The sequence below is a fragment of the Oryctolagus cuniculus genome, chromosome 2, assembly GCF_964237555.1.
Source record: "Oryctolagus cuniculus chromosome 2, mOryCun1.1, whole genome shotgun sequence".
In the NCBI taxonomy this organism is placed as follows: Eukaryota; Metazoa; Chordata; class Mammalia; order Lagomorpha; family Leporidae; genus Oryctolagus; species Oryctolagus cuniculus.
Window position 1 is genome coordinate 27,829,219 of NC_091433.1, and position 72,089 is coordinate 27,901,307.

The 72,089-nt window shown below is 35.8% G+C and overlaps 1 non-coding gene across 1 annotated transcript; it reads right to left on the minus strand.

Annotated features, from left to right (window-relative positions):
- Positions 1-999: 999 nt before the first annotated feature.
- LOC127490441 (small nucleolar RNA SNORA72) lies at positions 1,000-1,129 on the minus strand. Its single transcript, XR_007918391.1, has one exon. It is a non-coding gene; the product is annotated as a small nucleolar RNA SNORA72 (small nucleolar RNA).
- Positions 1,130-72,089: the final 70,960 nt, after the last annotated feature.

Consider the following 72,089-nt stretch of genomic DNA (forward strand, 5'->3'; position numbering starts at 1 on the left):
TTATATCATTTCATTGTTTTATTCAGATATTTTGAAAGAGATAAATTCCACATTGTAGAAAAATGTATTACACCATCAAATTCCAAAGGTAAATATAAGAATGTGAATATAATTGTGTATTTATAATCATACTGGGACATGAAATCTCCCATCATAATAATATTATAATTATAATTAAAATTAAATATATAACTATACTAGTTTCTATTAAAATAGTTAATGTATCAGATGTACCTGGGGGGGAAAAGACACATTATTTTCATTCTGATGTGTGGCCAAGCTGATAAGAAGCAGTTAACAATACAGAATTGTAATGTGTTGGTTTTATGTAGCAGGGGTGTGAGAATGAATTCATTAAAGGAATCAAAGATACCTATTTTCAGTTATTTTTCTATGTTAACAAATAAATGCTGTTCCAAAATGTTCACTATGCTAAAATAGAATCTAATGGCAATTACTAACCTTTGTATCTCATTTAAAAACTTGAATTAAAAATAATGAATTCAGGCTTTTCATAAATACTTCCATTTTATAATTTCTCTTGTAAGAAATACCTGTTCATATAAAACTATAAATACAGATGACAAATTACCAGGACACTTTCTCCCTAAACTTAAGCACTATCGTTTATTATTCCAGATCATTTTCTTATCCTACCTATGACCCAGTGTATTTTTAAGAGTAATAAGAGTCAAGTTGAAGCAAAGTAAATATCAGTGGTGTTTGTCCTCCTTCCCTCTGTAGGCATGGACCACTTCTTAATCTGTACTTTACATAATATACGAAGAGCAAGGGTGCTTCATGCCTCCACCTTGTGTCCCTTGGAGATGTAAAGGCAGTGGTGCCTTTGCAAAATCATCTCTATCTAAACACATTTTCCCTGGAATCCTTAAAGTCAGTAAGAGATATAACCATGGACAGGCATGCTAAAAGTATGCTTCTTTTACTTCACTCACCTTTATTTATTTTACAATGAGACAACATTGTTTTCTTTAACTGCTTTCACACCAGCATTGATGAAAACAGACATAGGGAAAGAACTAGAATTGGGGACACATACATAGTCAATATAGCAAACGTTCAGCCTGTCCTGATTATTACAAAATCAGAACAGAGAGCATATTTGCAAGAGATAACATGTTTTTATTTTACATGTCGAAGGTGTATCGGCTCCACTACAGAGAGGGTTCAACAAATAAACAGTGAAAAGATCATAGGAAAATAACATGGGCTACACAAATAATTCCAGGAAAAATGTCCAACTTTACTCATATAGGGTAAATTTTAAAAGTCATTAGTAAACAATTCAATAATATTGATATGTGTGTTATCAAAAATATATTACTTCCCCTTTGCCTTCAATATCCTTCATGATTACCCCTAAGCTAAAAAACAACTAACTGGTATTCTTTATTTATAATTCTGCCAACTTCAGAATATACATAAGCATTTAATTTATAACTTGGGCACAGGAAGAAATTAGTAAGACTAACTAATACCAACATAGATCAAAGGAAAGTATTTTTTAGACTGTGACATTTAGGATCATTCAGGTCATAGCTGATATTTAGCAGTGAGATCAGAGATCAGTCTTCTTTGAGAACTTTGTGTAGAACAAGTCTGTTTGCTTTTTTCTGGAGGTTTCTATGTGTTTGCCTTCAGAACATGATTGCTGCCCTTAACAGAAAACCGCATGCCACCAGAGAAAGAAGCTGAACCTGTCCAGATTCTTTTGTTAGTATTTTCCTTCAAATTTCCCCCAAGGTCTATTCAGGAGTTTGTCTGAACTCATTCTTCCTGAACAGGAGGTGACAAAATAGACTTTGCAACAAACTTCAAAATCTTGTCTACAGCAAGATTTTGGACAGCCAAGGGGTTCAATACATCAATGAATAAATTATTCTATAATCATTCCTTTGAACACTTACCAAAAACAATTTAGTTTTACTGTGGAAATAGAGTAACAGTAGCTAATGAAAAAAAATTCTGAAATTTCTCTTTTGTTTTCAGTGAACATAGGAATAGATAGAATGTACATGGAATTATTTGAAATCTCATTTTCATTATTCAATTTAAAAATATGATTAACCTTAAAAAGATACAGATTATGTTGAGACTCTAAAACATTGATTTTTTTTAAAGATTTATTTATTTATATATTTGAAAGGCACTGTTATAGAGAGGCAGAGGCAGAGAGAGAGAGAAAGAGAGGTCTTCCCTCCGATGGTTCACTCCCCAAATGGCTGCAACGGCCAGAACTGCGCCAATCCTAAGCAAGGAGCCAGGATCTTCTTCCGGGTCTCCCATGTGGGTGCAGGGGTCCAAGCACTTGGGCCATCTTCCACGGCTTTCCCAGGTCATAGCAGAGAGCTGGATCGGAAGTGGAGCAGCCGGACCTCGAACCGTCGCCCATATGGAATGCCTGCACTTCAGGACAGGGCGTTAACCCACTGCGCCACAGCGTAGGCCCCTTAAAACATTGATTTTTATGGAGAATGTTGTAGCTTATAACTTGAAATTTGTGACCTTATTTAAAAGATACAAAATTTCACCTCCTAATGCTTAGTTTCTCTAGTACAGAAAAGTTATACGGAACACCTCAATGTAAACACACATGTATACCAGAAATTATCTATAATTAAAGTAACAGATTTTTGGAAGGTGTGTAGAATAAAGGAACACATACTTAGTTTTAAGCTTGTTAAAGAGAGAGATGGTTTTTTATGATGTTTTTAAGAAAATAAATACCGACTGTGCTGCTAAAATGGCAGAATAAACAGGTTGTTCATGAATGTAAAATTATTTCTTTTAAATGTTGCTTTCATTTATTCTATAATGCATTAAAGGTCTGTTTTTGTTATCAAAGCTTAGTGGAACAATTTATTCATCAAATTTAATTCTAATAGTGCAGAGTTTCTTACCTTCTGTTCATTTGAATATTTTGATTCCTGCAGTTTATGTTTAAACAACTACTTCTTTCCTGTGTGATGCTTTATAAACCCTCAGTACCTCAGAAATGCTATTATATTATGGATAAAATAAATAGGAGGGGTTAGGAGAAGGTCAATAATATTCCTTAAATTGTTCCTTACCTAAGAAAATAAAATGAAATTATTTTAACTGTTGGAAGTATCAGGGCTCTTTTGAGTCAAACTCCATTTTCCATTTGTTTACTGTCTCAGAAAACCTGTCAACCGATTTACATGCAGACACCTCATTATAATTTTGAGTGTATGTGAGTGTTTTCATAGTTGTGATCTTCCAGTATAAGGTCTAGGTTTTGGGATGCAAAAAGCACATATTTTATGGTATTATAAAAATAATTTCTGGAAATAAGGATTCATTTTATTTAAGCAAATATATATCTCACATTCCAGGACATTCTCTGAAAACTCCAATTACAAAAAGCCCTTTTGGGGCCAGAGCTTTGGCACAGCGGGTTAAAGCCCTGGCATGAAGCTCCAGCATCCCATATGGGCACCGGTTGGAGACCCTGCTGCTCCACTTCCGATCCAGCTCTCTGCCATGGCCTGGGAAAGCAATACAAGATGCCTCAAGTCTTTGGGCCCCTGCACCCCCGTCGAGCTCCTGGCTCCTGGCTTCGGATAGGCTCAGCTCCAGCCATCTGGGGAGTGAACCAGCGGATGGAAAACCTCTCTCTCTGCCTCTCCTTCTCTCTCTGTGTAACTCTGACTTTCAAATAAATAATTATTTTTTTTAAAAAAGCCCTTTTAATTTTGTGTGTCCACCTGAGAATTGTCAGAGCTTTCACAGAAATCTCTGAAAAGTTACTTGTCTGGCAAGTGTTCTTGTTATTGGGATGTGGAAGCTTTCTAGGCTATTTAGATCATGGACAAGGCTGATCACAAATAAATGAAACAACAACAAAAAATCAAAGTGAATTATTTTTAGACTTGATTTCTTATACCAAGTATAATTTACAAATTTAGAACTCGAATACTTACTGTATTTCTCTGTCTGAGTCTTATAACTTAATTTTTAACAGTAGCAGCATTGTAATTTAGGTAGAATGAATGATTATTGAAACAATCCTTAATAGTTTTCGCATAAATGATGATTGGTCTGGCATTTCATAACACTTTCCCTTATATGCCAGTTGTTTAAAGTGTCATTACTTTATGTGATCGCTGCATCTACAGTTAAAAGCATAAACTGTTTGAGGATAACAATTGTGTGTTGCTTATTTTTATTGTCCCTTAAATTAATAATATTACAGCTTTTAATATTAAACTGTAAGTACTCCATGAATATTGGATGAATGGAAATGAATAATGCATAGCATTTATGAGCTGAGTATTTAAATATGATGCGAGTTTAGTCAACAAAAGGAAGTGTGATCACGTTAATCAGCCCTGACTAGGTCTAAAATGGACCTGTATGGAATAAATATAGTGAAAAGAAGAAGAAGCAAAACAGGAAAACGGGAGGAAAATGAGGGGATTGGACTGACGCAGTGAGGCTGAGGCTGCCCAGGCAGTGGTGATGGTGATCAGCAGCGAGGCAGGCAGAGTGGTGGTGGACAGCAGAGGAGAGGACAGTCCTAGGCAACAATGAGCAGAGTCCTAAGGACAAGGGCAGTCTTGAGTGATGGACTCATCCTAGGGAAACTAATCTAAGTAGAAATATCTGCAGTACATCCTGAGTGCCAAGCGCCTAAGGATTTCAGAGTGGGAAAAAAAAAAAAAAAAAAGAAGAACAAAATGATTACAACAGAGAGACAGAGAGAAAGCCACTAAAGAATGAAGAATCCTAAAACAGCCCTGACACTTGAAACCAAAAATTTCTACCATTTCAAACATCACACTCCCCTCTCCTGAAAAAAATGGGCCAAACTGACCCTTCTTCCTTCCTTCCTTCTTTACTCCTTCCCAACTCCCTCTCTCCTTGCCTCCCAACATCACTTCCTTCCTTGTTTCTTTCATTCTTGTCTCACTTTCATCCTTTTAAAGTCAATGATTCAGAATGAAACATGCAATTCCTAGCTGACTTTAGACAAAACATCAAATCCCCTAACTCTCCCTCCACAGCTCCATGTCTCACTGGAAGAAATCCCATAGATTTTTAATTTGCACACTGGAGTTGAATTTGTAAAAGTGTTGATATGACAAGTGTTAATCAACATTTTGGAAACCTTCCTTTCCTGAGACATAGTAACTATGGGCCATTAAAACAGAAGAACGTAGTCTCAAGGGCAACCAGCAAAAATTAATTTACTGTTTCTTAATTGGAAAATTAAATTAAATACTATTACTGATCCCAAGGGCAAAGAAATTTGAAGCAGTCTAATGTAATCACTAAAATGTTGGAGTGTCCAGCATATAAGTATTTTAATGAAAGGATGTTTGTTTTTCTTCCCTGATCCTCTTAGGTTCTAAACAAATTTTTACAATAGTCTTATTAATCAGTATGATAGGCAAAATAAAGGCCTCCCCAAATCTTTACCCTAATCCCTAAAGGTGTGAATGTTTCCTTAAATGGAAGAGGAGAATTGAGGTTAATAATGGGCTCAAGGTCACTGATCAGTTGATACTAGAATGAGGAGACTACTCTGGATTATCAACCAGGGAAACACATATGACACAAATTCAGTGTATCAGAAAGGACCTTTGAACATGGGAAAGGGGAGCAAAAGAGATTAGGGTGATGCCATGTGCACTGGAGTGGATCCACCATTGCTTTTGAAGTAGGAAGGGGGCTGCAAGTCAGGGAATTCCGTGATCTCTGACAAACAACAAAGGTAAGAAGACAGGTTCTCCCTTAAAGCCTCTGAAAAGAACCTGTATTGTCCAATGCTTGCTTTGCAGTCAATGAGACACATTGTGGAATTTTAACCCTCAGAATTGCAAGACAATGAAATTGTGTTGTTTTAAATCACTACATAATATTATAATGGTTTGTCACAGCGTGCATAGGAACCTAATATATTCTGTGTGGTTGTTATGAACAACAGAAATGGTTGAGTCACATGAAAAAATAATCAGGATCAGTAGCTATCAGGGAAATGCAAATCAAAACCACAATGAGGTTTCACTCACCCCAGGTAGAAAGGCTTTCATACAGAAATTAACAACAAATGCTGGCGAGGATGTGGGGAAAAAGGTAACTTATTCCACTGTTGTTGAGAATGTAAACTGGTATAGCCACTGTGGAAGAGAGTATGGAGATACTTTAGAAATCTGAATATAGACCTACCATATGACCCAGCCAACCCACTCTTGGGAATTCACCCAAGGGAAATGAAATCAGCATATGAAAGAGTTATCTATACCCCCTATGTTTATTGCAGCTTGATTCACAATACCTAAGATATGGAATCAACCCAAATGTCTACCAACTGAAGACTGGATAAAGAAATTATGTGATATACACAAGGTGGAATACTACACAGCAGTAAAAAATGAAATACTGTCATTTGCAACAAAATGGAAGAAACTGGAAAATATCATACTTAGTGAAATAAGGCAGTCCCAAAGGGACAAGTACCATATGTTCTCCCTGATCTGTGGTAACTAAAAGAGCACCTAAAAGATAATTTAGAGGTAAAATTGACACTTTGAAATGCAATGACTTTGAACAGCACTTGTCTCAACTGTTGAAAAACAGTTTTATTTGTCATACTATTTGTTGAATTCTTTACTTAGTATAATCGTATGTATATAAAATTAATTGAAAATAGATCTTAGTAAAAAATTAGAATGGGAATAGGAGAGGGAGGAGGAAGAAAGGTAGGAGGGCAGGTACGGTGTGAATAATCACAATGCTACTGAAGTTGTGTTTTTGAAATTCATGAAGTTTATAGTCCTTAAATAAAAGTTTCCTTAGATAAAAATGACTAATAATAAATATATCTGTAGCATATCAGTTTGAAACTAATCACGGATCTGATTAGTACATTTGATAACAAATGCACTTCTATTTAATTACATTGTGGGTTTTTGTGAATATTTGGTTGCTATATATGTCTAAAGGATTTTAAATTTGAAGCTACTGAGTAGTTTTGTCCCAAATTATTCAAATCATATTACTAAGAAAGTATTATTCTTCACATAAGCTAGAAAAGATAAAAATTTATATTTTTCTAGAATATTTTCCTCATTTATAAGATAGCTTTTTTAAAGAATCAAATATGTATTACATGAATATACTTTTTAAAATATTTTAGAAAGCTTTTATTTAACAAATATAAATTTCATAGATACAGCTTTAGGAATATAGCAATTCTTCCCTCCATAACCACCCTGCCACACCCACCCATCCCACCTCCTATTCTCTCTCCCATACCATTCTTCATTAAGATTCATTTTTAATTACTTAAATATCTTTACATACAGAAGACCAACTCTATACTCAATAAAGATTTCAACAGTTTGCACCCACACAGACGCACAAAGTATAAAGTACTCTTTGAAGACTAGTTTTGAAGACTCATTAAGGACAGAGGTCCTACACGGGGAACAAATGCACGTTGACTCCTGTTGGTTATTTAACAATTAACATTCTCATTTATGATGTCAGTGATCACCCAAGGCTCTTGTCATGAGCTGCTAAGGCTGTTGAAGCATTTTCAGTCCACAAACTCTGTCAGTATTTAGACAGGACCATAATCAAAGTGTAAGTTCTCTCTTCCCTTCAGAGAAAGGTACCTCCTCCTTTGATGGCCCCTTCTTTCCACTTGGATCTTACTATCAGAGTTCTTTCATGTAGGCCATTTTTTTCCCACAGTATCTTGGCTTTCCATGCCTGAAATGCTGTCATGGGTTTTTAGCCAGATCCAAATGACTTAAGGGCTGATTCTGAGCCTAGAGTGCTGTTTAGGGCATTTGTCATTCTATGAATCTGCTGTTTGGCCTGTTTCCCATGTTGGATCATTCTCTCCCTTTAAATTTTACCTATTGTTATTAGCAGAAATTTGGTCTTATTTATTTATTTATGATCCCTTTAACATTTATTCCTATCTTTATGATCAGTGCACTTAATATGATCACTTTAACTAGTAAGATGGCATTAGTTACACCCAGCTTAATGGGATTTGGAGTCCCACGGCAAGATTTTAGCTTCACACTTAAGAGTAAGTCCGTGGGAACATGTGCCAAATTGTACATCTCCTCCTTCTCTTATTCCCACTCTTATTTTTCACTGGGACCAATTTTCAATTTGATTTAATCACATTTTTTTGAACAGCCAGTATTTACTAAACACAATATGGGAATTTGCAGTCACCAAACAAAAGTTCTCATCCTTAGTATACCAAAGAAGAACAACAAAGCCAACAGTAATGTCTGGATAAAAGAAAGACAATACTATTTATACAAAGTAACTTCAGAGGGACAAGAAAGAAAAGTTTCTGGGTCTGGCACTGTGGCATAGCAGGTAAAGCTACCACCTGCAGTGCTGGCATCCCACATGGGCTCCGGTTCGAGTCCTGGCTGCTCCACGTACAATCCAGCTCTCTTCTATGGCCTGGGAAAGCAGAAGATGGCCCAAATCACTGGGTCCCTGTACCTGAATGGGAGACCTGAAAGAGGCTCTAGGATCTTGGCCTAGGATCAACACAGATCCAACCATTGTGGACAAGTGGGGAGTGAAGAAGTTGATGGAGGACCTCTCTCTCTCTCTGCCTCTCCTAGGTGTAACTCTGACTTTCAAATAAAATAAATAAATATTTAAAAAATAGTTTTTTTCTCATATCCAGTGTTTGTATTTCATCATTTTTATCTTCAGCAGTTCAGACTTTTCAGCATTACAAAGGAAAATATTCCTATCACTTTCTGAGTGTCTATTTCTGTTCAGAATGTTTATGTAAATTTCTAGCTTTCCTTAATTGTAATCCTATGTTCCAAAAGCCACCATATTTTCCAGAGAAACTAGATTTACCTCTATCAAACCATAGCTAATTGTTTAGGTAAGTCACAATCCCAGTGCTTTGCTACATAAGCCATGTATAACTATATACAGGGCATGGGGATGCCCAATGTTTTTTTGAGATTGCTAATAGTGATATAAATATTCAAGTTCAATCAGAAATAGGTTTGATCAGATGGGCTATGCAAGCATAAATCTTATCAAATATCATAATCTATATGTAAGGATTCAAAATTATTCATTAAATAATTATAAATGTAAATAGTACTTTTTTTCTAATCCTGATGGTCAATGGTTATTTTTAATACTGATTCTTTTGCTTTTAATAAAATTTTGTTGCAATCTATATGAAAATAAGTAATTACAAAAACTATGATCAGAATAAAATTCAAATTCATGTTTTTACAATATTTGCCTATAAAGTGTGATAGGAAATACAGGCTAATCCTCCTCCTGTAGTGCCTGTACCCCAAATTCTAGTCCCAATTGGGGCTCCAGATTCTGTCCAGGTTGCTCCTCTTCCAGTCCAGCTCTCTGCTGTGGCCCAGAAAGGCAGTGGAGGATGGCCCAAGTCCCTGGGCCCTACACCCACATGAGAGACCAGGAGGAAGGACCTGGCTCCTGGCTTTGGATCAGCGTGCCAGCCGTAGCGGCCATTTGGGGAGTGCACCAACGGAAGGAAGACCTTTCTCTCTGTCACTCTCTCACTATCTAACTCTGCCTGTCAAAAAAAAAAATACTGAATTCCATCATTTTATAGTTAATTTTTCTTGTAATGGACTTAATTAGGGTTTGGTAGAATCTATGACCAATAACCAGCAACCTGTATTGTGTTGACCTCATCTCAGTAGAGAGTGGCTGCTTTCTGTGCTACTCTACTCTATCACAAAATAAATTAACATATGGAACAAGGTGTGAGGTAGAGAAATTCACTTCAATTAAACTTTATACTATAACAATCCTTCTCTTTAGATGCTGCATGCTCAAAGTTGAGGGAGATTATATAAATAATTCTCTAATATTAATTTACATAGATAAGGAGATGTATTTATCAATTATATTTTCATGTACACACAGTAATAATAGTAATTTATTTACAAATTATATAGTAAGATATTGAATTGGCTGCTTTAGCAGAGGCTAAATAACAATAGTTTTAGTAACTGAAATCATCTCTGTCATATATCAAAGACATGAATATACTTTTAGTCTTATTTAAAATATAACTAAATTTTCATATTATCTCAGAAGATCTATTTGAATGAAAAATCAAGATAATTTCCTACTTAATAATGCTGTAAAAAAGTTTCTGTCATCTGTGCATCAGAATTCTTTATTTTCCTTTGCAATATATCAAAGACTTATTTTTATATAACAGGATTATAAAAATCTTAGTACTTTACTTGGCTTGTATTTGTAAAGCCATATTACTTCATGTTACATTTTGGAGATTTTTTTCCTTTCATTTCCTCTCTTAATCAGTTGCATTAGTCTCTGACATTTTCTTCCTGCCTTCAGCTTTCCTGGGCTGTACTCATGCCATCCCTGAAATGCCCTCCATATCCATTTTTTTTTTTTGAATAGTGAAATCATTTACATTCATTAAAACACAGCTCAAAGGTACTTCCCTCTGTGAAGTATTCACTATCCTCCTGGACTGCTAAGGTTGCCAGTTATGATGCAAATATAAAAATACTTTAATAGCTCTTTTCTACCTGTCGTGATTGTAGCTTCATATGTGTGCCTCTGCCCCGGAAGGTGAATTATTTAAAAGGGAGGATACAGTCTTATTCATCTCACTATCTTCAGTCCCCTGCACAGTGCCTAGAACATTCTATCAATGTTTATTGAACAAATTAAGTACTTTTTTCAAAATTCTAGGCATATACTTTTCAATTTAATATCTTGCCTTTATTCTGGTGAGATTTTTGTGGTGAGGTGAGATATACAGGTCATTCAATGTCATGAACCCTTCCAAATCAGTTAGCAAATACAATACTTTAAAAAAACTCTTGGTGACAAATATATTTACTTATGAAATAATTTCATTTTAAGCATCTGTTTTCTATCCCTATGTACTGACTGCCCACTTCATAAGTTATGCTAGAAGAGTAAGATTGGTTCACTCTGAATATGATAAACTATTCTTTATGGAACAGTTTAAATGGTTTTACTTGTATGTTTATAATCTACTCTGGGTTTTTAAAAATGATTGAGAGGCTGAGAGGAGGAGGCAGACTTTTGGAGTGAATTCCCATTTGCTATTTTTTTTTTTTTTTTTTTTTTCAAATCACTACAATAGCAGGGGCTGGCCAGACTGAAGTCAGGAGTCTTAAACTTGATTCAAATATCTTTCCCTTGGGTAGCAGGGACCCAAATACTTGGACTCATCTACTCCTACCCAGAATATGCATTAGCAGGAAGCTAGAACTGGGAGCAGAATCTGAACCCAAACCAAAGTATTCTGCTTTGGGATGTGGGCACCCTAACTGGTGTTTTCACTGTCTGACCATTACCCACCCCGGGTAGTCTTTTCTGTTTTAAGTATAGAAGTCACTGACTCTGTTCATATTTATTTATAATTATAAAGATATGTTTCTTGCTTCTTGGTTGATGAATAAGGGAAATTTATACACAATACTCTGGCAAAATAAAGATAAGTGCTTCATTGGCTGCTTCTTATGAGCAAGACAGACTGACTTAAATCCTAGCCATGACACTCACAATGGTGGTACCTGTGAAGAAAAGAGTAAAATGTCCTAGGCTCAAATTCCTGATAAGAATTGCTAAATTTTTCAGACTAGCCAGGCTGTAAATAATTGAAAGAATGAAAAGAAAAGCTGTATCTGTAAATGGAATGCATAACAATGGCTTTTTTCCCATTCATGTGTTCACTCTTTTAAATATATCATGTACCCAGTATCATCAAAATTCTGACTAGGGTTTATAAGCAATGTACCAAATTATGGAAATGTTAATACTATTAACTGCAAGGAATAACATCAGCACAGTGGTGGAGCAGGAAATCCATGCTCTCATCTCCCCACCAAAAACAACAATTAGCCACAGTAGGTGAAAATAGCTTAGGAAAGCTCAGCTGTTCCTTGAATAGAATTCAACCACACAGTAGAGGGAAAATATGAAGAAGAACTATACAAAAATGATTATTAGAGCAGATTCATTCTGCCTTTATCATCCCATGGCAAACCCCACACTACTTACCAAGTAGAGGGAATTCCTAGGAATATAGCCCCCATCCCCCTGCCCAGGGCAAAGGACAGCATGATAAGCAACTAGTTTCCCCAAGCCATGTCTTAGTACCCAAAGGTCCTGCTTCAGTTTTACCCAATCACTGGGCAGATCACTGGGGTGACTGGCACAGTTGACAAGTTTGGAGACAGCAAAGAACCAAGAAGAGAACGGAGATTTAATACCACCCAGGTGGAAGAAGCCACCAGTGGCCTACTATACTTTGGACTCGTTTAGCTTTTAGGGACACAGTTTTTCACCTTCATAGTTTCCAAATCCTGAACAACTATCCCTCTTTTACCACATCTCTGCATCTGCCCCGGATCCCAGCATAGCTACCATATGTGTGCTCCCATACACAGCCCAGGCTGTATGCTAGCCTTAGCTCCTAATGCTTCAAACACACCCATGATGCATTCCACTGCTGTGTATGTACAAGCAGCTTACCTAAATCCAAATGCCACCTCTCACCATTTGGGCAAATACCTGAAACCCACATCCATCCTTGTTGCTACCACTAGGCTGTGGTGTTTCATGTGTGCTTTCAGCCAGTTCCAAATAATGCCTTTGTCTTGCACCACTACATTCAGCCTCACAGCTAGCTCCTGCAAACCCCCATTCTTGACCCCAATAGACATCATGCATACCCTCGCAGCCATCCCGTTCAAACACACTCCTACTGGCTCTGGCCTCAACTGCGAGTCACCCTGCTCCTTCACCGCATACTCTAGGTATTCCTAAGAATCTTCACATGCCACATACCCAGTGTGAACCTCCAAGAGTTCCTGTTGGCAAGGACCACACAGTTGTAGATGTTACAGATGGCCAATTGTCTGTGTTGATGAGATAATAGGCACTCGACAATTGGAGTCACAGTTCCCCTGCATTCAATGCCTGGTGTCACAGCACACTCCCCCATACTGCTCTTCCCTTCTGAAGCTCCTACAAATACAAGTCTTTTCTTACCAAATTCTGTCCTTAATGTCTGGAAGAGGTAACTAATTTAAATCCACAACCATCTACGCAAGATGTAAGGATCAAAAAATATTGAACAAATATGAATCCACCAAAACAGAACAATAACTTCCAGTAACTAATATCAAAGAATTAAGATTCACAAATGACCAAACAAATAAATTAAGACACCTGTTATTTTTTTAAGATTCATTTTACTTGAAAAGCAGAGTTACAGAGAGCCAGAGGCAAGGACAGAGAGAGAGAGAGAGAGAGAGAGAGAGAAAGAGAATCTTCCATCTGCTGGTTCACTCCCCAAATGGCTGCAACAGCCAGAGCTGGGCCAATCCAAAGCCAGGAGTCAGGAGCTTCTTTTGGGTCTTCCACATAGGTGCAGGGGCCCAAGGACTTGGGATATCTTCTAACGCTTCCTGAGGCCATAACAGAGAGTTGGATTGCAAGTGGAGCAGCCTGGACTTGAACTGGTACCCATATGGGAATACCACCACTGCAGGTGGTAACTTTACCCACGATGACACAGCGCCAGCCCCAAGACACTTGTTCTAATGAGGCTCAGTGAATTACAAGAGAAAGCTGATAATAAATATAATGAAATTAGAAAAAAAAAACTCAGGAACAAAATGGAATTTCAATAGAATTAAAAATCTAAAGAAACATGTTTTAGAGTTGATGAATAAAAATATTAACTAAAAAAAGTTAACAGAGAACTTTGATGACTCATTACATGAAGCAGAATAAATATAGTAAATTTAATGTGAGGGCATTTGAAAATATCCCTTAGAAGAGAAAAAGAGGTAAAGAATGAAAAGGAATAAAGAAAGCCTAAGAATGGGTGAGACATCATCAAAAGAGGCAGCATCTGTATCATAAGAATTACAGAAAGGAAAGAGAGAAAAGAGAAAGTTTACTTAAAGAAGTGATCATGGAAATTTCACCAAATATGAAGAGAAATACAGAAATTCAGAAACAAGAAGCTCAATCACAAGGATGCATTATAATCAAAGATAAAGAGAGGCATCAACAAAAAAAGTGTTTAATTAATACCAAAACAAAACAAAACAACAAATAATATATTAGTGGGGTTCATAGAAAAAAAAGTTGCAGGAAGAAGTGAGCTGACATATTCAAAATGCTGGGAAGTAAGCTGACAACCTAGACTATATTATACGGTAAAGATGACTTTCCAGAGTGAATATATATATATATATATATATATATATATATAAACTGCTGGGATAGCAGCAGAAGATGGCCCATGTGCTTAGGTCCCTGCACCCATGTGGGAGAATCAGAAGAAACTCTTGGTTCTTGGCTTCAGCCCTGGTCATTGTGGATATTTGCAGAGTGAACCACCAGACAGAAGATACTCTCTCTGTGTTGTGTGTGTGTGTGTGTGTGTGTTCCATCTCTTTTTGAGTCTGCCTTTCAAGTAAATTTAAAAAAGTTTAAAAATTAGTAAAAGAAGATGAAGCATAGCTTTACCAGTATTATCCCAATAACAAAATACAATCAACTCTATGGCTTCCAAGATGTCAAAGTGGTATATTCAAATTAAAAGCAGAATACTTATAAGTATCCATCATGGCAAAAGTTTTTTTGGGATGGATAGTATTTTGCTTGTAAACTTTCTGGTGGACCATAGAATGATAACAGCTGCTGTTTCAGGATTTGCAAAAGTTAATAAAACCTTAGCTGGAAAACACCTGAGAAAGCTGCCCCAGAAAGTCCTTCTTCACCACTATAATGCTTATGTGCATTGCTCTATCAAACCATGGCAATTCCTCAAGACCTTCCAATAGGAAATCATTAGACATCCACATTACATTCCTAATTTAGCCCCTTCTGATTTCTTTTTGTCTCCTGATCTTAAAAGTCTTTAAAATAAACCTATTTTTACTCAGTTAATAACAGAAAACTGCACTGAGATAGTCAAATTAACAGAACCCTCTATTTTTTAGAGATGTACTATGTATCTGGTATTAGCACAAAAATGTCTTAAACTTGATGAGTTTATCACTTATCTTCAGAAATAAAATTTGTATTTTATCTTGTAATTCCATTTTCTGTGAGTTATTTAAACATTTGTTTAGCATATTCAAAGTGTCACTGATTTATGAGTATCCATTATATCGTTTTATCACTACCTTATGCTATTGACCCATGGACAATAGTTCAGAGCAAATTTCTGTGAAAAATCTAGTTTGGAGTTTGAAACTTGGACTCTGTATCCAAGAAAAATGTTCTTTACAACCATAATATTCAGTCTTGCCAGCAACTGGCCACTGTGACCTGGAAGATATATGACACAAGGCACATGACTGAAACAAAAGGAGACTTCAAATAATGCCAGTTTCTCCAAATCCCTCTATTCTCACAAATCTGTGGATATAAGAGAAGGTTGTAAAGATAAAAATTACTGTACTCTGAGACTCAATTTAGTATATGAGGCCTCAACAGTGCCATGAAATCAAACTAAAATATAATATTCCTGCTTCTTAGGGTGAAGCAAGAAAGGTAAGGTTGAGAGATTGGTGCTAATCTATATTAGAACTTTTTTTTTCCTTTTTATTGTAGATGTAATGGTTAATCATTTGGTGGCACGCTAATGTCAAACACAGGTACCAATGTGCCTTCCCATCAAGATTATTCTGTATTTAACAGAATTTATAGAAATACACACAAATACATAGAAAACAAAAAGAACATTTTTAGTGATATGCTGAAAGTATATGATACAAATTTTTCAAGCTAAAAAAGACTTATTTGTATTTGATACCTGATTTATGCACAGATAAATGCATCTGGAATTCCTGGCACTACTGTTCCTTGTAGCTTAAGGCAAAGACATTATCTAAAACAAAGAAGTGATGTATTACAGTGAAAGATAGCATTTGTCTGAAAGTTATGAGATGTGAGGCCCATACCTTGCTTAAGCCAAGATAAAAATTAAATATGTTAATTTTTTTCTGTGTTTCTTTACTATGTTTGCAAGATCACAAAGAGTTTTCAAGTTTGTAATTTGGTATTATTATTTTTTTTTTACTATGTGAGTTTACTTACAACTGTAATACTAACATCTTTAAACCCAATTGTATTATATTTGACTTTTATAATAGTTGCCTAAGAATTTTTGACTCCTTTCTCCATAATGATCTTTCGAAGAAACAACTCTGCCATGTTAACTCATCCTTATAAACATCAACGGTTACACACACCATAGTGCTGTTTTGAATTTTCAGCAAAGCATGGAAGACCATCAATATCATTACCAATGCCTGCTTGGCCAGTCATATTTCCTTCCATTTTCTATCTTGTATAGGACACTCCAAAAATATAGGTCTACTTTCTGTGCCGTCTTCCTAAAAGCAAACAGTATACAGTTTCCTTTATTTGGATAACAACTACTGATTATGTAGTTTAACTGAACATGTCTTAATTCTAAAGCAATTATCCATTTTCTTACATATGTTCCTCATAAACTCAGAATTATGATACATTTTAATGTATTATAATTGTGCCAATTTTAAGAACCAATCACATATGTTGTTATATCCTTGAAAAATGTATAGGAATGAAATGGTCATTTTGTGATATGATTGTCATTTTTAGCTTGTGATTATATTCTTGTGGAACTATGATCTTCCTACTTTTTACTGTTGAATATTATGATTAGTGGCAAATTAAGATTGTGAATATGCAGTAGATTAAAATTATGTCTTTGCAAAAACTGATGATGACAGGGAGAGAGTGTACTGGGAGGAAGTAGAGAAATGAGAGAAATATGGTTGTATTCTTGGTACTGTAATTATGGAAAGCATAAAATCTGTTTATATTAAAAATTTTTAAAACTATAAAACAGGAAAATACAAATACAAAAGAATGCAATTCTGATGTATTATTTTCCATCAAGTTTCTCTGAATCTACTAGTCACTATATTATGCTTTCTACCAAATTAGTCAGTTCTAATAACAAAAATCAGAACATACTTTAATTTAAAAACGAAATTATGCTATTTGCGACTGGCACAATTTATCTTCAAATTCTATCTTTTGCTCACTACATTTTTTCATTCCAAAAATGTTTAAAGGGGGCTGGCATTCCAACCTACCATATTTGGTAAGAAGCAAGTTTGAACTTAAGTTGTCCTTAAAATATCAAAAGAAGCAATCCATGATGTCCACCTGACCGCATCACCACCCTGATAGAGCTGACGACAGGAGACACATTTGTTCTATTTGTAGGGACTCATTCACAAAATGGTTTTGAACCCAAAAGTGCATGATTATTTTTTCCTCATTGCTTTCACATACAGACACAAACACACACAGAGATATAATCTATATAATAATATTTGAGCATATAAAATGTCAGTATACTGTCCATATTTGCTCATTATAATTATACTCCTTATTTTATAATTAGCATATATTTATAATTCAGAAAAATGTAGGTATATCAAATATTAAATGACACTAATGGAAAATTAGAAATATGGTTAATAATTTATTATTCTCATTGTATATCAAGGTTTGTTTTTCTTTTAAAGATTTATTTATTTATTTGAAAGCCAGAGTTACACAGAGAGTAAAGAAGAGGAAGAGCGAGAGGGGTCTTCCATCTGCTGGTTCGCTCCCCAATTGGCAGCAACAGCCAGGAGCCATGAGCTTCTTCTGGGTATTCCTATGAGGGTGCAAGGGACCAAGGACTTGGGCCATCTTCTACTGCTTTCCCAGGCCATAGCTGAGAGCTGGATCAGAAGTGGAGCAGCCAAATCTCCAACCCCTATGGGATACTGGCACTGCAGGAGGCGGTTTACCTCTTATGCCACTATGCTAGCCCCAGGTTTGTTTCTTTATTTTTCGTTCCTTCTTTATATTAACAAGTCTCACATAAAATACAATGCACCAAATATAGATGAGAGACATGATCTATTTACATTCAAATTCTAAATTCTTTCTCTCTTCCTTTTTTCCTTTGTTTCTCTCTTATTTTAAAGTTGTATATCAAGTCTTCTCATTACTTTTTATGTTTTATTTCTCTCAAACATTTATTTATTTGAAAAGCAGAGAGAGAGAGAGATGAAGATAGAGGGACATTACACCTGCTTGTTCACTCTCCAAATGGTCACAGTGGCAGGTCCTGGACCAATGCAAAACCAGAAGCCATTAACTCTATCCAGGTTGCCCACATACGTAGAAGGGACATCATCTGTTGCTTTCCTAGGTGCATTAGCAGGAAGCTGGATTAGAAGCAAAGCAGTGGGCACCAGAACTAGTATGCCATTATGAGATGCCAGGGTCATGTGTGGGGGTTTAACCTGCTGCAACACAAAGCCAGATCCTCTCATTATATTTTAAAGTTATTTGCCAACTACTCCACAAAAAGAAAGACAATTTTATACCAAAAATAAAAATGGATTTTATACATTTTGGTGTATAAAATATGTATCAGAATATAATGTAGAATATAATGTAAAATATGATTCAAGTATAAAATATAGTTGGTATAAATTAAATAAATAAAATACTATCATTATATTCTTGCTCAAATATGATACTATTCCAAGTGCATACAAATACAAGAACAGAAGACATATCATAATGAAGTGAAGATGATTAATAAAAGTGTTAATGCTTTCCAGTTTTACTCCTGGTTCTCGCTTTTATAACAAAACAAAGATATCCCCAAATGAAATTACAGCAGAAGTCTGAGAGATTGAAACATCTAGCTCCCTTATTTAATTTGACTAGTTTAAAGGAATGAAATAATGTAATGTACTCTTTGCTGATATGTGTGTAGGCTCTTTTGGCATCTTTCAAGACCAGTAGAAAATTCTTCTTCTCTTGCTATTTGCCATTAAAAGCAGTTCATGGGTTTGGAGCTGCTGGCTCTTTAACTTACATTCAGCTTCCACAAGCCACCACTTGCCCAATTAGCTTTTACCTCTTGGTTGCAGAAACCATCTTGGGCAACCTTCAATCATGCTATAAGCTATTTCAGAATTCAACGTATGTCTCTGTTCATTAAAGGAGGATGGCATTTTGGGGATAAGTCACAACAGAAGATGAAGCCTCAGTGTTCTGAGGACATTCATGAAAATGCCACATCCCATTAGAATGTCCATCTGCAGTCTTAACATTAAATCCTTCGATTCCCAAATATCACCAATGGATTTTTCACCACTGGCATCCCAAATATCCAGATGGTTTAGGAATACATGTTAAAAATTAGCAAAGAAATGTTCTGGAAGATTAGAAGGCAAACCAAGCTTCTTGTGTTATATTTGCACTACAGGCTCACAGGCTCCTTTCTTTCTTTCTTTCTTTCTTTCTTTCTTTCTTTCTTTCTTTCTTTCTCTCTCTCTCTCTCTCTCTCTCTCTCTCTCTCTCTCTCTCTTCCTTCCTTCCTTTTTTTTTTTTTTTTTAAAGAACATTTATTCATTTAGTTGAAAGAGTTACAGAGAGAGAGAAGGAGAAGCAGAGAGAGAAAGAGGCCGGCTGTCGCCGCGGCTCACTAGGCTGATCCTCCGCCTTGCGGCGCTGGCACACCAGGTTCTAGTCCTGGTCGGGGCGCCGGATTCTGTCCCGGTTGCCCCTCTTCCAGGCCAGCTCTCTGCTGTGGCCAGGGAGTGCAGTGGAGGATGGCCCAAGTGCTTGGGCCCTGCACCCCATGGGAGACCAGGAGAAGCACCTGGCTCCTGCCTTCGGATCAGCGCGGTGCGCCGGCTGCAGCGTACTGGCCACGGCGGCCATTGGAGGGTGAACCAATGGCAAAAGGAAGACCTTTCTCTCTGTCTCTCTCTCTCACTGTCCACTCTGCCTGTCAAAAAAACAAACAAACAAAAAGAGGTCTTCCATCCAGTGGTTCACTCCCCAGTTGACTACAAGGGCCAGAGCTGCGCTGATCTGAAGCCAGAATCCAGGAGTTTCTTCCGGGTCTCACATGTGGATGCAAGGACCCGACAACTTGGGCCATCTTCTACTGCTTTCCTAGGCCATAGCAGAGAGCTTGATCAGAAGTGGTGTAATCAGGACTTGAACCGGTGCCCATATGGGATGCTGGCAGTGCAGGCAATAGCTTTACCCACTGTGCCATAGTGCTGACCCATACAGGCTCATTCTAAATAGTTTTTCATTTTCTCAAATTTGAAACATCACAGAAGTGGTAAGCTGTTCAGTTTTTTTTTTTTTTAATTCCATCTCTGTGATCATTTAAAATAATCATTACATGATTAAATATGTGAAATTTCTCTGTTTGCATTTTATTTCCAGGTTGTTAGGTGTATATCTATCCTGACCTCATCAAACAACCCTCTTTTAATATGAAAAACATAATTACATGCTTTCAAAAGTGAATGGAGACTAACTTGTTGAAATATTTCTTTTCCTGTAAATAATACATTGTTAAATAATCTTATATAAATACCAAAACACTACCAGCCCAGAATCTCAAATGCGTGTCATTGTAGAAACAATGGCTTCCTCAGTGGATCAGAAAAATAGATGCTTCTTTATATATAATTCTAAGAGGAGAAACTCAAAGTTCCAAACAAGAAAACCTCATGTAAAAATCTTGAAAGATGTACTTCAAAACAAATATTTAACATGAGGGTCGCAGATTGTCACAGCCAAATCTTAATATTGAGGTGGAAAGAAATAAAGGATGAGGAATCAATAGGAAAAGTTTATTGTTCAGTAATAATTTTATTATAATAATTACTGTCTCCTCATTTAAAGGTCATAGAAACAGTTAACAGAAAGGTTGCTTCAGAAGTGTATTAGCCTGCTGGTTTTTCCTGGAGGTTAGGTTTAAGAATAGTGTATTATAAGGAAGGACAAAATAGTGCTTGTGTGAAATTATGTTCTCTATGAAATTGCAAAACCTATATATACTGCCTTGTCTTTTCTAAGTCTTTAAGTTAAAAACACAGCTATATTTTCTTTTTATTTCTCCTTCTTTCATTTCTTTCTGTGTTAGCAATAGTGGCATCTGGAAATGATATATAGTATTTCAATGGCACTTTTAAAAATAAATACTATTATTATTGTTTATTTACAATCATAGTTTTTTTTTATAATACATCTAACTTGTTTTTAAACTAAATCATTTTGTTTTATCTATATATCTTGCAAAAAAGAATATGTAAAATATCAATGTTTTCCAATATTTTGTGTTACCAATTACTGAGGAAACATATTGCCTCAATTATATTATTGTTAAAATTTTGAGTTATGTATAATAAAATTTTTAAAATATTATTTACAAAGCTTAGTTTCTGGGATATATCTGCTATTTAACATGTTTTTAATGTAAATTAACAGTGATAGGATATAAATCAGATTGTTTATAATATTTATATAACTTCACTTATTTATAGAATTTCTCTGCTTATTTATTTACTTATTTATTTAGATTGATGACCTTTCATGTTGATTAAATACTTGAGAATGAATTTATAGAAATCATGTAATCCAAACAGTGCATTTAAAGATTTCAAATTTTATACACTATTCTTTTTTCTCATTATTTATTAAAATGGGAATGTTAGCAAAGATATTAAAGATTCAGTATAAACCAATGAGGTGATTCAGAAATAAGATTTTAATTCCTGTTTTATATAGATTATTTTGTGTTTAAAAATATGTATTAAATAACGAGGAGACTGAAAATTTCCCACTGACATAGTTATTAATATTCAGAGTGGAAAGAGAGAACAAATGAAATCCAATCTTTTAAAACTCTGATTATCTACTGTTACTTTAATTTTCCTATTATAAAAAATATAATTCTAACATGTATATCTACAAGTTTGTGTCATTGATAGTTAAAATAATATAACTTGCCTGTAAATATTATATGGATGACTTATATAGGAAAAACAGTAAACTCTAGAACAGGATTGGTTTGAAATTTAGCATTTCATCCATTTCAAAATTGCACTATATGCTTTAGAATAAAAGCATTATTCTGTTATTTTTTCTAAATTAAAAATTATTCAGTGCAGAAACAGTTAACACACTCCCTCTTGGAACATATCAGTTTTTCAGCAGAATTCAAACCACCATGGAGCAAATGAGAGATATTTGAAGTGCCAATCAAGGAGCTGTTCCCAGATCTTCCCACATATTGGAAAGTTGTTCATTCACTAGAGGTGACAGATACAGATTGTGACAAGCCTCATATTGGGACTCCAGCCCGAGGGGGTATCACAGAGTGAAATGAGGAATAAGAAATTAATGGAGGGAGATGTCACTTGCCAATCTGCCTTCTCATAACTCCTTTCACTTTGGACTACAGTTCACAGTATTATTCAGCAACAGATAATGGACATATGTGAGATTTGTTTTTATATTTTAGATTCAAGTTGTTAAGGCATGGTGCTTGTATTAAATAATTAAAGAATTAATTAAGAATTCTTTTAAGTATTTCAGCAAACTAGGGCTTTTATTTATCCTCTAGTGAACATTAAATTTAATTGCACAGAATAAAATTAGAGAAAATTTGAAAGAGAATTTGTAGCTTTAATTTGAACGCTTAGCACTTAGTTGACTGACATCTGAATGTAGCTTTTTTTGAAAGAGGTAGATTCATTTATGACCTATAAATTTCATTTTTCTTGAGTGTAATCCTCTGGAGCTCTTGTTGTCTTTCAGAGCAAATATCTTTATCATCCTACACAATTTGCAGTTGACAGATTTATATGTTGTATGTAAGGTATTTACAAACTGAACTTTCTGAATTCCTGGTGTATCACACTGACAATCTACTGGGAAAGGATCGTTTAAATAGACGTGAAATTTAGGTGAAAATGGTAATAATTAAATATTCCTGAGACTTTTTTTACAACTGTAATCTCTTTAAGTAAATAAACTATACTTTGTACCAAATTTAGGTGTTTTATTTTGTAAGTTATTCTGTTAAAGATTTATTTAGTTATTGTTCTTTGCCTGTTAGTGGGTGAAAAAAATTTAATACAAGGATTGCAAAAGTACACAAACATTTATCAAAGGTTAGCAGAACATGAACAACCTAAACAACTAGAGAAAAGTAATAAAAATATGCTTTAAAATATTGGCACAACTAATTTTGTATCCTACAAATAGAGAGCATATCCTCTTTCACCTTTCAGGGAAAGATTATAAAATATTTCTTTTACAACTATTTTTATCTGAGAGTGATCAAAATAACCGAACATAGAAAATTTTCAGCGAATTTATAACATCACAAGGTTAATATATACTTATATTCTTACTTTGATACAATATACCTAGAAATGAATAATATGAATTAAATCACAATACTCAAGTACTCTAATTTTTTTAAAAATGCATGTATTGGTTCCAATAAGAAATTAAGCAAATAAAAATACTTGATAGAAATATAAAATCTAAATATAGAGATGTACCCCTCTGGAAAAATCTATAACCTGAAATATTTCATTCATATGCTATAAGTTTAGTTTTTATCCTTGAGTTTAGAAAATTTTATTTTTGAAATCAATAATTTCAGAAGAGTACAAAATAAAAATTAAAGTAAAAAATGAAAAGCAAACTCGCAAATTAGTTGTAAGCATAAAAATACTTTAGATGAGAGGTGACATCAGCAAGATAGTGGAATTAGAGGTTTCCCACTCATAACCCCCTTGCATGAACAAGTTGGGAGCAATTCATGGATTAAATGGCATTTTGTGGGAGCTTTGAGATCTAGTTATTAGATTGCCATGGCCCCATGAAGCCCTAGGTTAAAGAAGACCCTCCATTTTGAGCAGACCCATGCCTAGGTGGCAGGCTTGCACTCTGGTCCATGCTGTTGAACTCTTTACTTAGTGTAGGGCTAATTTTATGTGTATAAAGTTTGAAAAAACATCTTAGTAAAAAATAAGAATGAGGATAGGAGAGGGAGGAGGAAGAAGAAGTGCCAGTGGGAAAGAGAGTTGGGTGGGAAGAATCACTATCACGAGGTTCCTAAACATTTATGAAATGCATGAAGTTTGTATACCTTAATTAAAATTTTTAAAAAAGAATTAAAGACCATGCTTCATATTAAAAAAAAAAAAAAAAAGACCCAATTACAGCTCCTTTGGCTTTGTTGCTAACAGTGACACCATCTGCCAAGGAACCCTGGAAAAGCCAAGTACACCAACACATTGGGTAATAGATTGAAAAATCTTCCACCGGGTAAAGACTCTGAAGTGGTCCAGGATTCATGTTCAGGCCCTCTCAGCTGTGTCTGGGAGCAGTCCTGCACCTATGGAACTGATATTGCCCATATTTTCAGAGATTTTCAAAGATTGATTAATCCAAATTACCCAAAGCTATCTACAGGTTCACAGCAATTCTTATTAAAATTCAAATGGTATTTTAGGCCGGCACCGGGGCTCAATAGGCTAATCCTCCGCCTTGCGGCACCAGCACACCGGGTTCTAGTCCCGGTCGGGGTGCTGGATTCTGTCCCAGTTGCCCCTCTTCCAGGCCAGCTCTCTGCTGTGGCCAGGGAGTGCAGTGGAGGATGGCTCAAGTCCTTGGGCCCTGCACCCCATGGGAGACCAGGAGAAGCACCTGGCTCCTGCCTTCGGATCAGCGCGGTGCGCTGGCCACAGCGCGCCAGCTGTGGCGGCCATTGGAGGGTGAACCAATGGCAAAAGGAAGACCTTTCTCTCTGTCTCTCTCTCTCAGTATCCACTCTGCCTGTCAAAAAAAAAAAAAAAAAAAAAAAAAAAAGGTATTTTAAGCAAAAATAGGGAAGAAAAATCCAACAAATTCACATGGAACTATTAAAGAATCAAGAATCTGACTAGTCAAGCAATCTCAAACAAGAAGAACCAAACTTCCAGACATCAAACATGATGACTTCATAATATATTACAAATCTCTACTAATAAAAACAGTATGATAATGACATAAAAACATACACAAATAGAATAGACTAGACTAGAGTAGAATAGAATAGAAAGCCAAAAATATACCTAGGCATCCACAGTGGTACTTCATAAAGTTTTTAGCAAAAATGAAATGAAGATAAATATATTTTAGTGTAAAAATTGAAACTACTCTAATTTTTTCATAATATGAATTTGTTATAATCTCTCTGCATGAACACTCATACATTCAATCAAATTCTGATAAAAATACTAAGGACACACAAAGGGAAAGAATAGGCTAGTCAATAAATAGAGCTGCTATAACAAGTTTGCTCCTGATAAAAGAATAAAAATTTATACCACAAACAAGAATCAACTCAAAATAGATTCATGACTTCAATGAAAGACTGGAAATTGCAAAAGTCTTAGAAGAAAACATAGGGGAAAATTCTTCATGATATTGGTCATGTTAATAATTTCTTTGTTATGACACCAAAAGCATGTGCAACAAAATAATAAGTAGAAAAGGAAATATAAAAATAAAAGGCTTCTGTAGAGGAGCAATCAACAGGGTGAAAAAGATATCCTATGGAGTATGATAAAATATTTGCAGATGTATATCCAATAGAATGTTAACAGCAAAAATACTTAAGGAAATCACACAACTGACTAACAAAAAAGCAACCAAATTTAAAAAATGGACAAAAGACCTTGCTAGACATTTTTCCAAAGGAAAAAAAAAATAACAAAACACCAACAAATGAAGCTAAAGGTGTTCATAAAGCATCAGAGAAATGCATGTCAAAATCACAATGAGATAGCCCCTCACCCTTGTTGTGATGGCCATTATTAACAAGTCAAGAGATAACAGGTTGGCAGGGGTGTGGGGGAAATAGAATCCTAATACACTGTTGTTGGGAATGTAAACTGACTTTTAAAAAAAAGAATGAGACTCCGAGGCAGAGGCAGAGTAAGAGAGAGAAATCTTTCATCCCCTGATTCACTCACCTAAATGGCTGCAGCGGCCAAGGGTGAGGCAGACCAAAACCAGGAGTCAGGAGCTTCATCCGGGGCCCCCACGTGGGTGCAGGGCCCCAAGCACTTTGGCCATCTTCCACTGCTTTCCCAGACACATTAGCAGGGAATTGGATCAGAAGGAAAGTAGCCAGCAGGGACTTAAATCAGTACCCATATGTAATGCCAGCACTGTAGGCAATGGCTTTACCTGCTATGCCAAAGTAAATTGGTATTTTTATCATGGGAAACAGAATGGAAGTTCTTGTAAAAATTAAAAGCCAACTGCAAGATATACTAATTTCACTTCTGGATATATATTCTTTGGAAATGAATTCAGTGTCTCAAAGCAATATCTGTAATCTACTCAGAATAGCCAAGATGTGGTAACAAACTAAATATTCATTGACAGATGAACAGATTAAAATGTCATATATTGTATATTAAAAATCAGTAGTTTCCTTAATGCAATTACCATTTAGAAAATATAGAAGTAACTTTTCCACTGTCGATTACTACCCAAAAGAGCCAAGACATAGGAAACAATTATAAGTAAACAATCTCATATGAAGAAAAAAAAAAACTAATGGAGAATTGCATTTTGAAACAAATATGTAAACTGTAGCAAGAATATATTTGTAAATATCAAATCAAAACAAATACCATTAAATTAAGATTTTTTAGACTATATAAACTAACTCCAAATATTATGTCAATATGTGAAAATGACTAGAAGTTTCAGACAAAAAAAGAGCTTAATACAGGAATTTTTCCTTTCCCATATTAATTAGTATTTTTGAATGTTTACTTCTTAATATACTGTGACTGTGATGTAAAAATGAAAATTTAGATTAATGTAACAAAACAAGATGGGACATAATAATCAAACTTAAATATTCAAAACTTAAATCTGTGCAAAAATATACTCACTAAATAATAGCCAGAAGTCTAATTGGATTTTTTAGTTGAATTGTAACTTTACTATATACAAAATATTTTTAAATTCAAAATATCAATAATTAGTTTTTCCTTCATGATATATTCCTTCTATTGTAAATTTATACACAAAATAAAATTATACAAAAATAACATTTCATTTTTAGTCACCACCTTATTCCAAGGTGTTGATTTAAACTTCACTAATATATGCCTCTTATATTATTAACTCACATCAGAGTAATGAAATCTGAATAAAAATAAAGTAACAAGAAATTCATTATAATGTTTATGAAATATGAGATGATAGAGCAATTTTCCTTGTAGAATGGAAATGTTTTGACTTTATACTCACTGATATTCAGTTAATGAGACATGTACCAAATGCTGATTACTCTGCTACTTTTCAAACAGCATCTGTCATTTGAATACTAATAAAATAATTTTTGACATGGGGAAATATTAAATATGTACATGTTCTCAAATTATTAAACAAGGGTATTCCTTCTGTTTCTTTTCCCTTCCCTTTTTTTCTACCCTCTCCTCTGCCCCCCCTTACTTTCTTTCCTTCCTTCTATTTTTCTACCTATGGAATATGAACATCCTCATTATGGTAGCATTTATACTGAAATGCACCCTATGCTAGTAGAAGACAACTCAATGTTCTTCTAAATTACTGTCTTCCTTTAACTTTTTCACATGCATTGCTTTACATCATTACTGATACAAGCTTGAAAAGGTCATGGCTATCAGAGGGGAATAAAGACAAAGAGGACATATGGAAACTAACAATACCAGTATTGCACACAGATTACGAGTTTACCCAAATTGATAACCTCTGGTTTGTATTCTCTACTCCCTATCATTAACCCCTTCCTCCTAATGGGAGAAAACGTGAATATATGTGTTATTTAATATCATAGTAAAAACTTTAAATCCCAGACATGTTTTCTTGAAATCTGTTATTGCAAATTACCCTGTTGGAGATAGGCGTTATTTTCTCTAATTTCCTGGACTATTTTCCAAGGCATATGATGAATAATCGGTCATGGAAGTCACTAAATGGATTAACGGGAGCTAAAATAATAATTGTTTCGGATCACAATGAGAAAACATTTAAAGGAGTGGAGGGTGGTAACTTTGTATATCTTTACATCCCCAACAGAGCATTACTAATGGTCCCTGTGAAAGAGGAAGGCAGTAGCTAATCAAAGTTATCATAAGTGAACAATCTACAGAAAGACGTAAGACTTTTGGTCTGCACAACTACATATTAGTGGTTTTTCCTCAGATAAGAAAAAAATTGTTAATGTCATCTCAGAGGAGTATAAATATGAAGCAGAATTGTTAAAATTATCTTTGAACTAATTTTTAAATATTCAATGAGTAAAGGCAATGATTTTCTTAAAACATATGTCCCCAAGAGAAAAATTAGTACATTAAAAACATAACAGCAAATTGATTGACCCAATGTATAAAATTGCAAGTAGAAGAGGGAAAAAAGGGCAACAAAATAATGAAATATGCATTTACCTCAGTAATAGAAGGTGATTTAAAATAAACTTCTTTAGAGTCTTCCTCAAATCATTCACTGAGAGCTTGAATTCTCTTACTGGAGTCTTGCTAACACTGCTTTGGAGATACACATGGTTTTTCACGTGTCTGTTCTTCCTTGCTGCAGAAGATGAAACATGCAATTTAATTTTATAGTTGTGCTTCAGGTAGTCTTTAACAATAAAACATTAGACCTTTAATAAAAGGTGCATGCTCTGTAACTAGTTTTCTCTACATTAAGTGAAAAATGGGGTAAAATTTAATATTAATTTAATATTAATTTGCTGTTAATCATTAGCAAAATATGCAGAAACAAAGAAAACAAACATAAGTGTTTCCAATTAAGTTATTGCCCAATAACATTAAGTAAACTCTTAATGTTACTGTTAATTCTATAATATTCCATTAACCATCACTATCCCTATTATTTAGAAGCTAGCTTTATGTCTTTTTGTCTCCTCTCAAATCTCTACCATTTTATCCCCCATTGCTTTCTCTTTTACTTGATATTATTGCTTCCTAATAGGAGGAATTTTTTATTATTATTTATTTGAAAGACAGAGTTACAGAGAGAGGTAGAGACAGAGAGAGAGGTCTTCCATCTGCTGGTTCACTCCTCAGATGGCTGCAAGGACTGGAGCTGTGTCCGAAGCCAGGAGCCAGGAGTTTCTTCCAGGTCTCCCACGTGGGTGCTGGGGCCCAAGGACTTGGGCCACCTTCTACTGCTATCCCAGGCCATAGCAGAGAGCGGGATCGGAAGAGGAGTAGCCAGGACTGGAACTGGCGCCCATATGGGATGCTGGCACTTCAGGCCAGGGTTTTAACCTCCTGTGCCACAGCGCCGGCCCCTGATAGAATTAATAAGACAAATTGTCAATACTACTGCTATCACATCTGAACCCTTACCTATCTGCTCAGATATTTGACATCCCTTGTTACTTAGATGGCTGTCCAGATTCCTAACCAAGGTCAGACTCCGTGAGTCTGATTCACTGCTTATCTTCCATTCTTGCTCCTACAGATGTTCATCTTGTACTCCCCTGTCTTTGGTATGTTTCAGTAGCCTTCCTCTCTTTACTAATAATCACGTCTGTATTAAGCACTTTGTCATTTATCACATTTTAAGAATGAAAATAAACAAAAGTTTCCCTAATCCTACCTCCTGTCCCAGCTGCCTCTTCATTTCTCTACTATAACATTACTTGAATTTTTGTTACGCACTGGGTGTCTCCAGTTTTGTTCTTTCTATCACAAACACAAGCTTTCACATTCTCCCTAATGGCTTCTCTGTTCCTGCTCTTTTCAAGATAATCATTACTTCAAAAATAACTAATTCAAAAGAGAAACTACTTCATGAAACAGATTGCTTTGTTTGTTTGTGTGTGTGTGTGTGTGTGTGTGTGTGTTTTGTTTTGTTTTGTTCTGGGCATTCAAGATTTAAAGGTGTTGATTTTCCTCAAGACTTGTTTCTGTTCATTTTCAGTCTTTTTGTGTTGCATTTTGCAAGCCAAATGCCAGATTCATTAGTTCTGCCAAAATTGTCCTATTGTCACTCACTCCCAGATTGTCCAACTCATGGCCTTAAATTCTTTATGTACTCTTGATTCATATGGTTTCATCTCTTGGCAACAGCTTTTTTCCCCCATAATTACAAATGAACTTATACAGTTATTACTTCTGTATCTTTTCTTAATGATCTAATAGTTATCTCAAACTTAGTAAGTTATAATGAATTCTGGCCATTTCTTCAGAAAAGTGCAGAGCCATATAATAGCAAATGAGCTGATACAAGATAAAAAATGCTAACTCTAATGTCAATTTTAGCAAAGTATTAGTTGAAGGAGAAAGGAAGGGAGGATTATTTTAAGATTGATCTACTAACTGCCCAGTCTCACTCATTTTTGTGAAACTGTGCCTGCCAATCATTCTGGAACTTTATTAACAGGTAAGATAATGTGGAGCACTCATGGGTACTGAGTATTCATGTGGAGAATAATAACAGATCCTATTCATACCCTATATTTTCTATAAGCCTTTGCATATGCAACCACAGCTGTAAATTAAGTAAGTTTTCTGAACTCTGTTCCTGTACAATTTAGGAATCTGTCTCTTTCGTATTTTTTGTCTGAGAGCATTTCTAACAATGTGCTAACTTGTGCAGCTACATTCAGCCAGCATCCTTAAATATGGATGGCTTTTCTACACCAATGATGGAAGGAGGTTAATGGCTATAACTTCCTCACACTTAATAAAATCAATCTGAGATTTGTTTTATAGTTTCTCAGAATTGCTAGTGGATGGCATCCGGTTGGTCTATGATTGTTAGTGGACATTCTATTGTATTTCTCCATTTTTCTCATTGATTTTGTCCATTTATTCCCTTTTATTTTTGGGGATTACATGTACTACTTGCATCCAGCTTCTTGATTAAGTTTCTTCTAAGGAGAAAATGTCTGTTGGGGAAAAAAAAAACTAGGTAATATTTTCCCAGTTACACAAATGATGGCAAAGATTCTGCTAGTTGAGAAATAAGAGTAAGTTATTTCAGATTAGGGAAACAGTATATAGCAAATTAGTGAACTAAAACAAAATTCACAGGGAACAGTGAACCAGTGAGATTTCATTGTAGTGATTGATAGGAACAATGAGAGATGATTTTTGAGAATTAGGCAGAGACTATAGTTCTATTTCGGTTTTGAATTAAGTTCAATAGGAAATCATTGTAGAATTATCAGTACAGAGAGAGATAAGCAAATATAATGCTCCCTTCTTTACTGTAAATATCAGGTGAGACTAGAATAGTAGTATATCCAAGGATAGAACCAGGTCAAAATTGAACCTAGTATATAGAAGTACATATAAAGCTATTTTAGACTGGAATCAATGGCACTAGACTTTGAAGCAAACATAGGCGTTAGGAAGAAGACTATGTCCAAGAAGAGACAGGAAAACCAGACATTTCTCTGTAGATAGGATAAACAGGAGCATACATTGGTACATTTCTGGTTAGGGAAATTCAATGTTGCAGTTAATATTTACAATATTCAGAAATTTTGACCTACCATGTGTACTATGTCTATTCTTTTTTTAAAGATTTATTTATTTATTTGAAAATTAGATACAGAGAGAGAGAGAGAGAGAGAGAGAGATCGATTTTTCATCCTCTAATTCACCTCCCAAAAGGCCACAATGGCTGAGGCTCAAACTTAAACCAGGAGCCTGGAACTGCATCTGGGTATCCAATGTGAGAGGCAGGAGCAAAAGCAGTTATGTCATCTTCTGCTGCTTTCCAGAGCACATTGGCAGGGAGCTAGACTGAAAGCAGGGCAAACAGGACTCAAACCAGAACTCAGATGTTGCATGCTGGTGATGCAAGTGCCGCTTAACCTCTGCACCAGAGCAGCAGCCTCAGTATTTCTATTATTAGCAATTTAACAAACATGTGTGTGAAGATACAACATTTTCAAGTGGATTAATTTAATATACATATGTATTTCATATGAATATAAATATGTATATATAGTAGAATTATACTATGTATGCATATACTTATAGAAATGAAAATGATCCATTTACATATATAAAGATGTTGTTTGAAAATATGTGAAGTTATATATCTACAAGAATATTAACTGATTTCACAGCGCACAAGACTACTATCAGCCCTTATGTTTAGATTCCCTAACATTCGAGAATATTTATGAAATAGTATATTATTCAGTTGTTACAAAAGAAAACTGACCTACACCAATATAGCTCAACTTCCAAGGTTTATAACTGGAAATCATCAAGGAGCAGAAAATTTTCATACCTTTTTGCATTTTATGTGTAATGCCATATTATCTTTTACACATAAAAATGCAAACTTTAAGTTATTATTTAAGCTAATGTCAAAAATCAATTGTATGAATTTGAATTATTTATTATTTAAATGGAAGTGAAAGAGAAAGCTGGAATATTACTGAAACTACAATAATTTATATGCATTATAGTGATAATTTAGAATCTTGATGATTCCAGTTTGTTTAGCATTTAGGTATTCTGTGTGTATACAGTTTCATCCTCAGACCATTCATAAAGAAATGTGAATGAGTATATGTCAATCAGATATTTCTAATCACTTGCAGGTTTTTCCCCTTCATTTTTCTATTTCCTGTTTGCTATTTCTATAGTTTCTATTTCTTTTCCTATATTCTATTTATTCCCATTCCCATGTTTGCCTTAAACATCTCAATCAATGTTTACTTACTTTTAAGTATTCTCCTAAAATTAACCATCAAACTTCAATTTATCAGTAGATGGGAAATATATTAAAGAAAAAAATGCCATTTTTCAACACAATTCTTTATTAAAGATTTATTTATTTATTTGAAAATCAGAGTTACAAAGAGAGAGAGGTCAGAAAGAGACTTTCCATCTGCTCACAACAGCGAGAGCTTGTTCAGGCCAAACTCAGGAGTTAAAAATCCAAGCCTCTTACATTGAAGGCAGGATCTCAGATACTTAAAGTGATCATCACCTGCTACCTTCCAGGACACACATTAGCAAGAAAGTGGAGCATTAGAGTAAAGTCAGGACTCAAAGCCAGACAGAGATGCGATGTGGGTCTCCAAAGTATCCTAATCACTGTGCCAAAGATCTGTCTCTATTGGGTTAGTATTGCATATTTCTAGGAGAGCCTTTACCCCTATCTTAGATATTTCCTTTTTATAGTAAATTAAAGAATTAAAATTAAAAATTAAATTTGTTTTTGTTTGGTTTGTTTATATGACAGGCTTTATTTTCAAACTATTAATTCATCTATCATATTTATAATTCAAAACAAAAAGTTATAATCGTACAGATGTGAATAATTATTCAAACATGTTTGGAAGCCTGGTTGCATATTAAAACAACAGAAAATGTGTATTATATAAATTGTTCTAATACCTCAAAAGTACAATTTGCAAAATGAAATGGAGAATAAGACAGTATTATTTTGAAAAAGAGGCTCTTTGCATGGCCATCTTGAAGTCTTGTTATGGGATTAATTAGAAATAATGAGCTTTGTGTGGAAACTTTTTTATTGTGTCTCAAAGGGATTGTAAATAATAGAAATCTGAAGAGCTAATAAGAAATGACAAATGTATTACATTATATAGAGAAACACTAAAGAACAATTGTTGCTTTTTTTTCCCCAATTATACACCAGCACTGGAAAGGAAAAGAAGGTATTGTCACAAATTCTCTTTCAATTACAACAATATAAAACACAGCATTTTAGCTAGTTAATTGCTGTCATGTCTTGGGGTAAAGAAAAATTGTTTAACAAAAGCTAACAGAGTCTTTTCACATACTAATAACAAAAAATTCTTGCTCATGTGTCAGACTATCTCTTCTTGCTCACTTTCACAAGTGTGATTCTTAAAGACAGAGAAGCAATTTTACAGCTGTATCAATGCCAGAGGTCATATCCCTTTATAGATTATGATTTTTAAAATAATCAAAAGTGAAAGAAAATAATGTGAACTACTTTATGGAAATAAGTTGTCATAGATAGATACATGTTCTTTTTGCCGAGAGGAAATAAAAAAATAATTCCTCTTGCTCACATTCAGCAGAGGTCAAGTGATTAAACTGGTAGTTGAGTGCAAATGCTCTCATCCCAGACCGAACTCTGCTCTGTAGTCATACACTGTACCTTCCCTGTCATAAGATGATTTAGAAACGTTGAGAATAAAAGCCAATTTTAAATAATATTTTTCTTTATTTACTCATCATACTCAATGACAGATATCACAGAATGAAGAACAGACGTGTGAGCTTGCAGCTCCTCAGTCATGAACTTAACAATGACACATCTTTAGGATTTTGAAAGGAAAGTAAACCCTTAAGTTGTCAAAGTAACTTAGGACTGTAAACAACAATCAAATCTCACTCGTATACATTACATTTTTTGTACTTTGTACAGCCCTGTTTATACTCTTGAGGAACAGTAGTTTTTACTACTTACTACTTGTTGAATATTTTATTTGGTAGAGGGTTAAGATTGTGATTATAAAATAAACTGAAAGTACATTTGTGTAAAAATTAAAAGAAAAAATAAGACAGGAAGGAGAAGGAATCATAGTGTATTAAAAGGGATGGAGAATAGGGTGAGGAAGTATCATTATGCTCCCCAATCTATATATATGATATACATGAAATTTGTTCACCTCATATACATAAAAACATTTAAAATTATTAAGAACAAATTAGGAAAACTGGTTTAATTAAGCTAAGAAAAAGTTTCTTTAAAATATGAATTTCTTGGCATAAAGTTCTCCCCAAAAAGAATGAGTGGCATTTACCAAATTGATACTTTCATTTCAGGATATTGTAAAAATACACACAAAAAAAGAAACAACTTCATATTTCTGTAGACAGTAGTTTTTTTATCACTATTTAATTCTATTTGAAAATGTATCTAAATGGGATATCTAGCCACATCAATCTAGAATATGTATTAAATCATCCATTCCTTTATTCATTCCACATCTAACATACACCTACAGATCATGTGTAATAGACGAAGCCCAGCGCAGATTTACTGAGATTATAGTAGTGCAAAATGAATGGGGTCTCCATGTCTGGTGAGAATTAACAGTCATTAAACAATGAAACAATATATACACAAGGTACTGTAAGACTCTAAAAATAACACAAAGTTGATACTTCAGATAGAAATTGAAGTCAGATGTGAAGAGGCCTCTTTGAATTATATGGTTTAGAAAAGACTTCTCTGAGCAATGAATAATGAGAAACGGCTTGAACTGAGAGCTCAGGGTGCCTGCTTATGACGTGGGATATGTGCTTACCCTGATGTGTGCAAATATAATGTTTTCACAATACCACCCTGTCATCCATTATGCAAGTATCTGTTAGAATTTGGCTGCTTGCAGAAACAAGTTGAACATGTGTGTGTTTGTATGTGTGTGTTGTAAAATGGTTTGGTGAGGATAATTTGCTAGTTGTTTGTACTCTTGTGATTCCAATTAAGAAAAAAGTCCTCTTTGAAGAAGTCCAACTTCCCTGGTAGAGACCATTATTTGCATAATGTAAATGCATATTCTTTTAAAACTTAATACTGAGATGCTAACCCTAATTACTTCCATGGAAATACGTTTGAGACCTTCTTGTAAAAATGTAAGCCATGCATTGTTACTCCAGAACGAATCCATCTGATTTTCTAAGGGTGGAACATGAAGAACTGGCAAGTTAACAAGCTCCCTTAGTGGTATTTATATGCACTAAATCTGAGAATCTCTGCTAGAAGTCCCATATGCCTGCCATTCTATCTGATGCCTCAAGTACATGGTGATCTTTAGATAATGACATACATGTGATTTGAGTATTTCTTCCTCCAAGCATGATTAACTGACAGTAAAATCTAAGGGATTTACTTTCTTATTTTGTTGTGATTCTTAGCTTTTTTTTTTATAAAAAAACTTTATTAAATGACATTATAAAGAATGATGTACTCCAAAAAATATGAAACATTTAAATTGGAACAATATGTAAAGATAAATAACATTTAAAGTATGTTCAATCCCTTAGTGACTCTTGCTCCTTATATATTCTGAAGAGCTTCAGGACTTTATTGTAGGCACCAGTTCTCCTTTTACTACATTTAATATTTGAAGAGAGAGAGAATATATCCCAAATATGATATGGAGATATAATGTACATGATTCCCTCCGAGAATTTTACTTTAATATGATAAGTTTAGATCAACGGTACCCAATATGTGGTACACACAAATGCCTGTCTATGAACAGTTTTTTCTGGTTCACCAGAAAATGAACTTGTGCCAGAAATAGAAAACAACCAATGCTTTTGTCTAGAAAGTCATGTTTCCAACCACCTCCACTCACCTCCTGGACTGCCAGAATATCAGTGAAACTAACCAGCGTGGTGTATTAAGTACCAGAGTTTATTTATAATTGGTTGCACACTTCTACTTAGGGACCAATAAAATACAATTGTAGACCAATCTCTTTCAGTAGCATTGACTTGAACTATTCCATATGTAACACATTCATTGCATTCTTTGACTTTGATGTGTTTATGTTCATTTATTCAAAACTGAGACTTTCAGTTTTGAAAAACTTTCGATTTCACTTTTGATAGAAAGTTTGTGAAAATTTCTAAAAAAAATCTATTTTCTTTTGAGTGTGTGAAACTCAAAATTACATTTGTATAAAATGAGAGAGGTTAAAAAACAGGCAAAATGCTAACAAGTTTTGACACATAATAGCTGCTTATATTGTGTAGACATAAATCAATCTGTATGTGTACCTACACAGAGACAATGATTAGGTCAATAAAGACATTTTATTGGCTGTTCCAGGATTTATGCAAGATGTTGAATACATGGTGAAAAGCACATGACACTCATCTTCAAGAGTTATGAGAGGTCAGCGTCGTGGCTCACTAGGCTAATCCTCCGCCTTGCGGCGCTGGCACACCAGGTTCTAGTCCCGGTCAGGGCGCCAGATTCTGTCCTGGTTGCCCCTCTTCCAGGCCAGCTCTCTGCTGTGGCCCGGGAGTGCAGTGGAGGATGGCCCAGGTGCTTGGGCCCTGCACCCCATGGGAGACCAGGAGAAGCACCTGGCTCCTGCCATCAGATCAGCATGGTGCGCCGGCCGTGGCGGCCACTGGAGGGTGAACCAATGGCAAAGGAAGACCTTTCTTTCTGTCTCTCTCACTGTCCACTCTGCCTGTCAAAAAATAAATAAAAAAAAAAAAGAGTTATGACAGAGGAGCTGGCGATGTGGCTTAGTGGGTTAATCCTCCGCTTGCAGTCCTGGCATCTCATATGGGAGCCAGTTTGAGTCCCGGCTGCTCCACTTCCAATCCAGCTCTCTGCAATGGCCTGGGAAAGCAGTAGAAGATGTAAAAGATGGCCTGAGTACTTGGGTCCCTGCACTCACATGGGAGACCCAGAAGAAGCTCCTGGCTCATAGCTTTGGATACATTCAGCTCTAGCTGTTACAGCCATTTTGGGAGTGAACCAACTGCAGGAAGACTCTCTCTCTCTCTCTCTCTCTCTCTCTCTCTCTCTCTGTCTTTCTGCCTCTGCTCTAACTCTTTCAAATAAAATAAAATAAATCTTAAAAAAATAAAAGTCTGAGAGAAGTACAGTTTACAACTAAAATCCTATAAAATAGTGTAACTGGTAGTGTTGTTAAAAAGTTTAGAGACTAACAAATGTAAAAATAGCTCTTCAATGTTACCATATGTTATTGTCCTTGAAATACAGCAGTACAATCTGGATGAGGAATTAGCGATTAGCATTATTATAAAAAGATCTATAATTGATTACTTGATAACCCACTTGGTAGAACCAAACAAACAAACAAAAAAAACAATCTTGAGGCATCCACTATAGATTTTTATTCCCCTGAAATATCAGTGTATAGCTTTTTTCTTTGGGAATTTATCCCACTCTAGTTTAATGGATAGTTTTATGCTAGGAATTCTGAAAGTCCTGGGAGTTGATTGTATGGATATTTCATGTTATAACTGTCCTGTCTCAAGTGTTCCCAGTAGTGACAACAAAGACAACCCGCTATCCAGAACAAAAAAAAAAAAAAAAAAAACCATGAGAAAGAGAGGGAGAAGGAGAGGGAGAGGGAGGGGAAGGGGGAGAGGGGAAGGGGGAGGGAGTCTCCAAGATATTACTATGAAAATACCTATCTAGCCCTCAGAACTCCCTTCTTTTCTACCTCATTGTGAATATAATCTAATGTGTTTCTTGTTGATGTTGCTGATTAGTAATTAAAGAAATCTGATCTAACTCTCAGAAACCCAAAGGGATGAAAATGAATGACTGCATATTAGTTTAGGCAGAGGTTTGAGGATGTAATTTATTTATGAACTAATGAATTAATTCATGAGAATCTGGATGTGGTTAGGGGATTAAGGTTCTCCACTCTGTAATCTTTGCTTGGAAAACATATAGTTTAGAGCTTTCAGCCAGCTGGTGATTAAGACAATTAAATGAAAGCCAGGCTGGTTTCTTTTTTATACTCACATTCACCTCAAAGCCAAATGTGAGGGGTACATTCTACCTGTCAAAACTGATATGCCTTTGAGAACAAACATATTTTACAAAAAATATTCTAAGTTTATTACAAACTACATCCCTGTTCATTTTTCAGACCAAGCATTTTCCTTCATTCAGAAAGCAAGACTGTGAATATGAATATATGATTATAAATTAAGCTCCTGAAAAATTAATAAAATGTGATGTGAAACATCAGCTTTTTGTAAACTAACAAGTGTATATATGCACAAACATTCCAGCATCTAGCCATTCTTATAAAACTGCTGTTAATGAAATTCATCTTTCCAAGATGTTGCATGAACAGTATTTCTTTTATTAAAGAAAGCAGTTATAATGAGAAATGGTCAAAATCTCAAGGACACAAACTTTGAGGAGTTGTACTTGAAGATCTGTAATATATATAGAGAGCAGAAGGAGTAAAACAGTTAAGAGAAGGCTCATATCCCAATTAGTAGATAAATGTGTCTTTTATACATGGTTTGTATTATAGCAAATGACTTGAATTTCTGCTTCCATTCTCAGTTTAACATCCATAATCACCATCCACCTGGGAAATGTGTCACTGATAGGCAACTGGTAAGTGACAATGATTAGAAGAGAGAAATGTCATCTTGTTTCCCCATAGAACTTCAATGGGTCACAACATCCTGAAATCTAGTATGAAAAATATAACCATATAACTGATATTGCTAAATGTGAAAGCATCCAAAATCAAGTAATATAGACAGATCAAAATCACCAATCATGGCTATTAACATTCAAAGTTGTGGACTTATATTTTCTTAAAACCCCTGTTCAAATTCCAAAGAGTTAACAAAGCTAATCTCTATCTTAAATTACATAGAGCTTTAGCTGCACCGTATAGTGACACCTTTACCAAACTTTTGTAGTATGGAATTCTTATTTGCATATATACCAAATACTCAACAAGTCATATAGTTTCTTCAGGAATGGTATCAGTTCTTTATCTTTCTCAGTCCTTTACATATGGAAATTATTAAGTGAAGAATTTCTGATTTAACAAATAAATGAAGGAAGCAGTGCATTACCTAACAACTGCAGCTGAGCTATAAGATTATTGTTATTAGGCTGGTAATAGGGTCCAGTTATAGGAACACATGGAAAGGTTTGGCAGGTGGCTGCTTGGAGGCATTTCAACTCTGGAGGTTTGAGCTGGTGAAAGGCAGAATGAGGGCTCTTGCTGCCTTGGGGGAGGCTATTGAGGACATAAACACTGGAAAGAAGAGTAGGGAAAAAGGAAGCAATGAAATTGCTTCACCTGTTTTATAGTTTTTCTTGGAATTGGCCCTGAAAATGGATTTTAAAAATAGAAAACCATTTGATGGATACACATTAATTATGATTATAGCAAAAATAATAAATTATACTTGTGTTTTGATGGGCACTCAGTGTTCTTTCCTAAGCAATGCACTAGAGTAAGTTTTATTTTTGCTTTATTATAATGAATAAAGCTATATGATCATATGATCACTTCAATATCTCATGAGTTTCTCGTGTTGCCAGAATGCTACATATGCAACGTCTTATAATAACAACAACACAGTTCTTTACAGTGGCAAGGAGCACAGACTCTAGATTCAACCTGGGATCCATCATTATTATTTGAAGGACAAGAGCAGCAGAAAGCAATGAGCTTGGAAATTGAGATAACGGATGTTGAAGAGTGATGTTTAGACTTGGGGCTACAAAATGTAGTTAGTTTCTCCAAAAGAGAATGAATGGAATGGCTAAGAAGACAATAAAAAGACTAATGGGATGGATGTCAAGCCCAGCAAAGACATAGCCATTTATTCTCTTAATTACTTTCATATTAAATTTGAGGAAATATGTGTCTATAAGATGAAAACAAAATGGAAATTGTCACTTTGCTTCTGTTCAATGATTATGCCTACATGATGCGTTTAATTAATGCAGACTCTGAATTTCAATACAGAATAGTCACTGTAGAAAATTCAATGCTTTGTCCATAAAAATAAATAAGTATGTAACTCAACATTGTACTATGCATGAAATCTAATTTCCCTTCCCCATTGTTTTTGTTTATTCTTGCACTTTTCCCCCATGAATTTTATATTTAATCATGGGCAATGCATTATAAAAATCAGTATATCAGTGCACCTGGAAAGAAAATCACTAGAATGCAACAGAAAGTAGCTCAAGTCTGCCTCCCTTGTATATTCAAACCTGGTTGGAGGCAGAGGAGATATGAGTGCTATTTTTCCCACAACTGAAGAAATTTGCATAAATTATCACTCTGAGACTCATGGGTCACTTTAAGTTAAAAAGAAGTTTCATTTGAATGATGCAAATGTAACAGACCATATTGAATTTTATTTATTTTTTTCTCTCTACTTGGACTGTAGCTTCCTCAGGAGTAGGCTCTGCCATTGTCAAATATAGAGGGAAGCGAAAACAGATTCCTTCAGGCAACTTGCTTCCCAGAAGATTGTTGCATTTTCTTATACTGAAAATTAAATTGTAATAAATATTATTAGGTCAAAATTATTTTCCAGAGCTTGGAAGACAGAAGAGGTGGAAGGAGAAAAGGAGTACTGTGATAGTAGACCTAACTTCACATAGATAGGGAAATAGGAACAGATGAAGCCCTTTAATTTTGCATCATGTAGAATGCAGAACATCCCACAACAGCCCTCCTCTTCAGAGTTTGCTCTGGCCCTTAGGAACCTCTAACCAATCCATGATAAGGTACAGTTCCTCCCAAACGCAGATCTCTTCCACTGTCTCAGACCACCCTCTTTTCCTTCTGATATGTGAGCAATGGTTGGACAGCGGTATTTTCCAGCAAAATATCCCAAACTTTCTATATGGTTACATAAAGATCTTACTCAACCTTCTTTTACAATCTGAGGGATGGCCTTATCTAATAACAGCCAAAATATACTCAATTTCTAGCTTAGTTGTTACTGCTCAGGAGTTCTAATTTCTAGTGTGGAAATGAGAATAATCAGGACTCATAAAATATCTTTATTGGGGTTACATTGTTGTATAGCATGTTAAGCCACTGCTGGGTTTGTGTCTGGCTGCTTCACATCCAATACAACTCCCAGCTAATGTACCAGGGGAAGCAGCAGAAGGTGGCCCAAATCTTGACCCCTGCACCCATGTGGAAGAGCCAGATGAATTCTCTGGCTCCTGGCTTCAGCCTGATCCAGCCCTGGCCTTTGTGGCAATAGGGGGAGTTGACCAACAAATGAAATATATTCTCTTTCTTTCTCTCTTTCTCTCTGTCTCTCTCTCTCTCTCTCTCTCTCCCCCCCTTCCTTTCTTTCTGTAACTTTTTCTTTCTGTAACTTTTCAAATAAATAAGTAGTCTTTTTAAAAATAAACAAAATCACTCCCTGAGTTGTTTAAATATGAAAGAAAATTAAAAAGCATGACCTGCAGTCCATATGCATGAATGTCTGAAGGCTTATGTAGCTCTCCCCAATCTGTCTCCTTACAGAAAAGCTCAGAAAGTTTAAATTAGCCACAGAGCTTCTTTAAGGCAAAGGTTAATACACAAAGTGAATTTTCTGACCCTAAAATTGTTGAATTTTCTGTTTTATCACAATGACTTCAGATTACAGAAACATAAAACAAAGGCCAGAAGGTATCAGGTGAAACCAGATAAAGAACATGATTTCAGGTCACCTCTTTCCTTTACAGTTTTGACATCTTCTCTGTGAAAATATGCAATTAGGTAATGGCTGGGGTGACAAACTGCGTTCATGCTTGATGTCATTCTGCTTGCTGTTTCCTCTGGCTGATACTCTCCTTTCCCAGTTGTCTGTGGGATCCCATCCCTAATGTCCCTTAGCAGCAAGACTCCCCAGGTCTCTACTACACTAAATAAAACAGTAACATTATCAAACAAGAGGCACCCAATTCCCCTTACCCAGCATAACATTTATCATCATTTCATGTAGCCCATATCAATTGTATTGCCTCTTTATGGATACTAGAGTATTATTTGCATCAGGAAATTTGGATAATTTCCCTGATTACTATGTCCAGCAGGTAGAACCATTCAAGGCACATGGTATGGGGAGCAACTCGGACTAGACTAAGTTACTGGAATTAAGACTTATTCTATGCATCTGCTCTCCCACAATATGGCACTGGGAGAGGAGTAAACAGCTTCTACGCAGCTGCCTCCAGTTCAACCAATAAACTGCAGGAGCTGCTCCTGATTGGAGGAGAGCAGCGTGCTCGGCATGTGGGTAGCAGAGTTGGGATTGGTGGAAGAGGACTATAAAGGAGGAGAGAGACAACACGCACCAGGAACATCCGGATAACATCTGAGCAGCCCCTGAGAGAGCCGACCGGCGGTGTGCCGCTCCCCCGCAGAAGTGGGGAAAGTGGCAGGGGGCACCGCCCCTCCACGGAGGTGGAGGGTCGGCAGCCAACCCGGGAAGAACCAGCAGCAAACCCGGGAAGGGCCAAGCAGACAAAAGAACAGCGCAGGGTCCTGTGTCGTTCCTCCACGAAGAGGGGGAGCGACACATGGTGCAAGTTCAATGAATGCTTCTTGGATAAATGAATCAATAAATAATGGTGATTGTAACCTAGTCCATGCACATCACATAAATAAATTATAACAACATGAAGCAGAATGTCACAAATGGAAAAGAAAAAAATTATATGTAGAATAGATATCAAGAGAGTATTAGTGGTATTGGTAGGCTACTACTGGCCAGCGCTGTGGCTCAGTAGGTTAATCCTCTGCCTGCGGCACCAGAATCCCATGTGGGCACAGGTTCTAGTCTAGGCTGCTCCTCGTCCCATCCAGCTCTCTGGGATGGCCTGGGAAAGCAGTGGAAGATGGCCCAAGTCCTTGGGCCCCTGCACCCACATGTGAGACCTGGAAGAAACTCCTGGCTCCTGGCTTTAGATAGGCACTGCTCCAGCTATTGCAGCCATTTGGGGAGTGAACCAGTGGACGGAAAACCTTTCTGTCTTTCTCTCCACTGTCTGTAACTCTGCCTCTCAAATAAATAAATAAAATCTTAAAAAAAAAGGAGAGCGTATTAGTGGTATTGATAGGCCACTATTTAAATGCAATTATTATAGCATTTATTAAGCTATGATAATAGAACACTGTGGAAAACCACACGAAAATTAATGAAATAAAACTGAAGTTTATATTAAAAGCAAGAAATGAGAAAATTTATTTTCAAAACAGCAACATACATAAGTTCATAGCACACACTAAGGAAAAGAATATTTGGGATTGAGATAGTTATGTCTTCTTTGTACATACAAGTTTCCATCAATAAGACATGAATAATGTTAATATGTTCTTCATGTAGTGCTTGAGCAAATTAAATGAGATAACCCCAATGAGTTGCCTGGCCCAAAAGAAATCACAAATAAGTGTTTATTTTTTTCAGTGTCACATAGAGTTATTCATCCTGATCTAGCTCTAGAAATGGCCTTGCTTAGAAATGCATACCTTTTTTCCCACAACGTCTGAGAAATAAAATGATAGTTCCAATTATAACACCTAAAAAATTTATGTTATAATGAACAAAGTGACATTTATATTCATACTGTGAAACTTCATGCATGCTAATGAAGTAAATGTGACATATTTGACTGGAACAGATATTTAATTTTATATAAATATATAACTCTCTAATAATATTGAGGTATTAAAATAGATATATCAAATCGTGCTCTACCAAACAGCATTAAGCAAATTTTGTTGTACTTGTTAATTAAAGCCTTGAAAATGTTAACACCAGACAGTTTAAGTGTCAGCAAACTATGAACATGCCTAATTAAAATTTAAAAGGAGTATTTGCCTGATGGTTTTCATAAGAAACATGTTTACAGTTAATGTAAAAGCAGGGCTGATATCCAGTTAGAATGTACTGATGGCAACTGAATGGTTCCAATTGCCTGTATGTGCTCTAAGATGTCCAAAATTGAGAATGATTTCATAACAAAAATGTGTGAGTCAAGTGCTAACACAACCTGTGACCAATTTTACTCCTTAAATCTACCTCCAATAGTCAGTTCCTTACCCCAAACAACTGGGATCATTTAGATATTGCTGATTCTTCTATAGGATATTCCTTCTTCAAAAGTATGATAGCATAATTTTGAATTATCCCATAAATTTATTTTGTTTTCACATTTAAAGTTTATTTCAATATATTTAAGAACTTTAACACCTTTGATTTATGTTAAAGGTTGAAAATGTATTTTATACTAGATTTCCTTAGCTTTAAAATGCTATTGCAACACAGTAATGACCACAAAAATATATTGAAAAATAGCACTACCTTTAACTGCAAAGGATATAATGCAAATTTTATGTCTTTAACAACTGGAACCAAATGGTTTTTATAACTTACTTATTTGTTGTCAGTATGCAAAGAAGATGTGCTTTAATTTTTGTTTTATATGTAGATTCAATATTAACAGAATTTATACTTGCCAATCATTTACTGTTACCATAACAGGATTTCTTATATTTTCTCTCATACATGAGAAAAATTAAGACTAATTAATTAATTAAGCCTAATTAACAAGTGAATTAAGCCTAATTCATTATCTATTCTCTTTTTAATGTTGTTTTTCCATGAGTATATTTAATTAATTAATTTAAAAAGTATATGAAAGGCAGAGAATCACAACCAGAGCCAAATATAGAAACAAACAAAGTCTCATATCTATTGGTTCACCCACCTAATAGCTACAACAGCTGGGGCTGGACCAAACAGAAGCCAGGAGCTGTAAGATCAATGTGGGTCACTCAAATGGGTGAAAGGGACATAATACACAAGGCATAATGTGCTGCCTCCCAAGGTGTACATTAGTAAGTAGTAATAATTGAAAGCAGAGCTGGAACTTGAAACCAGGCACTCCAATATGTTAAGCATTTGTTCCAAGGGGCATTTTATCCACTACATCAAGTGTCTGTACCATCAAATTACATTTAAATCAATGAAAATACTAATAGCTTTTGACACATGTGTTAGATACCATGCTAAGCATATTTAATTTATATATATTCTTATGATAATCTGTTTGCCTCTTGTTTACAACAGAGCTCAATAGAGCACAGAAACTATTAATGACCTGGCATCACTCTATTAAACATTTACAACTACAGTGTTTGAACATTTGTTACTTTGGGTATGCCATTTTTGTTTGTAAATACAGGCTTTCTTATTTAATTTTAAATGAACATGTTACTTTTTCCCAAAAAGCTAGTATAAAATTTATCATTCCAGGTCCATTATAATCTAAAAGCTGTACAAATATATGTAGAGATAAGGCAAGATCAGTTTTCATCTTAGTGATTCATAAATTTAAACTGATGGGTAGAACAAATTGAGGAGGTGAACTCCTGAATTTCATATTAGCACACTGAATTTAATTTGTAAATTTATTATTTTACAGATATTTTGAAATTCTAAAATATGTTTAAGGAATAAATGTGAGTCCAATAAAACAATTTATAGAACTCCTTTGGACAACTATTGCTTACATTTAAGATAACTCTACCAGGAGCAAACATTCAGCCTAGTAGTTAAGAAGACTGCATCCCATATTGGAGCACTTGGGTTCAATTTCTGGCTTTATCTCCTAACTCCAGCCTCCTTACACTACAAATTCTGGGAGACAGTGGGTAAAACTGAAGTGATAGGGTTATTTTTACCTACATGGAAAACCTGGATTGCATTTCGAGTTCCTGGTTTCGTTCCTCCCCAAAAAGATCAATGGAGGTATTTTGGTAGTAAACTAGAGGAATGGAACTCTCTCTTTCTCTCTCTGCCTGTCAAAAATATGTATTTTTTTTAAACTATCATGTTTTAATTCACTGTTTCAGGAGTAAAGTCTTGCACATATTTAAAAGTTATTTATGTTGGGTTGTCAGGTAATCATTGTGCTTGTACAAAGTCTTAAATCAAGGTTTAATCTCTTTGAGGGGATGGGCTTCCCTCAATCTTAGTTGAATACTCTTTCAGTTTTATATCCTATACTAAGTCTACCCCATGAGTTTACTACTGTGGCCTCCTCTGGTGGCCTATGTTACCATTTTGAACCATAGACAGTCTTCAGATCTTTATTCAAAGAAAAGTGGACTATTGACAGTATGCCTTGTAATGGAAAACTTGGGATAGCACATCCATGTAGGCAACTTGCTTTGTTAAAATGTTTAAGTAATAAAAATACTGACAATAGTACTCGGTATAAGTGCTCAAATAAAACATCCAAGAAATTGTTATATGATTTAATTCTCTTGGCAAAATATTTTAAAAAGAACATCCTCAAAGCAATTATATATTGGTTTCAAGTATGTATCTTGCTACTTCTTTAAATAGAGATTTCTTTAAATCCCCAGGATAAATGAAGCATCTGATTGATGTGAACACCATTAGAAAACTTTATTTTTGTGTAACATATGGAATTTGTGCATAGGAAGAAATGCAATTCAACTTGCCTTAAACATAATAAACATTTTTCAAGTGTTAATATTAATAAATGAATGAACTTTGTGCACCTTAAATAAAAGGTTTCTGGGGAAAAATAAGATAGGTGCAATAGTAGATCACAATATCTTAATTTGGTTTTTCCTTCCAGCATTTTCTATATAACAAGAAACATGGTCAGTTGCAGTAGAGAGACATACATCTTCTACCAGTCAGAATTATAATAGAAAACATAATTTTGTTAATGCAAATCAAAGAGTAATTCCTGAATTAATCAATGGAATGGATTATTCAATGAGATGAGATTTTTTTAACCATCTTCAATTAGATCTTAGCAGAATTACTGAAATCATAGTCTAGCTATGGAAGAAATTGTCAAAACTCAATTAGATCGTATCAGTAGATGCTACAAAGTCTCATTTTATAATGTTGTTAAAGAGAAACAACAGCATAGTTACCTCTTTCACCTCATAGTGCTGAAATCTGATATTTATAAACAATGCCTTTTTTATTAGGTTGTGAATTTCAGTTCACCACTCAATTATCTTTGAGTCATCAACATCCACTAGTGGACTTGGCACATATATGTGCTTATAAAAACAGTAACATTCAATAGAGCATTAAGATTGAGTAAGCTGTATGCTTCAATAGTAATGTCTTAAATTATTTTTATTTTGGGGCACAATACTTATGCTATGCTATTTACTTCTTAGTTCTGAATAATATGAATTATTTTACATGTTATTTTTCAGTACTTTCCTTATTAACAACCCTAGTGTAAAAAGCATCCTAATCTTTCTGGATATGAATCAGCAATCAGCTAACATTTCAGTATAATTCAGTAAAAGACTAATCTTTCTTTGGGCTTCTATATTTATGTTTTTAGAAGAACAGAAATATTAAAATAGCAACAATTATTCTTTAGATAAGCATTATTTCTCAGCTTGTAACCCATCAATAGAAATTATAAACAGGAATGCTTCTAGGAGGGACATTCACTTCAAAGATATTATCAGGCACATTAAGCAATGATGTTTCTTTTTTTTTTAACTTTTATTTAATGAATATAAATTTCCAAAGTACGATTTATGGATTACAATGGCTTCCCCCACATACCGCCCCTCCCACCCACTACCCTCCCCTTTCCCACTCCCTCTCCCCTTCCATTCACATCAAGATTCATTTTCGATTATCTTAATATACAGAAGATCAGCTTAGTATACATTAAGTAAGGATTTCAACAGTTTGCTCTCACACAGAAACATAAAGTGAAAAATAATAGATGATTTTTTTAAATGATGATGAAATCAGATCAGACCTATTGTCATGTTTAATCCCAGTGAGAGTCAAGTTGGGAGTTGATAGTTTTTTTGTTTTTTTGTTTTTGTTTTTTTTTTTTTTACAGAAGATCAGTTTAGTATACATTAAGTAAAGATTTCAACAGTTTGCACAACCATAAAAACACAAAGTGAAATATATTCTTTGAGTACTCGTTATAGCATTAAATCTCAATACACAGCACATTAAGGACAGAGATCCTACATGAGGAGTAAGTGCACAGTGACTCCTGTTGTTGACTTTACCAATTGACACTCCTGTCTATGGCATCAGTAGTCTCCCTATGCTCTGGTCATGAGTTTCCAAGGCTATGTAAGCCCTCTGAGTTCTCCGACTCTTATCTTGTTTAGACAAGCTCATAGTCAAAGTGGAGGTTCTCTCCTCCCTTCAGAGAAAGGTACCTCCTTCTTTGAAGACCTGTTCTTTCCACTGGGATCTCACTCGCAGAGATCTTTTGCCAGAGTGTCTTGGCTTTCCATGCCTGAAATACTCTCATGGGCTTTTCAGCCAGATCCGAATGCCTTTAGGGCTGATTCTGAGGCCAGAGTGCTATTTAGGACATCCGCCATTCTATGAGTCTGCTGAGTATCTCACTTCCCATGTTGGGTCACTCTCCCCTTTGTTTATTCCATCAGTTAGTGTTAGCAGGTACTAGACTTGTTTATGTGCTCCCTTTGACTCTTAGTCCTTTCATTATGATCAATTGTGAACTGAAATTGATCACTTGGAATAGTGAGATGGCATTGGTACATGCCACCTTGATGGGATTAAATTGGAGTCCCCTGGTATGTTTTTAACTCTACCATTTGGGGCAAGTCAGCTTGAGCATGTCCCAAATTATACATCTCTTCCCTCTCTTATTCCCACTCTTATGTTTAACAGGGATCACATTTCAGTTAATTTTCAACACTTAAGAATAACTGTGTATTAATTACAGAATTAAACCAGTCATATTAAGTAGAACAGACAAAAAAACTACTAAGGGGGATAATGTATTAAGTTGTTCATTAACAGTCAGGGCTATGCTGATCAAGTCACCGTTTCCCATAGTGTCCGTTTCACTTCAGGAGGTTTCCTTTTTGGTGTTCAGTCAGTTGTCACCGATCAGGGAGAACATATGGTATTTGTCCCTTTGGGACTGGCTTATTTCACTCAGCATGATGTGTTCCAGATTCCTCCATTTTGTTGCAAATGACTGGATTTCGTTGTTTCTTACTGCGGTATAGTATTCTAAAGAGTACATATCCCATAATTTCTTTATCCAGTCTACCGTTGGATGTTTCTTAACAGTTGGGAAGCATCACCAACACATGTGTTGTTAGCACTGAGTTAATAATTAGATTTCCACCAGAGCAGGTTACAGTATGAAACATTATAAAATGATTAAAAACTTTCACCAAGGAGTGGTAATGATTAATTTATTTTTTTACTTATTTATCTATCTTTTTTTATTTTTGTCTGGAAAAAGGATTAGCATTAGATGTCTAAATAGCTTCAAAATTGTAGCATTGTTTTCTTCTAAGGCCTGAATAGCTTCAAAATTTACAAATATTATTGCTTTTTAAATTCTTATTTTTTGCCATATCAAGTTATATCTGAATTATATCTCATATGTTGAAGATCTTTGATGAGGCCTACTGCCTTTGCTTTCATTTCCTATCATTGACTCTTCATATACAATGCATGACTAACATCAATTATCAATAAATGTTATGGGCAATTTCCTTAGATATTATGTTTGACTGTAGCAAAACTGTCTAATTGTATTGACAGCCCTTTTCTCACTTTGCAGATTTCTAGATATGAATTACTTTACCTGAAGTTTCACAATGAGTACAAGAGCATTGTGCTGGAATTTGCCTATTTCCCTAAATACTACTACATTAAAATAATTATAACTACAGTGGTCCATTTTATGGTGTGTACTACAGCCCCAGGTGATGAGGACATAGAAATGAATATTAGTCAAGGCACGCAGGCCAATTTGTGTGAAAAATAAGTAGAATTAAATGTGTGGAAAAATTAATACAAGGCAATTTTATACACGTAATTTTCCCACTGTAAACTATGTGAATTGCCTTTCACTATATAAAATTCTTCTATTGAATATTTTAAAATACTATGTCTAATAAGCTGATTTATACTATTATGAGGAAAATACATATTACTTCATCATTTGGAAAGTTAGTTTAGAAATTCTCATTGACAACATTGAAAATTATATAAACGCATTTAGACAGATGATCTTAATTTTTTTTTAACTTTTATTTAATGAATATAAATTTCCAAAGTACAGCTTATGGATTACAATGGATTCCCCCCCATAACATCCCTCCCACCCGCAACCCTCCCCTTTCCCACTCCCTCTCCCCTTCCATTCACATCAAGATTCATTTTCGATTCTCTTTATATACAGAAGATCAGTTTAGCATACATTAAGTAAAGATTTCAACAGTTTACTCCCACACAGAAACATAAAGTGAAAAATAATAGATGATTTTTTAAATGATGATGAAATCAGATCAGACCTATTGTCATGTTTAATCCCAGTGAGAGTCAAGTTGGGAATTGATAATTTCATCTTTTTTTTTTTTTACAGAAGATCAGTTTAGTATACATTAAGTAAAGATTTCAACAGTGTGCACCCCCATAGAAACACAAAGTGAAATATACTGTTTGAGTACTCGTTATAGCACTAAGTCTCAATGTATAGCACATTAAGGACAGAGATCCTACATGAGGAGTAAGTGCACAGTGACTCCTGTTGTTGACTTTACAAATTGACACTCCTGTTTATGGCATCAGTAATCTCCCTATGCACCAGTCATGAGTACCTCCTTCTTTGAAGACCTGTTCTTTCCACTGGGATCTCACTCACAGAGATCTTTCATTTAGGTTTTTTTCTTTTTTTTTTTCTTTTTTTTTTTTTTTTTGCCAGAGTGTCTTGGCTTTCCATGCCTGAAATACTCTCATGGGCTTTTCAGCCAGATTGGAATGTCTTTAGGGCTAATTCTGAGGCCAGAGTGCTGTTTAGGACATCCGCCATTCTATTTGTCTGCTGAGTATCTCGCTTCCCATGTTGGATCACTCTCCCCTTTATTTATTCTATCAGTTAGTATTAGCAGGTACTAGACTTGTTTATGTGCTCCCTTTGACTCTTAGTCCTTTCATTATGATCAATTGTGAACTGAAATTGATCACTTGGAGTAGTGAGATGGCATTGGCACATGCCACCTTGATGGGATTGAATTGGAATCCCCTGGTATGTTTCCAACTCTACCAAATGGGGCAAGTCAGCTTGAGCATGTCCCAAATTATACATCTCTTCCCTCTCTTATTCCCACTCTTATGTTTAACAGGGATCACATTTCAGTTAATTTTTAACACTTAAGAATAACTGTGTATTAATTACAGAATTAAACCAGTCATATTAAGTAGAACAGACAAAAAAACTACTAAGGGGGGGGGCGGAGCCAAGATGGCGGAATAGTGAGGGCGCGCACCGATAGTCCGGGAAAATTTAGTTTAATAAAAGGGGAGTTACGGTAGCCACAGAAAAAAGAACCAGGAAAAAATTGCACGGGAATCGTGAATCAGAGGACCTACTGGGAGAACAAGGTCGCCCACCGCGCGGAAGCCAAGTTGCGGGATGGAGCCGCAGAAGCCCCAGTGCTCCAAGGGGAGTGCATGCCACACAGACAACAGCGGGGAGACTTGGGACGCTCCACACATAGGCGCTGGAAGGGGAGGTGAGCTCAATAACCCGAGACATTGGTGGGGAAACGGGGGTCAGAATCTAGAGGGGGGCCGGAAAGTGCAGCAAACTCACTACCGGAAAGAAGGAAAAAAAAAGCTTCGGGGTTTCTCTTCCCCCTAACCTTGCAAAGGTTACAAGGCTGCAAGACTAGAATTCCCAAGAGACAAAGAGCAGGCCTGCTCTCTGGATTTACATATCAATGGGGGAGAGCTAAGGAACTGAGTCACTACAATTCAGTAGCCTAGGCAACCCAGTGGGAGTCCAGAGGAGCCAAAGACTGGAAGCTAAATACCATCAATTCTGCACAGCCATGCCCTGCAGTGTTACTTACCCCCTGAATAAATAAAATAAATAAATAAATAAAAAGAGAGAGATTTACCACGCATAACCTGAGGGTGTCACCTTTGCACACCCTTAACCTGGAAGAACCAGGCAGAGCTCTCAGGCCGCACCCATCTCAAGCCTCCAAGGCTCCTCCAACAGCAGGCAGTCCACTTAACACGGACACAGTATAAATAAAAAAAAAAAAAAAAAAAGAAAAAAAAAACGCACAGTGACGCAAGAAGAATTAACTATGCCGAGTAACAAACACAGAAATAGAGGGAGCAAGATCAACGATGACACTATGATGCCTCCAAATAAGCAAAACACCCCAAGCCAAGAGTATGAAGATGATGAGATAGAAGAAATGCAAGATACGGATTTCAAAAAATTTATGATAAGAACATTTAGAAGTTTTCAAAAGCAAATCCTTGAACTACAGAAATCCTTAATGGACAAGATTGAAAATCTCTCTCGTGAAAACGAAATTTTAAGGAAGAGTCAAAATGAAACTCAGAAACTAGTAGAACAGGAAAGTGTTATAGTGAAGAGAAATCAAAATGAAATGAAGAGCTCAATAGATCAAATGACAAACACATTAGAAAGCCTTAAAAACAGAATGGGTGAAGCAGAAGAGAGAATATCGGACTTAGAAGATAGAGCACAGGAAAACATACAGTCAAACCAAAGAAAAGAAGAGGAAATTAGAAACCTAAAAAATATTGTTGGGAATCTACAGGATACTATCAAAAAAACCAACATTCGAGTTCTAGGAGTTCCTGAAGGCATGGAGAGAGAGAAAGGATTGGAAGGCCTTTTTAGTGAGATACTAGCAGAGAACTTTCCAGGTTTGGAGAAGGACAGAGATATCCTAGTACAGGAAGCTCATAGAACCCCCAATAAACATGACCAAAAGAGATCCTCACCACGACACGTGGTAATTAAACTCTCCACAGTGAAACATAAAGAAAAGATCCTAAAATGTGCAAGAGAGAAACGTCAGATTACTCTCAGAGGATCTCCAATCAGACTCACAGCTGACTTCTCATCAGAAACCCTACAAGCTAGGAGGGAATGGCGAGACATAGCACAGGTGCTAAGAGAGAAAAATTGCCAGCCCAGAATATTATATCCTGCCAAGCTCTCATTTGTGAATGAAGGTGAAATAAAGACCTTTCATAGCAAACAGAAATTGAAAGACTTTGTGGCCACTCGTCCGGCCCTGCAAAAGATACTTAAAGATGTGCTACACTCAGAAACACAGAAACACGGCCATCAATATGAAAGAAGGGAAAGGAAGAACACCTACCAGTAAAAGAGCATGGGAAGCTCAAAGCATATACTAGAAAATATTTCCGGGAAAATGGCAGGGCAAAGTCACTACGTATCAATAGTCACATTGAACATTAATGGTCTGAATTCTTCAGTTAAAAGACACCGTTTAGCTGACTGGCTCACAGAACACAACCCAACTATTTGTTGCCTACAAGAAACACATCTCTCTAATAAAGAGGCATGCAGACTGAAAGTGAAAGGTTGGAAAAAGATATTCCATGCCAACAGAAACCAAAAAAAAGCAGGTGTAGCCATATTAATATCAGACAAAATAAACTTTAATACAAAAACTGTTAAGAGAGACAAAGAGGGACACTATATAATGATTAAGGGTTCAATTCAACAGGAAGATGTAACTATTATAAATGTATATGCACCTAATTACAGGGCACCGGTCTATTTAAAAGATATGTTAAGGGACTTAAAGGGAGATTTAGATTCCAATACAATAGTACTGGGGGACTTCAATACTCCACTCTCAGAAATAGACAGATCATCCGGACAGAAGATCAACAAGGAAACAGCTGATTTAAATGACACTATAGCCCAAATGGATCTAACAGATATATACAGAACTTTCAACCCTACATCTACAGACTTCACATTCTTCTCAGCAGCGCATGGAACCTTCTCTAGGATTGACCACATACTAGGCCATAAAGCAAGTCTCAGCAAATTTAAAAGAATTAGAATCATACCATGCAGCTTCTCAGACCACAGCGGGATGAAGCTGGAAATTAGCAACTCAGGAAACCCCAGAAAGTATGCAAACACATGGAGACTGAACAACATGCTCCTGAATGAACACTGGGTCATTCAAGAAATCAAAAGAGAAATCAAAAACTTTCTGGAAGTAAATGAAGACAACAACACAACATATCAAAACTTATGGGATACAGCAAAAGCAGTATTGAGAGGCAAATTTATAGCAATAGGTGCCTATACCAAGAAATTGGAAAGGTACCAAATAAATGAGCTTTCAGCGCACCTCAAGGACCTAGAAAAACTGCAGCAAACCAAACCCAAATCTAGTAGGAGAAGAGAAATAATTAAAACCAGAGAAGAAATTAATAGGATTGAATCCAAAAAAACATTACAAAAAATCAGCCAAGCGAGAAGCTGGTTTTTTGAAAAAATAAACAAAATTGACACCCCATTGGCCCAACTAACTAAAAAAAGAAGAGAAAAGACCCAAATCAATAAAATCAGAGATGAAAAAGGAAACGTAACAACAGACACCACAGAAATAAAAAGAATCATCAGAAATTACTACAAGGACCTGTATGCCAGCAAACAGGAAAACCTATCAGAAATGGATAGATTCCTGGACACATGCAACCTACCTAAATTGAACCATGAAGACATCGAAAACCTAAATAGACCCATAACTGAAACAGAAATTGAAACAGTAATAAAGGCCCTCCCAACAAAGAAAAGCCCAGGACCAGATGGATTCACTGCTGAATTCTACCAGACATTTAAAGAAGAACTAATCCCATTTCTTCTCAAACTATTCAGAACAATCGAAAAAGAGGGAATCCTCCCAAATTCTTTCTATGAAGCCAGCATCACCTTAATCCCTAAGCCAGAGAAAGATGCAGCACTGAAAGAAAATTACAGACCAATATCCCTGATGAACATAGACGCAAAAATCCTCAATAAAATTCTGGCCAATAGAATACAACAACACATCAGGAAAATCATCCACCCAGACCAAGTGGGATTCATCCCTGGTATGCAGGGATGGTTCAACATTCGCAAATCAATCAATGTGATTCACCACATTAACAGACTGCAGAAGAAAAACCATATGATTATCTCAATTGATGCAGAGAAAGCATTTGATAAAATTCAACACCCTTTCATGATGAAAACTCTAAGCAAATTGGGTATAGAAGGAACATTCCTCAATATAATCAAAGCAATTTATAAAAAACCCACAGCCAGCATCCTATTGAATGGGGAAAAGTTGGAAGCATTTCCACTGAAATCTGGCACCAGGCAGGGATGCCCACTCTCACCACTGCTATTTAACATAGTTCTGGAAGTTTTAGCCAGAGCCATCAGACAAGAAAAAGAAATCAAAGGAATACAAATCAAGAAGGAAGAAGTCAAACTATCCCTCTTTGCAGACGATATGATTCTGTACTTAGAGGATCCAAAGAACTCTACTAAAAGACTATTGGAACTCATAGAGGAGTTTGGCAAAGTGGCAGGATATAAAATCAATGCACAAAAATCAACAGCCTTTGTATACACAAGCAATGCCATGACTGAGAAAGAACTGCTAAGATCAATCCCATTCACAATAGCTACAAAAACAATCAAATACCTTGGAATAAACTTAACCAAGGACGTTCAAGATCTCTACGATGAAAATTACAAAACCTTAAAGAAAGAAATAGAAGAGGATACCAAAAAATGGAAAAATCTTCCATGCTCATGGATTGGAAGAATCAACATCATCAAAATGTCCATTCTCCCAAAAGCAATTTATAGATTCAATGCAATCCCAATCAAGATACCAAAGACATTCTTCGCAGATCTAGAAAAAATGATGCTGAAATTCATATGGAGGCACAAGAGACCTCGAATAGCTAAAGCAATCTTGTACAACAAAAACAAAGCCGGAGGCATCACAATACCAGACTTCAGGACATACTACAGGGCAGTTGTAATCAAAACAGCATGGTACTGGTACAGAAACAGATGGATAGACCAATGGAACAGAATTGAAACACCAGAAATCAACCCAAACATCTACAGCCAACTTATATTTGATCAAGGATCTAAAACCAATCCCTGGAGTAAGGACAGTCTATTCAATAAATGGTGCTGGGAAAACTGGATTTCCACGTGCAGAATCATGAAGCAAGACCCCTACCTTACACCTTACACAAAAATCCACTCAACGTGGATTAAAGACCTAAATCTTCGTCCTGACACCATTAAGTTATTAGAGAACATTGGAGAAACCCTTCAAGATATTGGCACAGGCAAAGAATTTCTGGAAAAGACCCGGGAGGCACAGACAGTCAAAGCCAAAATCAACTATTGGGATTGCATCAAATTGAGAAGTTTCTGTACTGCAAAAGAAACAGTCAGGAAAGTGAAGAGACAACCGACAGAATGGGAAAAAATATTTGCAAACTATGCAACAGATAAAGGGTTAATAACCAGAATCTACAAAGAGATCAAGAAACTCCACAAAAACAAAACCAACAACCCACTTAAGAGATGGGCCAAGGACTTCAATAGACATTTTTCAAAAGAGGAAATCCAAATGGCCAACAGGCACATGAAAAAATGTTCAAGGTCACTAGCAATCAGGGAAATGCAAATCAAAACCACAATGAGGTTTCACCTCACACCGGTTAGAATGGCTCACATACAGAAATCTACCAACAACAGATGCTGGCGAGGATGTGGGGAAAAAGGGACACTAACCCACTGTTGGTGGGAATGCAAACTGGTCAAGCCACTATGGAAATCAGTCTGGAGATTCCTCAGAAACCTGAATATAACCCTACCATTCGACCCAGCCATCCCACTCCTTGGAATTTACCCAAAGGAGTTTAAATTGATAAACAAAAAAGCGGTCTGCACCCTAATGTTTATTGCAGCACAATTCACAATAGCCAAGACCTGGAACCAACCTAAATGCCCATCAACGGTAGACTGGATAAAGAAATTATGGGATATGTATTCTTTAGAGTACTATACCGCAGTAAGAAACAACGAAATCCAGTCATTTGCAACAAAATGGAGGAATCTGGAACACATCATGCTGAGTGAAGTAAGCCAGTCCCAAAGGGACAAATACCATATGTTCTCCCTGATCGGTGACAACTGACTCAACACCAAAAAGGAAACCTCCTGAAGTGAAATGGACACTATGAGAAATCGTGACTTGATCAGCATAGCTCTGACTGCTAATGGACAACTTAATACATTATCCCTCATAGTATTTTTTTTTGTCTGTTCTACTTAATATGACTGGTTTAATTCTGTAATTATCACACAGTTATTCTTAAGTGTTGAAAATTAACTGAAATGTGATCCCTGTTAAACATAAGAGTGGGAATAAGAGAGGGAAGAGATGTATAATTTGGGACATGCTCAAGCTGACTTGCCCCATTTGGTAGAGTTGGAAACATACCAGGGGATTCCAATTCAATCCCATCAAGGTGGCATGTGCCAATGCCATCTCACTACTCCAAGTGATCAATTTCAGTTCACAATTGATCATAATGAAAGGACTAAGAGTCAAAGGGAGCACATAAACAAGTCTAGTATCTGCTAACACCAACCGATAGAATAAATAAAGGGGAGAGTGACCCAACATGGGAAGTGAGATACTCAGCAGACTCATAGAATGGCGGATGTCCTAAATAGCACTCTGGCCTCAGAATCAGCCCTAAAGGCACTCGGATCTGGCTGAAAAGCCCATGAGAGTATTTCAGGCATGGAAAGCCAAGACACTCTGGCAAAAAGATCTCTGTGAGTGAGATCCCAGTGGAAAGAACAGGTCTTCAAAGAGGGAGGTGCCTTTCTCTGAAGGGAGGAGAGAACCTCCACTTTGACTATGACCGTGTCTAAACAAGATAAGAGTCGGAGAACTCAAGGGGCTTCCATAGCCTTGGAAACTCATAACTGGTGCATAGGGAGATTACTGATGCCATAAACAGGAGTGTCAATTGGAAAAGTCAACAACAGGAGTCACTGTGCACTTACTCCTCATGTAGGATCTCGGTCCTTAACATGCTGTACACTGAGGCTTAATGCTATAACGAGTACTCAAACAGTATATTTCACTTTGTGTTTCTATGGGGGTGCAAACGACTGAAATCTTTACTTAATGTACACTAAACTGATCTTCTGTTAAAAAAAAAAAAAAAAAAAAGAAAGAAAGAAATTTTCAATTCCCAACTTGACTCTCACTGGGATTAAACATGACAATAGGTCTGATCTGATTTCATCATCATTTAAAAAAAATCATCTATTATTTTTCACTTTATGTTTCTGTGTGGGAGCAAACTGTTGAAATACTTACTTAAGGTATACTAAGCTGATCTTCTGTATATTAAGATAATCGAAAATGAATCTTGATGTGAATGGAAGGGGAGAGGGAGTGGGAAAGGGGAGGGTTGTTGGTGGGAGGGACGGTATGGGAGGGGAAGCCATTGTAACCCATGAGTCGTACTTTGGAAATTTATATTCATTAAATAAAAGATAAAAAAAAAAAAAAAAAAACTACTAAGGGGGATAATGTATTAAGTTGTTCATTAACAGTCAGGGCTATGCTGATCAAGTCACCGTTTCCCATAGTGTCCATTTCACTTCAGGAGGTTTCCTTTTTGGTGTTCAGTCAGTTGTCACCGATCAGGGAGAACATATGGTATTTGTCCCTTTGGGACTGGCTTATTTCACTCAGCATGATGTGTTCCAGATTCCTCCATTTTGTTGCAAATGACTGGATTTCGTTGTTTCTTACTGCGGTATAGTATTCTAAAGAGTACATATCCCATAATTTCTTTATCCAGTCTACTGTTGATGGGCATTCTCCACAAAAACAAAACAAACAGCCCACTTAAGAGATGGGCCAAGGACCTCAATAGACATTTTTCAAAAGAGGAAATCCAAATGGCCAACAGGCACATGAAAAAATGTTCAAGGTCACTAGCAATCAGGGAAATGCACATCAAAACCACAATGAGGTTTCACTTCACCCCGGTTAGAATGGCTCACATACAGAAATCTACCAACAACAGATGCTGGCGAGGATGTGGGGAAAAAGGGACACTAACCAACTGTTGGTGGGAATGCAAACTGGTCAAGCCACTGTGGAAGTCAGTCTGGAGATTCCTCAGAAACCTGAATATAACCCTACCGTTCAACCCAGCCATCCCACTCCTTTGGATTTACCCAAAGGAATTTAAATTGGCAAACAAAAAAGCGGTCTGCACCCTAATGTTTATTGCAGCACAATTCACAATAGCCAAGACCTGGAACCAACCTAAATGCCCATCAACGGTAGACTGGATCTTACATTTTATGTTACTATGCAACTATATTTCTTTTTGAATGTTCTTCCCCTACATACAAAATGACAGTAAAAATACAATCAAAAACTGTAGACAAAATTTTTCTTAATCCACTGTATTATTTATCTATATATTTATTTATGTAAGAAAGGCATCTTTGGGAAGAGCCTGGCTTAATAAAAGTGTTTTTTGAATTTGAGTCTGGGATTACTAGTGGTAATGCTGGTGGAAAACATAGCTTATGAAGAAAATTACTGGACAAGTCTAGCCCTCTGCATGTTATTATAGGAAGCAAAATTATCCTTCCCTTGGCACGTTTGCAAGAGGCAGCTCTTAGAAAGTATGCTTCTGCAGACTATTGAAATGAACACACTGATCTCATGCAAAGAACCTTGCAGCTGGTGCCATGGGAGAAGACAGTCAGATCTTTTCTAATGGAAAAATGAAGTCAGACCAAGCTTGCCTCCTTTCTTTACAAAATGTAATTATGTAAACTACAAAGCTCCATTATAGACAATGTTTATAATTAGTACTATTTTCCCTTTAATTTTAAATAAAGCATGTTAGTTGTGAATGTCATGCCAACACATTTCCTACAGATGCTATAAACAATGAACAATCAGAAATCCATTTGTGTTGCTTTTGTGGTTATTATTTCAAATTGTGAAAACTCATAATAAAAATCAATGTAATGAATAAACACCATTATATGTTGATAAACATCATACTCTTTTAATTTCAGACAAAGCCAGTGAATATTAATCAGAGCTTGACTGCAATGATGACATCAAATGGGATTTCCAATACCTATTTAGTTTCTCTGATAGTTGAGCTCTAAAAAGACTTCAAAAATAACTTATTGTATTCATAGCCCCATACATTTCCAGATGGCATTAACATATGTGTAAATTACCAAAGGTAGTATTGATTTTGCAATGAATTGGTAATCAATTGATTTTAAGACTCAACTATCCCTCAAGCCAATGATTAATCTTTCATGGTGTCATAGTAAAAAGCTATAAATTTTTCTATTTTTTTATTTAATAATTTGACTAATATACAATGACATGATTTAATAGTACAAGATATAAATTGTAAACATGTATGAATTTACTTTTCATACTCTAAGTAATAGTAAACACTAATTTGATTTGTGAAGCACATGTACAATTTGAATACCAGTGTCTCCATTATACAGACTTGACTCTACTGTAAAATCATAAGCAGTCAAGTTTCTATCTCTGCTCCTTGGTTTTCCCATCTGTACAATGAGAAGCATTCAGCAACCTCAAAAATGGCTTCTTATCACAGCATTCCATCATCTGTACATAGATATAGACATAACCAACCCTATAAAGCTTGGTTATGACTTTGTCTGTATTAGATTTTCAACTTCTAAAATACTTGAAACTCACTGAAGTAATTTCACTAAAATAGTCTTTACACTGTTATAAGAGATAGCACTATATTTATAATAGAGATGTGGTTGTAATATTAGACAATCTTGAGGCTTTGTTTTGAATGACTCATTTAAGATGTTTAACTCACATCTAAATTCTTTTTAATATAAACAAATAAAAAATTTAAACACTTGGCCATTTGGTTCTATTCAGCCAATTAAGTATTACCAAACTGAATGGATTTTATTTAAAAATTGACCAGAATGCTATATGTGCCTATGTTTAAAAATACATCTCTATATAACACTGCCACAAATACCTGCAACAGACAGAACTAGGCAAGGCAAAGCCAGGAATCTAAAACTCAGTCTGGTTCTTTTTTGTAAGAGACAATAACCCAACTACTTGATCCTAGGTTGCTTGCTACAAAGATCTGCATCATCAGGAAGTTGGAATGGAAGCAGAGCCAGGACAAAAACACAGGCATTCCCAGATGGGATGGAGGTGTCCCAAGAGGCACCTTAACTGCTGCACCAAGCATCTGCCCTTGATTTAATATTTTTATTCCCAATGGTAAATCCTTAAGAAAGTAACTGATTGGCATTTTCCTAGGTCATAATCACCCAACCACTATCAGTCTAAGAGCATGTTTTCAAGAATATGAATATAGCAGAAAAATGATTTCATGGAGCTATATAATTTTCTAGGAAAAGAAGCTGCCAAGAAATCCTAGGTTCTGCTGTGGATAGCATGGCTCTGTGTGCTAAGATCTTATTAGAGTTATTATGGAATTTTGTGATAGCTTCTCTTATGCCTCAAATTCAGCTCCATAGCAAGAAGATTTTTAAAATGTCACAATAAATTTGTTCTATTTCTCAAACTTTATCTGAGATTTGGAATGACTTTAACTAAGCTCCACATCAGACCCTATTTCTATAAAAAGCAAAACTTCCATCACTTTTCATTTGTGGTGTATTTGTGACCTGGCAGGCCTTCCTTCCCTCTCGATGATAGACTTTATTGAAAAAGAGTAAAAACGCTGGAAGGTGAAATACAATGCAGACCATCCCATGGCTGACAATGTCATTTTTGCTCCTATTGGGATTTCCAGTTTGTCAGAAATAGCCAGAAGTCAAGAGAACTATTTAAACTATGTATATAGCCTGCATGCCAACTGGGGCCATTGGGTACCCAGGAAATCTATCAGCAGTGTCAAGTGTTCCTTGCTAAACAATACCTGCTGCCAGGATGTTAGCACTGTCCAAGGAGAAATACCTAAAAGGAATTGTGCTCCTGGGGTCTATCTCTATGAAAAACACGGCCTCTGCAAACCTGAATTTCATCTGCTTACACAGAAATTCAAATTGCAAAATTCTCTGGTATATGTTCTCAGGCTTTGCAATAAAAGCTCGGTGCTTTTTGATGGAATTTTGAAGTATAGTGCTGATGTTTTGACAGAAACGATGTGTCTTCAAAGTTTCGTATCATGCATTTATATTTTGTAGCCTTAAGTGAGTATATTCCAGATCATATTTCCTTCTCCATTTATACATTTTCCTGAAAGGCAAAGACTTCATTACTTTTGTGCCATATTTGCATGCATTGTCTTGACTTGGGGGAGTATTTTGTTTCTTTATATCATGAATTATAGCATCATATTTCCTTAGGATTTATTCCTAATCCTTGATTAACTATGTTACTACATGCCTTTGAAAATAAGATAAAATCTGTTGGACCAATAGAATGCACTGGGGCACAGTAAGATCCAGCATAACCAAATAATACTGAGGATACATCCAGAATCTCAGATCCAGTAGATTTCCACAGACCCCAAACTTTTTTTTTTTAAAAAAAGATTTATTTATTTATTTGAAAGTCAGAGTGACACAGAAAGAAGAGGCAGAAAGAGAGGTCTTCCATCTGCTGGTTCACTCCCCAGATAGCTGCAACAGCTGGAGCCAAGCTGATCCGAAGCCAGGAGCCTAGAGCTTCCTCTGGGTCTCCCACGTGGGTGCAGGGGCCCAAGGACTTGGGTCATCTTCTACTGCTTTCCCAGGCCATAACAGAGAGCTAATACTAAACTTTTATTCCCACTTTAAAACATCTAAGAAGTATTTTTAAAGGATTTATTTATTTGAAAGAATTATAGGAATATATATATGTATATATATAGGGATGTATAGAGAGAAGTATATATAGGGATATATATAGAGAGAGAGAAGAGAATTTTTCTATTCACTAGTTCACTTCTGAGATGATCACAAATGACAGGGATGGGCCAACCCAAAGTCAGGAACCAAGAGTCATCTGCGTCTCCCATGTGCCTGGCAGAAGCCCAAACACAAGGGCAATCCTACATTGCTTTCCCCAGATCATTAGCAAAGAGCTGGATCAGAATTGAAGCAGCCAGGACATGATCCAGCACCAATATAGGAGGCAGTGCCCTTACCCATGCACCACAACACACCAGGCCCTAATCAATGTTTTTTTTAAGTGCAAAAATTTAAAAGTCTGCACTGGGTCACAAATTTTTAAATTAATTTTGAATGCTAGTCATCTACAAAGAGGCAATGATTGAAAGATGAATATAAAAGAACTTATGATTCCTTGTATGATGGACTTCAGTTCAAATTTTAGTCCCTACATTTCCTACTTCTCTACTATTGAGTAGGTTATACTCTATTTTTCCCATTAGTAAAATGAGAGAAGTCTGATAACATCCACCCTGTGTGAAGATCAGAGGAGAGATTATGCAAGTACTGAAATAACCTTCTCCACACTCTCGTGTGTACATGTTGTATACACAGCCTTCTTTTCTCACTTATTAGGGTGTATCCTATATCATACTGAGTCCCCACTATGTAACAAATCTTGCCAAATATTGTAGTTGTAATTTATAACAACTTTCAAATATATGATATATAAAATATTAATTCTCCCAATTAACACACAAGAAAAATTTGTTTGGGAGACATGCCACATACTTGCACAGGTTTTGTGATTATTATAAAAGAGAAAAGGAAATTTTAAGCCAAATATACCCAACACAGAAGAAAATTACCTCTATCTACTATGTATCACTCCTTTCCCAGAGTAATGGGCATGGTATTGCTTTCAATATAAAATTGACTGTAAATATGGTAAATAAATTGGTTTACTTTTATATAAATTGTTAAATCAGATTCTTATTTACGTATCAATTTATTAAATTCTGGAAAGCATATTATGGAATTTCCAATAAAAATATAAATAAATCAATGGTGTTATCTCCTTTATGACCATAATACCATGATTGTGAAAGGATTTAAATTCAACATGATAAACACAATGGGAAGAGATAGCATTATGGGGCAGGAAGCATAATACATTTCTTTAAGTAAGGAAAGACAAGGCAATATTTTAGTAATGGAACTTAGGAAGTTTTCTCTCTATTAAAAACAACTTTATCTGTCATTACAGTTGTCAAACCAAGAACACTGACATGTTTTTTTAGAGCTTCTGTTAATCTCACACCATCCATACAACCTCACCAAATTCCATTTTATCTAGCTTTAAATATCCCTAACACCTACTATTTATCCTCAGTTTCTCCAGTGCCATGTAGTTCAGGCCACCATCTCCAAGTGTTTAGTAAATTGTGGTGAACTGTAGTTGACATCAAGCTGCTCTCATAGTTTGCACCACCTGTCCTTGTCCCTGGACTCAGCCTATTTTCAGCACAACGATATGAAAGGTCCTTTTAAAATATTTGCTACCTGAGATAATTTCCTTGTTCAGCACCTTCCAGTGGATCCTCATTTCTTTGTTTTGTAAAAAGCATAATATTATATGATTGTAGTGGCCTAGAAAGCCCTTCAGAATATCCCTATCACAATATATTCTACAAAGCAACCTCCTTTACCTGCTGGTTTACAAACAGAATGAAATATTCCTGACACACAAGAGAGTTTTCATTTAATCATCTCTGCTTGAACTCCCCTTACCTTCTCTCCCTTCCTCTCTCTATCTTGCTGTCATTTATCAATTTATTAGTGAGCTCTTTGGACAACCACTCCTATTTCCAGTAGTTCTCTCTTCTCTTCCTTGCTTTATTTTGCTCCATACAACCTAACACCTTTTCACATGCAAAATTTGTTTTTTACCACCCATTCTCATCCCTATGAAGCTGTAAGCTCCGTAATCACAAACATTTTATTTGTTTTATTTATCATTCTACCCCTTCACATTCAGTTCATGTTAATTGTTCAGTAATTCATGATATAACAGACTAACATGAAGCCATTGAGAAATTGTCTGCAAGACTGACAAAACCTGGAATATACACCAATAATTTAAAATTCAAAAACAACACAAGGATGAAATTTCAAATATTCAAGGCAAAGGCAAAATCTGAATACTTTATAGAAATGGACAACAAATAAATCAGGATATTGTCAGTTTCCCAATACCAACTGATAGAGTAATTTATGAATATAGCTAACAAAAGAATAAAAACTTGGAAATGATTAAAAATGTAGCTGCTGACTAGGGAAAAGGGTAGAGAGACAGAGTCTTCATTCAAAAGGGACCACTTCGGTTCCTAATTAAGTGTGTAATTTTCAACAGAACATGCACATTATCTCTGAGTTTCACTGATTCTGTTCTTTCTACAGTAGTGCCTTTTGCTATATGACTGCTTTATTCATTATGCGGACAATTATTTCTGGTTTACTAGTTCTTAACATTATCCTTTGAAAATAAGTCATAGAATTAAAATATTATTACAGAATTGAAAGGCCCAACTTTCCAACTTTCTACTGAAGAACATTGGTAGTAGGAAGTGATTATGCTTGCAAATTCTTAAACTTATTCTTAAGTCTGAATTTTTTCTTATTATTTCAGCCTATATAATCAAACTGTTAATAATCCCAAATTACTCTCTGGATATTTCCAATCAAAATATTTTATTAATATTGGCTTCATATGTTTATAACTGTACTCATAGTCTTTGTATATGAAGACAGAGAATTCACCTACAGTCATTCATTCTGTCAGAAACATCACGTTTTTCTTAGTCATTCCAAACAACCACATTAACTTTTTCACTTTTAAATTTTCATTCCTTCCCAAAGAAGTTATTTGACTGGTCACTGACTGCTATTAGCTTCGCTTTCCTGTGTTCTAAAGACATGGAAGCAAACAGAAGAATCTCTACCAAGCAGATATTTGTTCTTCTGTTGCACAGGTGACCATTGTGTAAGCAAGTAAAACACAAGCAAATACACACACACACACACATACACACAGAACCAAAAAAAAATCACATTGGATTATATACCTTTTCTGCTCTACAGAATAATATGTTGATTAAAAGTAGGTTTTATTCCTTGTATCTCTTCGGATGCTGCTCCAAGTGACTCTTGATCCAAGTCTCATTTGCAAGTTTAAAGCATACTTACACTAAGCATGATTTAAATATTTTTCCTTCTATTAATGTTAAATGAATAAATAACAAACCATGATGTTTAACGACTACTTTTTTTTTAACGACTACTTTTTTTTTTTTTTTTTTTTTTTGGCAGGCAGAGTGGACAGTGAGAGAGAGAGACAGAGAGAAAGGTCTTCCTTTATCCTTGGTTCACCCTCCAATGGCTGCTGCAGCCAGGGCACCGCGCTGATCTGAAGCCAGGAGCCAGGTGCTTCTCCTGGTCTCCCATGTGGGTGCAGGGCCCAAGCACTTGGGCCATCCTCCACTGCACTCCAGGGCCACGGTAGAGTGCTGGACTGGAAGAGGGCAACCGGGACAGAATCCGGCGCCCCAACAGGGACTAGAACCCCGTGTGCCAGTGCCGCAGGTGGAGGATTAGCCTATTGAGCTGCGGTGCCTGCCAACGACTGCTCTTAATTAAAACAAACTACCAGCTGAGTGCAGCCTTCTCCGAAAGATAAATTTCATATTCTAGTAACAACTGAAAAAATGTAATGCTTCCAGAGACCTTGTGGGAAATCATTTCACAAAATATTTCCTCTTTTGCCCCCAGTTCTACTAGTTGAAAAAGGAGAAACTTCCTGACTGCTCCTGCCTTACTTGAATCAGGCAATGGGATTACAAGATTAAACCTCACTATTTCCAGTCATTTCTGCCATGAAAGGGGATAAACTGAAGACAGTGCATGCTCAAGGTCCAATTTGTGAACAACATCTTCAGGGCCATTCCAAACTAAAGAGGGAAATCTCAGGTTGTTGCATATGGATGATGACGTATATATCTACCAAGAGGAGGAAATAAAAGGTCACCTGAATGTTCTTAGCATTATTTGATGTAGATTAAAAGGGGCAGGTAATAGAATAAATACTTGAGAGACAATATTTTATTGTCTCTCCCCCTATATTTTAGTAGGATCAAAATTAAGCCTGCTCCAGTGATGGAGGTCACTCTAACTTTTTTCAATTATGCGAAATCAGACACGAATATAGCACCTTGTCTATTAAGTGGACATTCAATAACTGTGGTTGCACATTAATTTTATAATTTAAAGGAATCAATAACTAAGTTGAGCTTTTCATTCTGTAATGTTCTACTTGCTATATTGCTGTGATAAAATACTAACAATTTTACAAAAAAAGACTATGCTGATGTTTATATCACTATTGTTTCTTCAGTGCATTTCAAAATTTGCTTCTAAATAAAGAACAAAATTGCATATAGTCACAGAATTAAAGACATTGGAAAAAGGTGTGGAATGTGTAGAGGTGGACATGGGGTATTCAGTTCACTCCAGCCTCTTGCCTCACACAGAGACAAGTAGTCTATATGCAGACACATATAAGGAGTACAAAGTGATAATAAAATTGATTAAAAAGGTGAGAAAATGGATATGTGAGCAGGGATTGCCTCACATGGAGAAATACCTGTGAGAGTGGGCAGTGGGCCGAAGATTGCCCTAAAGGAGGAAAGAGGAAGGAGGGAGTGGAGACAGAGAGGGCACCTGTATGGCATGGCATCTCCAGCTGTCTTCTGCAGTGGAAGAGTCCCTTCCGGTAGTTGGCCTCCTTTATGAGGTCCATAATGATGGTTCCCCAAGCATATAGCCATCTGGGAATGATAATGGCACTTCCACAAATTCCATGTGGAGCTCAATATCCATAGCTTCATGATAACCCCCTTAGGTCTCAGATGAAGGAGATGCTTCCAGGGAAAGGGTGCATTTTGATTGACAAGTAGGAGGATAGACTTGTATGGGAGTTGTGCCTAATATCCAGCTCAACAGACCTATATAGCTGCCTGCATATCCCACATCAATATCAGCACTTAAGGGATTTTAGATTTGATGATTTTTTAAAAATATTTTATTTTATTTATTTGAAAGAGTTACAGAAAAAGGTAGAGACAGAAAAGTCTTCCATCTGCTGGTTCACTCCCCAGATAGCCGCAAAGGCTGGAGCTGCGCCATTTTGAAGCCAGGAGCCAGGAGCTTCTTCTGGGCCTCCCATGTGGGTGCAGGGGCTCAAGTTCTTGGGCCCTCTTCTACTGCTTTCCCAGGCCATAGCAGAGAGCGCTGGATTGGAAGAGGAGCAGTCAGGACTAGAACCGGCGCCCATATGGGATGCCGGGACTTCAGGCCAGAGCTTTAATCCACTGTGCCACAGTGCCAGCCCCAGATTTGATTTTTAATAGCCCTCTTCTCAACTGTTAAGGAACCCTGTTTTTTTTCTTCATGCTACTTGTTGAACTCTTTATTTAGTGTAGGGTTAATCTTATGCAAATAAAGTTAACAAAATAGCTTTTTGTAAAAAATAAAAATCAGCAGGAGGAGGAAGAAGGGTGGGGACATGGGTAGCAGGGAGGGCAGGGGAGAAAGTATCACTATGTTCTTGCATCTGTGTATAGAAATTCATGAAATTTGTGTATCTTAAATACAATTTTGAAAAAAGAAAAATTGAAAAAAAATCATAAATTGATTTTGCTGTTTGTGACTGTAAAAGACTAAGAATTTGTGATCCTGACTTTCCCCTATTTCTGTACATGTTTTAAACACACATGAAAAGTGGTTCTAAGAAAAGTGAGAAGCAAAGATAAACACAGAAGAAACAGCATAACATCAAAAATTAAAAGAATTGGTGCACCCCAAAAGGAAAATCTAAGTTAGCAAAAAGCTGCTTTGGTTACACCTTGGCTGCACACTGCGCTTGTCCTCAAAGACTCTTATTTTTGTTTTGTCTGCTTTTGAAATGCTAATGTAATCTTTAACATCCTCAGTCCACTTGGAACCAGAAAGAGCTTTAAAGCTTGCCTTCTCAAACTTCACAGTTCATTTCTGAATGAAAATTTATTCTCTATAGAATTAAGGCCTTTTTTGTACAAGTGGGAAACATGACAGATATTTTTTAATCTGTTTTGGACCCACATATATGTTGGTCAATTTGCCAGCTGTGCTACTCCCTTTGAAATGCAAAATCGTCTGATTGCCTTATTTTTGTTTAGAGATTAAGGCGGTCACATTCTATAATGCTTGAAAGCTACGTTGAAACCAGCATTAATTTCGTTATTATGAGCTATTTTTCTAAATCAAGACCAATTATTTTCATCTTGTAGGTATAATGGGCAGTGCAATCTTAGAATAACTATGTAAATTTAAACTCCACAAGAATAAACCTGTGTTTTACTATAAAGTAGAGATTAAATATTGCTTGTAGCTTATTAAGAGTTTTATTTAATCTTCCAAATGATAACCAAAATGTCCACAGAAATTTGAATAAGGTGCTTATGTGTGCGTACTGTAGAGCTTTAGTTACCTCAGTCCAAGAGAAGTTCTTTTCTTCCTGAATATAAAACTAATTAATTTATTCATTCAACTAGCATATACAGAACTTATTCAAAGTAAATCAAGTGAAAGGGAGAGGGCCTGATACTAAGATAAGTAAACTGAACATAAATCTTTTTAAAAATTAAGAGTGGAAATGGGAGTAGAAGGAGGAAGACATGGTGGAGCTTGGGCAGGAGGGAAGGTAGGCTGGGAGGTATCACTATGTTCCTAAATCTGTATATATGAAATACATGAAACTTGTATAACAAATAAAATTTAAAAAAAAAAGAAAAGAAATCTCAAAATCTACATGGAAGAAATTTATTTTTTAAAAAAGCCACTAATCATTGTATAATGGTGAAACTTGAAACAACTTGGATTTGCTGCACAGGTTCTTCCAGGAGAATAGAGGGAAGACAAATTAATCACTTTGAAGCTGTGAACCTCAGAAAGACTAAGAGAAATTTAGTAGTCAAAATAGACCAGAAAAGATAAAGATTTCATGTGACTGAGATAAGGGAAGAAATTGCCAGTGAAATACCTGCAGTGATCACTGTTTTTTGTTGTAAAAATCACACATTTTATATTTTGTTCAGTGGCGTATTCCCTAAGTGTGTGGTGTGTAAGACCTTGAATCTGAGACTGGAGAGCACAAGGCCCATGCCAGACCTGAGTCTGCTAACAGGGCTTCACAACCCAGGGTACAGAGGACAGCAACTGATTCATCCTGAAAGAATTAGGCCCTGATATGCATGAGGTTCATCCCGGGAAGAATTTCCACTAGTTTATGCAAAGTTCTAGAAAGCCTCTTATTTCAATTGTCTGTAAAACTAGATTATATTTAACTATGATTCAGTAAGACATCTAACATGTTTTCTTCTCACTCATCTATAAAAAGGAGTCAAATGGAAATTTTAAAAAAATAGAGAGAGAATGTGAGAGGTGAATTCTTCAAAAATGAAATAATAGGCTATGTACAGCTGAAGACACAAGCAATGTGAAAATAGAACATAAAGAGAAAGAAAATTTAAGAATATAACATATCAATAAATATGGTGTGGCATAACACATGTAGCTGGAATTTTCAGAATTAGGAAAGAGATTAAAAATAATTAAAAATAATGTCCCGTTATTTTCTAAAATTAATGAAAGTCTAAAAATCATGTAATCAAAAAGCTCAAAATCCAAAAATAAGTAAAAGTAAGTTATTAAAAATGAGATACCATAAAAAAACAAAAATAAAAACTAAAATACCTTTAACAACAATACCTTTAACAACATATTCATAGAGCTATAAAAATATTTAATGTTCTTAAATTTTAATTTTATGTTAGTTTTTTTTTAAATTCAACATACTTTGTAGATAAGATTCTAAGAATATAATGATATTTCCCTTCTGCCTCCCTTCTTCCCTTCCCTCTATTCCTCCCACTCTTGTTTCCTTTCTGTTTCTTTCTTCTGTTAGTTTTTAGATAACTTATTTTAAATTTACATTACAGTAAAAAGGCTTACTACTTCTCCTAATAAGAAGTAAACAATCAAAACCAACCCTAGCATAATGGGAATAGCTATGAATAGCAATTGAATGGAAAAACGACAATTTCACTCATATACACTAAATTTTAAAGTAATCCCAGATATTTAAAACTATAAAATTATACCATTCTTATTTTTTTCAAAGATTTATTTATTTAAGAAAAGCAGGGAGAAAAAGAGAGAGAGAGAGAGAAATTTCCTCTCTGTTTCATTCTCCAAATAGTTAGAATGGCCAGAGCTGAGCCGACCTGAAGCTAGGAGCCAGGAGCTTCCTCTGGGTCTCAAAAGCAAGTGCAGGGGCCTGAGGACTTGGGCCATCTTCCACGGCTTTCCCAGGCCATAGCAGAAAGCTGAACCAGAAGGGGAGCAGCCTGGACTAGAACCAGCACCCATATGGGATGCCAGCACCGTAGGTGGTAGTTTTACCCACTAAGCCACAGTGCCGGCCCCATAGCATTTTTTTTTTCCTGAATTAAGGTTAGTTTTTATTTTATTTTTAAAGGAAAGTAAATTAAAGAAATATTTGAGAGGAGAGACACACATACCTA